Here is a 71,816-nt window from a genome sequence, read left to right on the forward strand (position 1 = left end):
CATCAGGGGCAATGATATTGTAATTTCTACTTCAATGCACTTATTTGACAGCAAAATTCTGCAAAATCTTTACAGAACTCGCCGTAACTTTTGTTATTAATGTCAGCATCAATTCTTGCTAAGAGATGCTAGCATGAGCTGTGTATAACCTTAGCATGGTAGCTAATGCTTAAAATTTTGTTTTCACTGAGTACAAACAAGCCAAAAATGACTCGCAAGCTTCTTGTCATTTGAATTAATAATGATGATAATAATAATTAGTTAGATAAAATGATCTGTTTTAAAGACTCAAAATCTGAGTTTGAGCATCAGTTTGTCTCAGCTCCTTCATCTGCAGTCAGAGAGGCAACGTGCTGGAGAAGCTGAACCTGATTGGTCCCCCTGTTCTCATTCTGTGCACTGATTGGCTTCACAGTTAAAACCTCCAGCTGAAATCCCTCCATTCTTACATTAAAGTACACTACATTCACCCCGACCAGTTACACACATTAAGATGCATTAGCCATTTTAATGGCTAATGCACCACTAATTTCTGTTTATACCCCTCATCACGTGTTCCCATATACAGAACTGTACACTTATCCAGAACAATATGGCTTCTGTAGGTACCCTGAGGCCATGTGGACACCTGGATATAACTAAATGTCTGATTTAACTAGCATTTTCTTTTTAAAATGTGATGGGATTGGAAGCAAGCAGACGATGCATGACCAGAGGATCGCACAGTTTTCATCATGGGCAAAATAGAAAAAAAAAGTTTATAATTAGGTTGTTTCAGGTTATGATCCACAAATACAGATGAGTCCACATTCTGCAGAATTTACTGTCCTGCTTTGCACCACCTTTGTTTGTGTATCGAGACACTCGTCACTGTATCACTCCCACATAGTAGGAAAAACTGAGCGGCTACTGACCTAATTCGGGCTGGTTGGCCAACACTCCCTTTTCTGCTCGGGCCAGATAACGAGCAGATTGCTCCACAGTCTCGTCGACCTCAGGCTCATTTGTCTGAATCTACTGTAACGAGGTTGCTGGTATTTAAACAAGGCAACTTACCCTCCTTTTCTTTCACTTAACCTTAAAAACTGTTGAATTGCACATCTTTATCTACAAACTGTGAGACACGGACTCTGTCTGCAGACTGATTTATGTAAACTATTTTGTTATCCTCTGTATAAGATCAAATTTAAGAGTGACAAATGATATTCTGATAAAAAAACATGCATTTGAAATGTTTTGGTCTGCATGGCTTTCATAGCAAAGTAAAACAGACCCTGCTTTTTCTAACTCTGTCTTCATTAATGTGGAGAAAATTGACAGAACACTCATGTTTTCTTAAAATCTATATGCACAAAAAAATATACTCTGCAAGAAAATATGGTTTTAGAAAGCTTTCCTCTTCAACAGCAGCGTGAATCCCAAAAATTAGCAGGATCAGAAAATCGGATCGGCGTGCCCTTGAGCAAAGCATTTCCTTTTGATATAATGGAATAAACTAGTTGCCAAGTGCCTCACTTTGTGTACCGCCTGTTTGCTGGTTAACAATCTGTCATTTGTTTGTTTTTGTTTAACTGGGGAGCTATCTCATCGACAAAATATGAAGACAAGGTGCACAAAAGCTCACAGATGCAGTTGGACCAACTCCAACTGGTGCATCAGCAGACGTCAGAAGACAAAAGGCAGTGACATAAAACAGATACCACTCCCGCCAAAGTGTATCTGAATGTGAGCACCCTTGCCTTAAAGTGTGTGTGAGAGACTGTAAAAATATTACTACACTACATCCGCAAGCTAGGTGGTAATTAGGCCCAGGGAGTCGTCATCGCATGGCGTAATGTGATTACATCTCCCTGACAGAATGCAGCGATTAGACCTCACCGACCACAAGGAAGCAGGACTCACTGCTTGTACTTTTCCAACCTTTTTTAGACTTGTTATGAAAGCAGAAAAAAAACACCTCATTCCTAAAATAGAACTTAAAAGTTGTTGTTAAATGTTGTATTTCTGTTGCAGTTTTGGTAATGAATTTACACTGGAGCTTCCTCTGGAGCCACTCAACCGACCAAAAGGCTCATTCTCTGTGTTAACATGGTGAAAAAGAGCTGTTTCTGCACAGTATTTATGCGAGATTGTTTAATTTTAGAGTGGATTTTTCCGTTCCTTCCTCAGGATGGACGCATGGGGCTGGGTAAACAGACTGAATGGCGTCTCTAAATGTCTTATTTCCATAAAACGGGGACAATTACTAGCATAAACATAAACAGCAGCGGGTGACATGCTGCTGTGTGTTTGTAGATACCACCTGTGTGTTTTGCAGTAAAATGAACTGAGCCACAGTGTTATTAGAGCATTCTGACAGCTTATTTGTAACTTCTAACATAAAAAAAAGAGCAGAAACAACTGAATAGAGCCTGACAAATGATTATGGTGGCTGGGAATCTGCAGGCGTGATGTATGAGCTATTGCTCTATTTGTGAAAGGAAATAGCACCAAGTGCGGAGGGCTGGGGGTCAAGGAGGAAAAATGCAGCTAATGTAGAGTTAGCATGACATTTCTACGCTTGTTGTGAACCGTGCATAGCCTCTGCCAGAGCTGGAGACATTGAATGATGGCGAGACTCAAACTGAGACAGGCAACAGAGAAAATCCAAAGGACATGCACACCTGACATTGTGCAGGATATGTTTACACGCCAGCGGGGGCTAATCTCTCTGATTTACCTTCTTCTCACATGTGTTCTAGCAGACACCTTCTTGAGTTACAGCTTGGCAAAACATGGCGAAGGGAAGCCATTTTTCGCTCCCGTCCTGTCAGGCTGGAAGGAAGCGACAGCGAGAAACTTGCACATTACGTCCTCGTAGCTGGCAGCTGCAGCGTCTGAACAATTGGTCTGTGCCCGCGCTCCCGGGCCAAGTCGGTGTCGAGATAGTGAGTGAAATATGGAGGGAGGAAAGAGCCTGCCTGGATCCGCCAACTCAAATGTCTCATTGTGGTGAATGGGCTCTCGTGACGTGGCCGCAATGAATTGTGCAAACAGGGAAAGTCAATCAATGTGGTGACATTTCTGCGCTTTTCTTTTTAACAAAGACAGGATCACTGTGGTGCTGCTGTGGGCCATAAACCTGATGGATGTGTAAGACATTAACACCTGTATAGCATTTAAAATCAGTGTATAGATGGCTTTTAACGCATTATCTTGGAACACTTTTTAGCATTTATTGAGGTATTTGCCAACACTTCTTAGATGAAGCATCAATAACTGCTGTATAAACAGCTAATGAATGATTGATAATAGCTGTTACCATATTTATTAGGCAAGTTTTACAAAATTTGAGAGCTTTCAGTCAAAATGCCTGGCCTTCATTAGCTGGTCGAGTTTATTTGGTTATTCATTTAGAGGAAAGAATCTCTAATGAATAAATATTGCAATAGTATTGTAGAATATATATACAATTATGCTGCATACTTCATAAATATCATAAACAAATAATATTGGTATTATTAATAGTCATATACTTGGCAATTCATATAAGGTATGTTTACAACGGCTACACTGTTTATATGCCAGTTACAGTGTGGTTAGTTCTTGACAAACACATTATATAAACATTTAAAGATGTTCATATAATCTTACAACTTCATTATAGTCTGTTATAGGCATTAATACACTGCTTCTAAATGCTAAATGGGAAGCTAAAATGTGTCCAAACTTGGCCATAAATAGGTCATTGCTAACCTCTAAAGGGAAAATGAAGCACACAAAAACCTGGATACTACATGGCAACATAAATAGAGATGTTAAAATTATGTTTAAATACAGACCAAAACCTGGCAGATGAGTCTACTGAGGACGTTCATGTCAGCACAACTGATGACCTCATATCCTGTTTCAGCCACTGGGAGGAAGGGGTAGTTTAGCCAGGCCTTACAGGCAACACAACCCCACCTTTGGGACCGTATCTGGCACAGAAAAGGATCACTTTCGGTTATCTTTTTTTTCTCTCTCGCTGCATGTCAGTACGGAAATATTTGCCGACATGTCTTCCCTGTCATGTGGGGAAGTTCACATCCTGCCACATGCCACTCATCTTAATGGAGGACAGCTTGCTGTGTCAACAAAGCAGCAAATAACAGCAGCCTGTCAAGGGGTGGCCCCGTTAGCGATTTATGCCACTTTCACTTTACTGTGTTGTTGCTTTTCACCTCATCTTAAACTCTGTTAATAATTTTCATCTTCAATGCATGTAACCAGGGTACAGAGATATTATATTATTATCATATTTGCCCTTAATTTAGTGGGATTTTGATGAAAGATTGCATATTGCTCTTTTCTTCTTTGAACCCAAATCTTTCCATATAATAAATCCATATCATATAATAATTGCCCATCTTGGAAAATGTGCATATTCACTATCTTGTTGAGAGTTAGATGAGAGGATTGATACCACTCTCATCTCTTGGCTAAATTGGAAGCTACAGCCAGCAACCTGTTAGCTTAGCTTAGCTGAAGTCACCAAGCAACCAGGCGGAAAGTTGCTGCACTTAACTCCAGAAAACCACAGCTTGTATTCACACTTCAGTTTTTGTACAGATTAAACAAACAAGATATTAAGTGTGAAGTAGGAAGCTGTAAAGGTGCTGGCAGGCAAGATGTTTCCCCCCTGTTTCCAGTCTTTATGCTAAGCTAAGATAACCGGCTGCTGGCTGTAGCTTCATATTTCACGGACAAATACGACTGTGGTGTTGATCATCTCATCTAACTCTGGCAAATAAGCACAAATCCCAAAGAATGTTGAACTGTTCATTTATATTGTCAGCCTTTTACACAAGACATAATCAGGAAAACAACTTTTAACTTCAAGTCAGCTTTTTTTTGCAGCCTAGGAACGTCCCGACCACAGAAAAATAATGCAGAGGGCAGGGTGCCACTCACTTCTTAGTGATGAGCGAAGGGGATTACTTTTGTGAGTCCACACATTGTTTTTAAGAAAAATCCAGCACAGTCTGTCTTTAGGAAACTATAGGTAACTGCAAGATAAATATTTTGTCATCCATTAAATACATCCACTGTCTTGAGTCAGTGCCTGCAGCCGCTGTTGGGATTTCGTGGGATTTGTGTTAAATTGAAAATAGCTCTTGTAACTTTCTCAGGGTGTTAGGAAGCAACTGATTTGGAGGTGGTCGCTGTTCATTAGGGATGTTTATAGGGAACAGGGTTTAATTTACTTTTCCTTGACGATGCTCGTCTGACACAGGCCGAAAAAAAGCAAAGCGACTTGTATTTGTTTTTATTTGTTGCTAAAGGAGTTGTCTTGTATTCAAGGTATCGTACAAACTTTAACGGTTATCATATCAAAGGAATTGAAAGATGCCAGGTTTCCGACCTTGTAAATCCCTGTGTAACATATAAAAGCAAGAGAACGGTGAGAAGAGAAAGTAAGAAGTGAGACGGAGGTGGTCTGGTGTCAAGCTGTGATATGGAAACCGACATTTAAAACTCTTGGATTGACTCTTTGGTGAGGAACAATAGAGAGCTGTCGGAGGGACCACCCTGTCGCAGTGCATCCTGGGCTTTGACAAGACTCTCAGACCAACCAGGAAATAAGAGCCACGGCTGGGTTTCAAATTCCCTCCTCCCTGATCCAATGCAAGGTGCTGGAGATGATTGATGAGAGCATTTTCCTGTTAGGTTTTGAGACTGGAGAATGGCTGGCACTGGTCTGTTTCAGGGGTGATAGGAGGGTAAACATTATCTTTTCAGACACACCTTTTTCCTGAATAGTAATGACTGTTTTTATAAAAATTTCCAGGAAATTATTAAAGCTGAATCATTATGTATCTGTGAGTAATGTCCCGAGAAATACTTTCTATAAAAGAATGTGGGAGCAGTGTTTAACAGTTTAATCTTTTACAAGTCCACCATGCCTCTGCAAAAACACTGCAGAAATGTAATTCAACCTGCAATAATATGCACAACTTAACAGAAAACCAAACTCTGTCTTTTAAAGGCACAAGACCAGCAGCAGGCTAATTAATACAACAAGCCCGATGGCTCCTACGGCTAATAATCTACATTCTTGAACCACAAAATGTAGAGTGCACTTTTGGAGCTGCAGTGTCATAACAGCAAAACAAACATCCACCTTCCTCCACCCCAACGCTCTGAACCGCACTCTTCCTAGAAGTCATTTCCAGAGTAAAACGGTCTTTTTGATCCAAGCCCAAAACCTCAATTACACTGTATTTTTCCAAGATTAAATTATGCAGTCAACTTAGTTTTATTCAAAAATCTCCTGTCCTGATGTTGCATTGACCTGGTGAGGAGCTGCAGCCTCACTGAGCCATAAACAGCTGGCACTTACTTTGACACCCTTGCAACCCTGGAGGATAAAGACGTCGGAAAGATAATATTTTGATGGGGTTGCGGCGGGATTCAAGACTGGCCATGCACTTCGCCATAAAAGATTAGAGTGATGAAATCGGACTTTTGTCAAAGTCCGGGGGCTGATATCTCAGGACAAATGTTTTTGGGCTTTAAACCGAGCAAATCCTCCTGGCAGTGACAGAGGTGGGGAAGAGTGGGTGGGTGGGTGGGGAGTATGACTAAAGGGTGGAAAAACGGTTTAAGGGGTCTATCCAGTTTCAGGAGCCTCTCATGGCTTAGTGAAGTGGAAGAAAGGGGAAGTATCCATGTCAGCAAGGAGACAAGTGAGGTTGGATACTAAACCCTTACGAGGCTTCTGCAAAGAGTCGAGTGTGGCATTAAATGTTTTATGCTTTATTTGATCTGCTTTCTTTGGTCTAAATACCAGGTTTTCCTTATCTAATTCTTCCAGAGAGACACTTATGTTTTGTTTTATGATCAGTCATCATGTATTACAGTGTCCCAATGCCAAAGCAGAGGATATCAGTGAACCTTCTCTCCCTGTATCACCTATAATCTGTTTAAAAGCATCCAACAATTTAAGAAAGGTTCTCGCAATGTTTAAGCAAGCCAAGGAGGAGGAACGGTATCTGCGGTTTGGACAAAGAGCAAACACAAGAGAGAATAAGTGCTATGCCTGGATCTCTCTAATTTAATGTAAGTATAGCATGAGCTCATTCCAGAGGCGTACTCATTTTTTTTCTTCAAACAAAGAAAATTATGAGCTCACATTTCAAGAAGCCGTACATTACAGCCAGTTTAATGCTCAACCCAAAATAACATAAAAATCTGATTTAGCAGCTATTCTTTTGCTCTGCTTGGCCTTGGCGTCCTCTCAGACGGACTGTACTGCATCCAAATTTTTGATATTACATTTTAAATGGAAGCCTCTCTCTCTTGCTGGGAAGGCTCAAATTAAATGCATTTTTAGGATCAAATGAAACACTGATTTGGCATTTGTTTGGAGTCCAAACACATATATAGTCCCAAAAACAGAGCGAGGTTGTTGGCTCCCTAAATTCAAGGGCTTGGGGTGCCTTTGGGACACCAAATGTTGAAAGGAAGGCATGCAATGGGAAGGTTACTGGCTAAAAAAGTGCTGTTAAGGTTCCTTTGGGCAACTTTTGGGAGCTTAAGCCCCAGTTAAGCCCCAACTTCTCAAGTGGAGCTGCTGAGTGGCCAACAGTACAAGACTGCTGTTGCATTAGCAGTCTCCCTGGTGTATATGTACAGTATAATGCTGCAGCAGAGTGCTGCAGGAAAAGAATGTGTCATGCAAAATGTAACTATAATCCTTCCTTGTACAAAAAACGGCTGAAAAACACATTAACAAATGGAGGACTTGCCAGTTTTGCATGTAAACTTGTTCTTCACTAAGATCTCAGCTGGAACAGCTAAAAAATAAACTGATGCAGCATTTGCAAAACAAAAAGAAAAAGGTATGCTTTCGTAGGTTTCAAATCTTAGATGAGACTCTAGTAAAGACTACAAGAGCGATAGAAAAACTGTTTAGGTTTGCTTTTATAAAAATGTGAACATTATGAGGAAAAAAATATGCTTTGGCAATAATGAAAGTTCCTGTAGCAAAAAAAGGAGGACAGAAGTGTATGTAAAGATCAGTACAACTATGCCAGCAGATGTTTTCACATTATTTAAAAATCGAGTAAAACATCTCAAGACTTGGCGCCCTGCCAGAGCTAATTGCACTGAAAGAAAAATAAATGACCATTAATCCTCATCAACAGTGGAGGGCAGTGGACAAAGCTAAACCTCATAACCCTCGGTGCTAAAATGCCTCTGGAATCCCTCCAGATGTGAGCCATCTGTTGTGTTCAGTCACTGAGGTGAGACTAGTCGTGTCTATCCAGACGGTGACATCACCCAGAGCAGAGACGGGCCTTTCATTAATAATGCTGCCGATCCAAGCCTTTCAGGCAGCCCCTCAACGTGCACTAAGGTATCCCACCGGTGCACTTCATCAACATTGTAAGTGCTTTATGCCACGGTGATCCTAATGCTGCCAAGAGACCCGAAACACCAGAGCTACACTGTACCACAGAATCGCTAACGTGCTCCTTCCGCCTCTGCTTCCCTGAGAGGTTTCAGATTTTATGGACCGGCATGGCATAAAGTCACAGCTACAAACTCTGACCCCTTTAAACCAGGCTGCAGGATAAAAGCTGACCCGAAGAACACAGAGGAAAAATACTGCCCTCACTACATACATACTGAGATCTTGACAATGTTTTTCATTTGATCACTCCAGCAGTGTTGTCGAAATGAAATAGGAATTCTTGAACTTTTGTGTCAGGAAAAATTACTTTTTCACAGGAGGATGAAGCCAAACAATGTACGAGTCTAGGGTGGGTGTTGGCAGTGTCAATGGTGGGCTTAAGTCTGAGAGCTGACGTTGCTAGCGTATGTAGTATTAACCCTTTATCACTGCTACTGCCCAGCGCATGTAATAGCTCTATATAGCCTGCGATGTTTGCAGCAACATTCATCACTGGGGAGACCTCATCATGCTGTTCAGTTTGCATTCAACTCAGAAAGTGGAAGCTAGCAAGCTAAGCCAAGAAGCTAGTTAGGCTAACTTGCTCATGTTAGCACTGATTCTGTCACTTTTCTTTCATGTCACAGAGAGGTACGTCCCTCCCCTTCCAGTGTCCTGCCATGAGGCTTTATTTGGCAGGACTTGTTGTAATTTTTGCCTCTTTTAACCCTTTTTATGTCGTTGTGGAAGAACGAGGTGAAATACAAAACAACAGATGTAGTTCACTGAGCAGTTTCACACAAAGCTAAAGGGTACTTTACTAGTTTTATGCTTCTTTTTTGGTGCGATATAAATTGAAAAACATCATGTCTGTAATTCATCGCACAATTCAAACAGAATCTGCCTCTCGCTTTTGACAACTGGCCATATTTTTTGCTTCCAAAATGGAGTCCCATGGGAGACCCCGGAAGGGGAGGGACTTCCCCTCTGTGTTTCAACACCTGCTGAGTCATTGGCACCTGCACACTCAGTGCTGAGTTCATACCACACTGAAAATGAGCGGGGCTGTCGAGTGTTGGCTGTCGCTCTTTTGTCATGGTGAATGACCAGACATAAGTCGTCCTGTGATGTCGGGACTCTGTATGATAACGTGATTCACTTTGAGGAAGGAATGTATGGAGTCACGGAGTGCTCAAATTACCGGTAGTGCCAAGAAACTAATGAAGCTAGTAATCTTACCATAATGTAAATATCTTCTTTTTGCTATTTACAATTTTGATCAATTAAGAGTACAAAACACCATTATAGATAGAGAATTCTTTGAAAAAACAAATGAATTTCAGCTCACTTCTTACGCTCTGAAGCTCCCCAGCAAAACCATGTCACTGAATAATAACAACAATAATTTTTCCTGTTTAAACTTCCCACACTTCCTACAAACAATGCTTACAGTCACAACTTGCACTAGCATGGGCCCACTGCTGGTACGAAGCCACATAATCCCTTTAAGTGCAGGGGGCTTGATTTGATGACTATAATGAACACTGATGTCCTGGAGTGGAACAGCATACCATTTCCACACACTGGAAAAAGTGCAAAATCTAAAATACATGATAGACAGAAAGCAATGATGGAGATAATAAGGAGTAATAAGGAGCGCAATCAAGCATCCAAAGGATTAACTCAAGCTATTTCATCAGTCAACACCGAAATGAAATCAAATAATTTTGTGCTCTGATGGATAAAACACAGGAGACATTGCCAGGAAAAACTGTTGAGACAACAGATACAGATGTGGGGATGACCGACAATAATCCATGAGAAATGGAAGCGATGACGTGGAGGCTAATTGGTATGAGCCTCAGTCTGCTTCTCCTCACTTTGATTTCGAGTCAGAGACAATTTGAAGCCAGTTGCCGAGTGACTGCTATAATATGAGCTGTACGCCTGGACAGGAAGTGAGCAGACAATAGAAAGAGCTTGTGTCCAGGATCCCAAACCTCCGCCCAGCTGGGGTCTCATTCCTTCAGAGTACTCTGGGAGGGGAGTGATGTCACCCGAACACACCCGCGAAGACAGACGATCGCACACTCACAGCCCATCACAGCTCTGTCTCACTTAAGTAAATTCCAGCGTCACACCCCACATCACATCCACAATCACTATCATTTACATTCCTCCTGAACACAAAGAGGTGAGCGGCGAGTGGGAGGATCCAGGGTGAGCCAGCAGCTGGAAAGGCTGAGAGAACGGCAGGAAGATAAGACGAGAGGGAGGAAGGAGAAGAGAGAGAGGAAGACGAGAAAGGGACAAAGAGTGGAAGACAGAGGGTGAAAGGCAGGAACAACACTTCTAATAAACCATGGAAAGGAAGTTGTTAGTAGGCAGTGGTTTCTTAAGGGTCACAGTACGTCACTCAACTCCTCTCCGGTACACCATGCTTTATGGACTGGACTGTGTGTAAAATGTAAATAACAGAATTTAATCATTTGAAAACTAACTGTGCTGACTGACAACAGTTTTCCAAAGTGTTCCTGAGTCCATGTAGTAACATCCTTTGTCCAATCATGTGTTCACAAAGTGGTGAACCTCACTCCATCCTCGCTTGTGAACCACTGAGCCTTTCCAGGATGCTCCTTTCATACCCGATCATGATGCTATCACCTGTTACCAATCAACCTGTTTACCTGTGGAATGATCCAAACAGGTATTTTTGGAGCGTTCCACAACTTCCGGATAAAAGTCCGGATCAAATTCCGAATAAGCAGATATTTACACAAATCAATGAAGCTGATGAGGTCAAACATTAAATATATTGTCTTTGTGCTCTATTCAGTTGAGTATATGTCAAAAAGGATGAGCAAATTATCAAATTCTGTTTTATTTATGTGTTACACTGCATCCAAATGTTTTTGGAATCGGGGTGAAATTTCTTAGGCTTGCTGCAGACCATTGGCACTGTGTGACTGTTGATCTGAATGGGGAATTTGGTATCAAGCAATTGTCATCACATAACACAAAATGATTGCCGCTAAGAACTTTTTTAAACCAGTAAAATCCTTCCTCATAATATCATAAACAGCTGTGCAGCGGTTTGGCATCTAATAAGCTTTCCGATTCATGGACCTACTGCTAATACTGGACTTACAGGATCGTATTTCATCATTGGCTGATAAGTAAGGCTCTGCCATCGACGCAGCATTTTGTTGTGTTTGGTCTGAATGTCTTCTTAATTCACCTCTCAGTACTTTTTGACTTCCCAACACCATCTGAGGCACCAAAGCAAAACCCCCTTCATTGCTACTGAAGACATGAATGCTTAAAAATGGTTCATAAATATACTGCTTAATTTTTGAAAAAAAGGTTAGTGAGTATTTACAGCAACGGTTATCTGCTCAAAGTACAGTGTCCACGTTTATGTATTGGCTCACTGCTTTAATAGACTTTGGGCAACAGAGGAGCTCTATGGAACAGGAGAATAACATATCAGGCTTCATATACAAAAATATACAAAATACTTGTTCATGGGAATTGTTTGTTGGTTTGGTCTTCTTACAACAAATATATTCTACAGACTGCAGGTTACACTCATACGGTCGATTGGTAGGTGCTGGAAATAAAGAACCTGTTTTTTTCATTTAGGTTTGACAACAGTTTAACACAACAGCCACCCATCTTTTTATCAGCTGTAATGTGATAGCACTTGTGCAGTAAATGTAACAGATCACCTGTCATTTCTTCCTTGTCACTAATCCCCTCACATGTGAGCCATTACATCTGAAAAACGATGTGTGTCATCTGAGGTCTTGCTCTTCTGTAGAAGTGAACAGAGCCAAGGCGTTATGAGAGGGTTCAGATACATGACGAATGAGGACATGTGGTGAGTTCTGTCAGGGGTGTGTCGTCTAAAGAGAGAGAGAGACTGTGGTGACACAGACGGTCAGACAAAGATGGTGGTAGGAAGATGGACGCAGAAAGAGGGATCAGGAAGTAGAAGTTATGATCCAAAAAGATATTAACAGAGAAAGAACACTACAACCTCTCATTTTAGATACACACAGGTGACTGACAAAACAGCATACTGGCAACTACAATCTGTCTTATTCTTACTTTATAGATAATTCACAGCACAGCTATGTGCAAGTTATGCTGTGAGTTATGCTACAGCTTAGTGAAAACAGGTTATTTTTAACGTACAGTTACATCTGTGCCGGGGGCACATTGCACATTCCTGCCTTTCTGATTGCACTGGCATGAACGCTCAGTATTGTGCTGTGCAGTTATCTGGATCAGACAAAGTCTGATTTTATGCTGCATTGACTCAAGATGGAAATTTCCACTGGGACCACTTATAACAGAAATTAGTTGCAACACCTGTTTCGGTCTTGACTTTGGCAGAATCTTTTATGCCAAGGTGAAAGTTTTCCAGAGACTTTTCTTCAGTCTCTACTGTTCTTGACCATATTCATACGCCTACAGCCACTCGCACCTTAGTAAAAACATCAAATGAACGAAGGTGAGAAATTAGGGTTGTTTTGACATCTGACATCTAAGAAAATTAGACCTTGGATGCAAAACAGTTGCTCATTGCTGGTATAAAATCAGTCCATTCGAGGTGTTGGTACATTTGGATCAGCTGAAGAAGCGTCACATGGTTCATAGGGTAGAGTTTCTACCAGCCGGGGGTGAATTCAGCGCTCACATGCAGCAGGTCTGCACTGAGATTCGGGAAGAATCTTATCTTTCTGTTAGAAAACTGGCCCGCTTGATTTTACAAATCAGTTCCAGTTGCAGTGGTGCATGGTGCAATCATAGCTCTCCACAGGGCTTTTTGTGGTGGCAACCTCAGGCTTGTGGGGGAAATTGTCCTCTTCAAAAACCTTGACCAAAACAGATTCCATAAAAGAAGCTGGATTGTTTTTTTTTTTTTTAGTTTTCTTGGGACCCCACCCAACCACACTTTTGTGCTTGCAGCAAAGCAAAGACTCCTCCGAGCTCTGACACTCATGTCAGGTGCTCCGATGCTCCGTCAAATCCTCTTGTCTCATGGATGAAACTTCAGGCCTGATAGCATCGGTCTGCTCCTTCATGTAGCCTGGAGTTAGCATGTCGGTGCTAACGTTGTCCTGATGGCTGACATTGCTGTTGCCTTGGTGAGCGGCCTCTTTTAGCCTGGTATTGCCTCAAGAGGAACACTTGCCAGACATTATTTAAGATGGCTAATTTAGTACCACGGCAGTAAACGTTTAGGAACGGAACGCAATGAGCTGTGCTTACAATGGATTATAAAGGCTGGAGCAAGAACTCCTCTGGGCCAGCTAAACACCCTACATAGGCATGAATTTGTACACAGTGTTTTTCACAAGTAAAAGTCTCTCAAATAGCATGATGAGGTTTACTACCTAAATGCCAAAAGTGTGTTCTCATGCCTGTTACGTAAAAAATCTTTTTCTTGTCCAGCTTGTTGCTTTGCAGCTCATCCACACTCTCCGCTGGCTCGACAACAGCAATGTGATGACACCCCGAGCAGTGGACTGGGCTTTTTTCCATTAATTCAGTTGTGAAAGGATGACCAGATTAGGAAACCCATTTCCTGTGTTTAAAGATGCTGGCCAGTGTTTGTAGATAAGTCAGAGAATGAGTAAATGGGACAGATATCTCAGGAGGAGTCGGATACACATGCTGCAGGCCTAATATTAAACAGAAATTTGTTTGTCCTGAACTGTTATGACGATGTGTGTCAGGTTGAGTAGGTGGTTAAACTGAAAACTATATTAGCCCGGAGAGATGAGCTGTTTACTTCAAGTATACTGAATTCAAATGGAACAAATTTCAAATAAAATAATACGTGCATTTCCACGAAACTCCACTCCATTGGCTGGTGGTCACGCTGTAATTCTTTCAGGCTGAACAGGCTCTATGATGTATATATCCCCCCTTAAACACAGCCTCAGCACCGAAGGCTTTTAAGTGCAGATATCCTCAACTGTGTAAATACAACCTTCGTTTTGGTGCAGGCTGAGGGGCTGATTAGAACAGACATGAGGTTGTGATGTGGATGTTCATGAGGTCGATGTGAAAAAACAGCTTTTATAGCTGAAAAGAACAGATTAACAGGTAAATCTGCGAGCTCACAGGTGTGAAAAAGGGAACATTTCAGGTTTTCTGACTTGACAACTTGAGAAAGCTCAGCCCCTTGAAATCTGATTAAAGAGCCACTCTTGCACGGACTGTTTGAGATCAATGCTAATCCATCAGGAAACCATCAAAGAGTCTCTGGAGGCAGATCCACCCTGCTCACCTGACAGCTGGGCTGATTAGTTGTGCGTGTATGTGTGTGTATATCACTTCCCTTCTTCCTGTGAATTTGCTGCCAAGTTACAAGATCTGTGTTCTTTTGTTAATCTATTGTCATTGTTACAGCAGGGTGTGAAGCCTAATGGAATCACCACCGTGTTCTTGTGGGTGTTAAATAGCAGGAGTCTGGCTCTAAAGCTCAAATTGCTTTAATAGATGCTGTAAGGCAGCGAGTCCCACCGAGGGGTACTTGAACTCCAGGGGGAATTTCTGCAGTCTCCAGGGGAGTACAGGGAAAGACTAGAGCTCAGCTAATTTGAAAAACAAATTGTGATTCAATAAAATGAAAATTAAAACACACCTCTGAGTCAGTGTATCCCGACTCAATTAAAGAAACCAATCTTTAACACTGACAATTCCAGGATCACTATGTCTTGTCTTGTAAACAATTCAATTATATAAATTAATACTGTTAAATAATATCCAAATTGACCAGTTTGAAAATGGACACATCTGGAACATAAATGTGGGTGTCGATGAAGGACCCCTTGGGAATCTATGGGAAGCTCACTGTGTGTTAGCAGTTAAACGTGCCAAAAAATACCACAGCTAAGTCTAAATCACACCAAGTGTCTCAGTAATACAGGGCAGAGTGTGAAATAATGTTGTTGAAAATATTGGTCTCTTTCTTTGCTATACTCTGTACATTAAATTAGGCTTGAAGCAGATAGAAAGAAAGTGAGAAAAAAATTAATCTTAACGAAGTTGCCTAAACATGAGCAGCAGAAAATGTAGTCATGCTGCAGTCATCATTAGTTGTGTAAAAAAGGATATTGTGCTGCAAGTTTGGATATTTTTTGCGGAAAACACATGAAATATGAATATTTTACTGCTACGTTCCCAGGATGATTTCTGTGTTTGCTGTCTATGATCCTTTATGAACCAGACTGCCACACTGTACATGTAATAGCTGGTGGTTGATGGGTGGCCCTGCGGCTTTGAAATCCACTATGTCTGTGCTAACAGCGATCGGAACATCCTCCTTAAGTGTTTGCGATTTACATCAAAGTCCAAAGTGCTGCAGGGGTAATGATTATCAGCTGTACCAACTGAGGGCAGCAGACACACGCCCGCCCTGCCCTACGCACACACAAACACATGTACACACCTCGACTTTCGCACTACAAGTGTGATCCTTTGTTCGGCAATAGCTGTTGTTAGTCTGTAAATTACAGCCTGTCGACCTGGTCCTGCCCTTCAATCTGAGGCTGCAAGATTGATTCCTGCCTATAATCTTCTATCAGTCCACGGTGGGATGACGTGTTTCATTCGTTATGCAGTTCAGCAAAGGGAACTATTTGTTCCTATTGCTGGAAGTGGGAAAAAACGACAAGGTTATTCTACTACGAACTAGAAAAATGGGCTGTGCTGCACCTCCACCACGTTGAAATAGTTCAGCTCAGTTAATTCAACCCACTGAAATGGCTTTAAGAAGAGTAGAAGAGCTTTTACAGACTTTTTGAAGGTGTTTTTTTGTGCATTTGTATGTCTTGTGAATGGTTAAATCAGTTTTTAATCATACAATAAGCATTTAATGATCCAGAACACAAACAAAGAAGCTGGAGATATTTGTGAAACATAGTTAAATACTCTATGGGTGTTTCGACGTTGCATGAGACTGAAATCCTAGTTTTGTGAAAGTCAAAGTGAGCTATGGAGACATTCAGAATCAACGGAAAAGAACACGTATGGTTGAATTTTCGTTCAGTCAAACAATTTGTTAGGTATTAACAAACTTCAGCGAAAGGAAATGTAGAAACTTTTCTGAGTGACAAGAATCTGGAGAAGAAAAACAACCAAATAAAATCCCATTTTTTGTCTTTAAGAGGGTAGCAGACATGCCTTCAGCACTACAAACCTCCCTGAGGGTTACAGCTGGCAGAAAGAGGTGGTGAAAGGTCAAGGTCATCCCCCACTCTCACTTTTAATTAGAAAGACAGACTCAAAAAGACATGCTTGTACACACAGCTTGTGCCAGGCACAGAGATGGGGTGCACAGACTTAAACCACTAAAGGTCGAATAAAGGAAAAAAGCACATTAACGGCATGAAAAAGAGATAAATTCATGAAGACAAAGAAAACGAGAGAATGCAGGTTTAAGAGGGAGAACACAAACACAGATGAATCAAGCCCACCTCTAATAGGCAATTACAACTGCTTAGACTGTACGACATGTCATCACAACTACGAACAAAAGGTCTTCAGCTCGAGAATGGCCATAAAAGACGGATTTTGGCCATAAAAGGCCAGCAAATGACCTCATGAGGGTTTTTAGCCTGGCAATCAAATTCACGTTCCACTTTAACAGCGAAGCCATGCTGAGGCCCAGGCTGAGATCAGAAACAAGAGAAAAAAATGGAGAAGGCGAAAGACTGCGAAGGAGAAGGACAAAGACAAGAGAGGGGGACAAGGGATAAACAAAAAGAAAGAGGAATGTGCAGACAAAGACAAGGGTGGATAAAAAGAGTGAAAGAATTCCAGTGAGAGATAGAGATATATCGAGAGAGGGGGAAGAGGGAGGTAGGCATATGGATTTGATTACAATGCGATGATGTCATGTACGTATGTCAGGTAATCAGCCCCTGGGCTGAGCATACGGGGCAAGACCGGGCCTCGTCTGCGGCGGATGCAGGGAGGCGGTTTGTCTGATGTGCAGCAGGAATCACACCGAGCGCAAACTCACACTCAGTGGAGAGGCTGAGTGTGTGCTTTTGTCTCCGACTTTGTCTGGTTCTGCTGCATGCAGACGGCTGATCAGATCCTTAACTCAGACATACTGCCAAAGGGCCAAAAGGTTCAAATGTGTGTCAGACAGACCATGACTCTCACTCTTGCAGAGGTGGGAAAACCTGTTGCGCTCTGCAATATTTCTTGTTTCCATCTGGTTTGGATATTTCTGGTTTATCAGATTCATGCTAGATATCAGGTACCAGCCAGTGCACACATACAAACCCGAACACACGTGTCTTTCCCTGCATGCATTCGCAACACTTGAATGCACTTTTATGACAGCTGGACTTTTCATCATGTTTGGTCGCAGTCTGTGTCAGTAACAGAAATCAAGGATATCCCATATCATGTGATCACTCACATAACCTTAAAAGTAGAAGCCAAGTCTTTGAGGTCTATGTGAGCATTCAGAACTAAAATAGTCTGTTGTGTTGCTGTTGCTCATCCAATCTGAGTTGCACGTCAAGCTCGAACCAAGATGTAGTGGTGATTTTAATGTAATTTCGAGAAAACTGGCAAATGAAAAGTTGCATTAATGTTTCTATCCACTGCTGTCATGTGAACCTTTGGAGTGCATTGAGACAAAAAGCATTAATTCTTGCAGAACGCACTGCAGACAAGGATGCAAGAAGATGACATAATTGAAAGAGCACCAGTCAGGCGTCAAGTGTTGGAAAACTACGTGGAAAATGTGATGGAAATATGTTTGTTTCATGGACTAAATTTGAGACGTCAGTGGAACGGAAGCTTCGTGTACGTTATTTATTCGCCAAGTCTCTTCCCATTGTATAGGCTACATTATAAAAAGAGTAGAAGAAGTAGAGGTTGCAACCCGGAAACAAAACCAGTTTTTTACCAACTGCAAATAAGCCTCGAAGAAGAAGAAAAAGGAAAAGAAGGAAAAACAAACCAGTCACCGTATACGAGAGAAAAGTCTTCAGGAATCTCTGAACAGCTAAAACAACTTCTTCCTCTCTCAGAACTGAAACAGCTGATCAGTCACATGAGTTGAATGTTTGCTACGTCAGAATTTAGTCAAAAAAGTTTGACATGACAAAACTTTTTCTGATACTTCAAAATGTGCATGAATAGAGTAAACCGAGTAGTTTCTCCAAGCACAAATCACCTGCTGTTTCATAAAGCAAATCAATCATTTCTTTCAGCCATGTAGCTCATGTTTTGTCATTTGTACTCTTTAAACTTCCTGGAAGCTCCAGCTCAGAAGAACATGGCGGCATGTTGAAATGCCGGAAGGCCGTGCCTCAGAGATTTAACGACTGCTTCGCCGAACCGCACACGTTGCTCATGCAAACCAAATCCCAAACCTCTACATTCTTTTGTGTATTGTCAGCGCTATAGTCATCCCATAGAGGTTACATAATACGTCTTCATCTAACAACTATTTGTCATTTGGCAGAGGCTTGTCACAGCAAACATGTTTGTGTGGCCTAATCTTGTGTTTGATCCGTGACATCTGTTTCATGTGTACAGTACATGAACATGTCCAGATCCAGAAATAGAATCTCATTTTGGATGACCGAATTGTTTGTTCCAAGAACAAACAGTTTGTTGCAAGGAAATGGGAGAGAACACAGAACTGAAATACATCATAGTTTCAGGCTGGAGATCGGTGGGCAGTTGTTGAACTCTGAATCTGCACATTGTGAATTTTTCACATCGCCTGAAATCAATCCTGCTTCACCCAAGTGTGCACTACAGTTCACCAGTTCCAGTGACACTACAATGCTACTTGAAAGACCCCAGAGCGCTTCAGGAAATAGTCTCCCCTCAGCAATTGAGTCGTAATGCCTTCAAGTGGACACAGGAATTGGCCTCTTTGAGAGGAAAGAGTCGAGAGTTCAGTCTCAGCAGGGAGCTCAGCCACGTCACTCTGGTTGTGCTCCCAGTTCCTCCAGCCTCTGGTCCCCTGGCCTTTCGCTGTCACAGATGTGACAGTTACCACATGGTGCTTAAAGGAAAGTCTACCCCATCACTGTGTTGCATAACAAGTTTAAGACTTGCAGTATTCTCCAAACAAAAACAAATTTGTGTTTGCATAGGCAACATGGTGAGTTCCTGACCAAAAATAAATGCTATCTTTGGCTTCTATTGGCGCTGTTTGCACAAGCTGGCCATCCAAACCTTTTCACACAGCCTCCCTCATTATCCTCCAACAGCAGTCTCCTCCAATTGGTCAAAAACACTGTGATTAATTGCATTTTTTTTTTTACATAAGTCTTAAGGCCACATGTTTTCGGTTTACCTCTTTTTAGGAATTTGCAAGTCATGTTTGGCTCCCGCGGCAACTCAAGAAAGCTGCTCCATCTGCCACTAAACAAACAGACTTAAAGTCTGAGTGTGTATGCTGGCATTTGTTGTGTTTGTCAGCATTTTTAAAACACCTAATTAAAATTGCTTGGGGTGCACTGTTGGCCAGGGATAGAAGGTTTCTGTTTTACATTTCTGGACTTAAAGTTGTCCAGAAGTTGGTTGGTAGATGCTTGTGGATGACCGAATCTGAACATACCAGCCTGGCTTCCTATCATTATCATAAGCTTGATGTGTAATTACATCCTTTAAAGCTGGAAATTAATGATCACACAACGGGGATGACCAGGGACTTGTAATTGTGCCGCTTAGAGTTTGGCAAATATTGTTGGATGATTGACCCTTGCGTGTTTAACCTGCGTCACAGTGTTGGCCAAAGATGTATGCTGTGTTTGATCCAGCAAATCTCTGTGTCCCTCAGCTTGTTTGGCAAAGCTCATAACATTTAGTAACTGTGACATATCTTATTCAGTGGGTAGGAGAGAGGAAGAGTCTTGCCCTTGTCACATAGCTGGAATCAATTAGAACTGCCTGAAAGCTTTCCAAACTGATATGTATTTATGACTAATTTGTTGTCTTCTTGTATGTCATGCATTGCTGTCCCAAACATGAGGTCCAGCTGTTATTGCATCCTTTTCTCCATATCATTCTGCACCATGCGTGCCACCAGTCCCATTGTTTGAATTAACAGGGCACATTTTTCTCAGAACAATGGAGACACTGACAGCAGAGCATTAGCCTCCCAGAAAAGTCTTGAAAAATTTGCTCCCATCATTTGACAATAGATGACGCACAATGTTCAGACTTCTGAAAGATGGATTTAGTCGCCAGCTGAGAAATGTATGACTTATCTGATAATGAGAGTTAAGACTGAGGCATTGTGAAGTGAACAATGCACCACTGATAAAGAGCACTGTGTGCTATCTTACGCTGCGATTCCACTGCTGTGTGGAAGATCCATCATGTTGTTTGTGGAGCTATTAGCTAAAAGCCACTTTTACACCTGCAGGTAAGATGTTTAACAACCCAACCCTCACTTTAGAGATTCTCACCACGTTCGCTGCAAGAAGTACTGTAAATCAGCAGCGGAAAGTTCATGCATGCAAGTGCTGAGCTTAAGTACAATTTTGAGGGTACAATTTTTCCACGACACTTCAGAAGGAAGATTGTACTTTTACACTATATGTTTGACCACTCTAGTAACTCTTTACTAAGCAGATTAGACCAATTACAACAACTCATTTTCTTGGTGAAAGTCAGAGAAGATTGATCCCTCTCTTGTACATGTCTGTTACATATGAAGGTGGAGCTCTGAGAAAGCTAGCTTATCTTAGCATAAAGTAAAATACGATATAAAGTGTGAGCATTATAGGTGCTCTCTATTTCTACATTTACCGCTGGACAGAGTAAGGCTAGCAGTTTCCATTAATTTCCAGTCTCTATGCTAAGCTAACTGTCGCCTGACTTTAGTTTCTTACCATAGAGACCTGAAAGTGGTGTCAATCTCCTCATCTAGCTCTTGGCAAGAAAGGAAATATGCACATTTCCCAAAATGAAAATGTTTTTTTTTTTTAATGAAAAAACGCTGTTATAGCTCTGGCAAATGAAAGGGGCCATTCTGGATTATCGGTACTTTTACTTTTAATACTTAGGAATTGTTAAAAATAATACTTTCGTCCTTCAACCTTATATTTTAAATGCAGGGCTATTACTTGTAATGTAGTTTTTTTATTTTTTACGTTGTGGTATTTCAACTTTTGCTCAATAACTGATGGATACTGACATAATGTATCAAATCTCACTGTAAAGACATGCCACTATGGTATAAATGAAGCCTGTGTAAGTCGACCATGTTGAGAGAAAAGATGAACAACAAGAGGGTGCTGCTACCTGCCAGCTAGCTGCTACTAGCACTCCATGATCTCAACCAGGAATGGTATTGCTAGCAAACCATTTCAGCAAAACTGTCAAAATGTCAGGGGATCTCTTACGTGTGGGCTGTGAATGTGCATTTCACATGTCAAAGATATGTGTTACACGTCTTGTCTTGTTCTTTAGGATTGGTCTCAATTACAAATCCTCATCCAAGAATTTCTTAATAACTTTGCAAGCTGATTCTTTTTTCCTCCTCCTTGGCCGTATGAATGACTTATGTTGACAAGAGCCAGGAGGAAATACTGTAACTCAAACTCTGTGTCTCTCCTCACCTACTGCCCTGCCTCCGGAGCAGTGACAGACCAGGCAGATATTTCACACATTACATACGTCAAGAAAAACCTTCCCCTCTTCGCTGCCACATCCTTTAGTTAAACAGTTACTGGCGGAGACCCGCTCACACACTCAGACATGCGCACACACATGCACACACCGCTCTGTTACACATACGAGCAAGCACACCCCCTTCTTGCGAGCCTCTGCAATGCAAAGCTCCATATAAGGACATGTTGATGATGTAATGGTCCATAGGCAGGGAGCACATCCCTTATTGTTTGGTCTGACTGTAGGAATGCCCACATTACAGCTACTAAGAGAGTGAGACACACGCAGAGAGACGAGTTGAGCGTCTGGTGTTGTACGGCGAGATAATGAGCTCATGGCAGTGAAGCTGGGAAAGCCTTTGGCACAGGTAGGCACACTGAATATTACTACAAAACTCTGAATCTGGGGGCAAAACCTTGAAAACTTCTGAGAGTTGTCGATCTCGTGATTGGCTTGGAGATATACAGATGTTCACGGTCGCATCATTTCATGCTGGTGTTCTTGTGTACTTTGTAATACTAACTTTGTGTATTTGTGTTTGTTTCAATAGTACTTCTTGGCTTTAAAGTTAGTATGCTTTGTGTCGTTACTGTGAGGATTGCGCCTTTAAAATTAGTCTAAGAAGTTAATAAAACTCAGTGGAATAAGTTTTTAATTATTTTTAAAAAGTATTAAATTTATGTATAAACTTTAGTGGGAACTTTATTAAGGCTTTGTATCATGTAAGTTTCATTTCACTTTCAATTTGAACATATCTATGAAGAAATGCTGACAGACATTTTAATTCATTTCAGCTACTCTCGGAGTCAGACTCCGTGGTCTGCCTTTGCAAACTGTTTGGACAGTCATGAGGCTCAGTCTTTGTCAGAAAGTGGTGTGAAGCATGTCACGTGTATGGCCCCTTATATTTACTATGCAGGGATTTGTCCAGATAACGCAGAAATACTGATAACTTAGTTTTGGATGAACAAGTTACCAAAAATTCATAGTTACACTAGACTGCACATATTCTGTGAATATTCCATTTTTTTAGGACGGTACCAAAGAGGAGTTTAGTATTTAATGGTATCAAGTACTTTTGGCTTGTTATTGTCAGATGAACTAATTTCTTTGCTTCCCTGTTTGACTGTGGTTGTGGACATCTGCTCTAATTACTGCTTACATGGAACTTTTATTGCATAAATGACATTGATATTAATGAAATTAGTAGTCATCTTAGGAGCTTCTTTGCCTTAAACAGCAGCTATGTTTGAGAGAAAGATGAATGTTTGTAATTCTGGACATTTTGGAGCTACTGTATAATGTAATTTTTCATGCACAAAAAAGAAAACTCTTCAGGACGGTCATATCTCGGTCTCTTTTGGTAACACACCAATACATCAAGCATATAACCACCACCAGGAAGTTAATAAATATCAGAGCTACATATTTTACTCATGTTGATTGCACTCTGGGGGCATATCAGTTGGCCCGTGTGGACTTTAAACACAGTCTATGCACTGCATCCATCAGTGTCCGCCCTTCACATCAGCCCACCATTCACAAGTCAAAGCAGAGGTGGCTGCGTGTGTATGCACAGGATATATATCGGTCTGTGCATACATGACCTAATCACTTGTGGTTAGGAAATGGCACAGCAGCCCTGACATATGGAACGTGTAACACAGCTTTAAGCAGCGGGTGAGCCACAGTTTCCAGCTTCGGGAGCCACGTAAAGAGAGGGAAGCCCTCTTTAAAGCTGTAATGGTGTGCTGGTGTGACTCCCTCGTAGGCTTGGCTGACTGCTCCCAACTGGATGCTTCCTTTTCTTTTTTTTAATGGCATTCATGTTAGCTTGCTAAATTATATTTGCAACTAAGCCAGAAACAATCCTGTAAAGTTAGGATATGCCATTTTAACACCTTAACCCACCAAATGACTCCCATTTTTCCATGACACATTAACGACCCGCGGTGGTGGTCACGAATCCATTTTTAGAGGAAACCAGTCTGCAAATTGGTGCCTGGTGCAGAGGTTGTACAGGCTGCAGAGTGGGTGGTAAGGTGTCTTGTAATGTTGATAGCCATGAAACTGCTATGTCACCAGCTTTATGTGCAACACTTTACAATTTATTCCCCCAAAATAATGTTTTTTCAAGATGTCTGCAGAAAAGGGCTGCTCTCGACGCTGAGATAGAAAGTGATGGGGGTGGAAATGTGGACAAATGTTATGTAGATCAGTAATATTTATGTGTTCCCTGAACAGATATGGCAACTGCTTCTCCTGACTTATATTGGATGGCGAAAGCTGGTCAGTTGAGCTACTCCTACTTGTTAAAGTGTGGATTTGTTCAGGGTCAGCGGCAGGATAATATTTTTTACCAAAGGTCACACTGTCTATAGTCCTCTCCAATGATATAACATGCAGACTTGCAAGTCTGCACTAAATTACATCTAACAACTAAAATGGTCTCAGATGTGGCTCTGTTGGCCAAATACACTCATCTACGTGTGTGTCCGTGACGAGAAAAAGTACAGGAACAACTGATCAGGACCAACATTTCATAATGTACCACATAATACTTTGGGAATAGTGCAATAAAGTCCCATAAAGGGCTAGAATTAGATTTCTCTGATGTGAGGCAAGCTGTGTATTTTGAGCATGCAGCTTCCTCTGAAAGGATTTTCCTATAGCGCAAAGTGCCCTTGTATGCAGTACACACGATTAATATCCAGTTTAGGACTATGAAGTATTTTAAAACAGAATGATAGGCAGAGTTTCCAGTCCAACTATGGCACAAAGTACATTTCTCTCTCTATTTTGGCTGATGACATCACTAGAAAAACAGCGGGGACTGAGATAAGAGATTAAATAAACAGTGATTACAGGCAACAGGCTAGTTTGCAAGAGAGACGTCTGCTGGTTTCGCTTAGCAACCTTGTGTTTCTACATACACAATCCATTAGAAGAAAATGCAATTTCTCAACTCATGTATGTTTCTCGATAAGGTGGGCATACTTTCTTTGCACACCACTCTTATCCAGAGACCTTAAAAAAGTACGACGGCTGATTAACATATTTCATCAACACTTCTAGCTGCCAGTATATAACAAGGGCAAACTTTAAGTCAACGAGCTGGACAGCAGAACAATCTGAGTACCTGGAAGACTCACAGGACTTAAAAAAAAAAATGGGTCCACAAACACTTCAGGGGGACTTGGGTTTGGTTTACTGTATGTGTTGAAAACCACAATCCCTTATCTTTTATAGCCTTAACAGCAATCTACGAGCAATAAAGCTGTTAACAAGTCCTCAAAATACTAAATGTACCCAATGTACAAATAACATGGTTGTCATTTGTCCGACTCTGAGTGATCCTGCTTGAAAAACACATCTTTATCAGACATTTACTTTCAGTTTACATAAAAAAAGTTTATAGCGTAATTCATAACATCTCTGAATCCACCAAAAACCACACTAATAATGAATTATTATGCATATCCTCATGACATTTTATTGAGTGTTGGTCTGGATCTAATTGCAACACTGGGATCCAGTCACATGTGCCCCCCCTATCCGCTCCCACCAGTTAGCTGCTACTGAAGAAAGAAATGACATAGACTCTACTGCTGAGAAGTGACCCACCCTACCACACTTACATCATGGCCCACAACCCAACTGTACATGTGGAATTAGTGATCCCGGAGAGTGTGTGTTTGTGTGTGTGGGGGGATTTCTGTATAAACTCTGTGGGACTGTAATTGCCTTAAGCTGGGGGAATTCCTTGAAATGTATAAGAAAAAAACGGGGAGGGTAGGTGGTGGTTTTGGTGAGGGGGAGGAGGGTTAGTAGTCGAGGAACCCCTTAATTAAAGGATTGTTCCATGCCAGTGGGCCATCTGTGTGGAGATGCCTGGCAGCTGCACACACAGCAGCCATAACATACCTTCCCCGGGGGCTGTAGGCACTCTGGCCTGGTGATGTATGCATGTGCCTGATGCGCTGACCCCGGCTACACACTGCAGCTGCATCCAGTGGCACACATGCAGTGCACCTTAACATCCTCTGAGTACTTTGTCCCCCATCTGGGTTTTGTATGTAGAAATATGAGACAGTAATTGTGGAGTTATAAATATTACCGTTTTCTAATTGATTTTTACTTTACTGACTTTGATGTTTCTTGTCTGTCATGGTGAATTTGAAGAGGAATTGATGAAAAGATCTTTAAGAACTGCATACTATGCACACATGTTCCCCAACTGAAGAAAAATATTGTTTATAGCCAGTCTAAATGCACTTACTTTTGATTTACTGATTTGATTTTGTCTTTACCTCCATGAGCAGGGATGTGTCCTTAGAGTTTATTCAGCATCCAATGAGTATACTCTACACTTGTACACAGTTTGATGAATGATACACCATTAAACAACAGCAACTTACATCAAACACATCATGTGAGAAATATCCTTACAGCTTTTTACAGTACTGCTCATCTTATCTGGTAAGATCATTATGAGAGGTCAATAACAACATTTGGCTGTCTGTCACTCGTTTCCCATTATTTCTCACAGGACTTAATAGGCCATATGGTATACAGTACACCCTCAAATACCATGGAAACTGGTAATTCTCTGATTGTTAAACTCAAGGCCTAATATTTACAGCAGTAACTCACATTTCCAAACCATAAGAGAATTAGTTGGCAACAAGGGAACACAAAAAAGTAACCACAGGTATTTCAGACTACCAACCTGAGAGAGTTAAAGTAATGTTTTTTATGATGTGTTAAATTTTCCATGACATTAAAACTTAAGTCCTCCTCAGAAATGCAGAGAAAATAACAGTGTTTATGATGTGTCAGTGCATGGAGAAGTGCGCCAAATGGGTAATGACAGTGGGGGTGTAGAGTTTCTTTAGCACTTTTCATACATATGTAACATAAGTAAAGAAAACATTTTAGGTCTATGTGCTGCTCCAAAATTCACATGAAAGTTGATAAAAAAAATTATAATTTGGAGTGGGAAAATGATTTTGCAATAATTAACATTCATGTTTGGTGCCTAATTGTCTCTATTTTTATGTGATTTCTGTATGCATGTTCTGAAATGGATTGCTTGAAGATCATGTTTGCTTTATTTCTGTTTTTTACAGGTTGAAGGTGTTAATTGATCAGGAAAAGGCCTTCCAAGAAAGAAAGGACGAAGAGAACAATAAAAAAGTCACAAGTTTGAAGGAGGAGCTGACAAAACTCAAGTCATTTGCGTTGATGGTTGTGGATGAACAGCAGCGTCTCGCTGAGCAGCTGAAACAACAAATAGCGAAGGTCCAAGAACTGAGTGCCAGTGCTTCACAAGCCCAGGAGGAGCTGAGCTCAGCTAATGCCCGTCTGCAGGAAGAGGAGCAAAAGGTCTTTCGCTTGGAGGCTGAGCTGCGTGACCAAACCGGTCGATACCATCAGGAACAAGAGGCCATGACTGCCAAATTGACCAGCGAGGATGCCCAAAACAGGCAGCTGCGCCAGAGGCTGTCGACTCTCAGCAGGCAGCTTGATGAGCTGGAGGAGACCAACAAGACCCTGCGCAGGGCTGAGGAGGAACTGCAGGAGCTGAGGGACAAAATTAGCCGTGGTGAGTGTGGAAACTCTAGCCTCATGTCAGAGCTTGAAGAGTTACGGAAAAGGGTACTTGAAATGGAGGGAAAGGATGAAGAGCTGATCAGAATGGAGGACCACTGCAGGGACCTCAACAAGAAACTCCAGAAAGAGGCAAACGAAAGCCGAAGTCTGAAGGCCGAAGTCGATAAACTGAACCACAGAATTATGGACTTAGAGAAATTAGAGGATGCATTCAGCAAGAGCAAACAAGAATGCAGTTCACTAAAAAGTAACCTGGAGAAGGAGAGGACAGTGTCAAAGGTTCTGACCAGTGAGCTGGAAGTCTTGAAAGTCAGGGTCAAGGAACTGGAGGCTGCTGAAAGCCAACTGGGAAAGACAGAGCTGACACTGAAGGAAGATCTAACCAAGTTAAAGACTCTGACAGTCATGCTGGTGGATGAGAGGAAGGCAATGGCAGAGAAGCTAAAGCAAATGGAGAACAAGGTCCAGAACAGCACTGGCAAACTTCAGGCTGAACAGGATAAAGTTACATCAGTCACAGAGAAGCTAATTGAGGAGAGCAAGAAAGCGCTGAGGTCAAAGGCTGAGCTGGAAGAGACAATGTGCAGCGCTACAAAGGAAAGGGATGACTTGAGGGCCAAGTTGAAAGATGAGGAGGAAAAGAGCAATGATTTGGAGTCTAAGATAAATATGATGAAGAAAAGGCTGCAATCACTAGAGACCATAGAACGAGAACACCTGAGAAACAAAGCTAAAGAGGAGCACATCAAGACACCCATTGCTAACCGCTTCCAGCAAGAAGACAACAAAGTAAAGGATTTGACGCAGGAGGTTGAACGCCTCAGACGCAAATTAAAGGACATGAAGGTAGTCGAAGGTGACCTCTTAAAAACAGAGGAGTTTGAATCACTGGAGAAAAGATTCACCAATGAACAAGAGAAAGCTAAAGCCTTGACAGAGGAGCTGGAAATATCCAGAAAGGAACTTTCAAAGTACCAACTGGCTGAAAAGAAAGAGTGCAACCAAGAGCATGTTCTTTATAAACGCTTGAAGGAGGAGGAGGCAAAGTCGAGTCATTTGACCAGAGAGGTCGCAGCTCTGAAAGAGAAGATCCATGAATACATGGGAACAGAGGAGTCCATTTGCCGCATGAAAACCGACCACTCTACACTGCAAAGAAAACTGACCCAGCAAGAGGTCAGAAACAAAGAACTGGCCAGAGAAATGGAGACACTCACGAGAGAGCTTGAGAGATACAGACGTTTCAGCAAAAGTCTTCGCCCTGGCATGAATGGAAGGCGCTTTTCAGACCTCCATGTTTCCACCAAGGAAGTTCAGACAGAGCCACTTGACCTCATGTCTCCCAACTGTAAGACAATGGCACCACTGGAACGCGCTGTGGTGAACGGGAAGCTGTACGACGAGAGTGAACCTGAAGACAATGCAAACTACAGCAACGAGCTTCAGCTCACCAAATGTAGCCCCTCACTTATCAATAATGTAAATAATCTAAACAACAACATGAGAAGAGCGCGAGTCCCGTTCCTCAAAAACAAAGACTCCCCCCCTCAGGTGAACGGTAAAGTGCAACCACGGCAGAATGGCAACCATGTTCAGCCTGGAGATGTTGTGCTGACCCACAGCCCTGGGCAGCCTTTGCACATTAAAGTGACTCCCGACCATGGACATAACACAGCAACACTCGAGATCACCAGCCCGACCACAGAAAACACCCAGTCATTCACCAGTACTGCCGTCATACCCACAAGTGGAGGTCCACCCAAACAGAGGATTACCATCATCCAGAATGCCTCCATATCCCCAACTGCAAAATCAATTTCCCCAACAATAAAATCCAAAGGTTCGCCCATATCTGACGAACCGTGTTCACCAGATCGGGCACTATCACCTTTCACTATGGCGGCGTACTCTAGAGCAATGACTCCAGACTCTTGTGGTTCTGTAACACCAGACAGAGCCATGTCACCTATACAAATTGTGTCAGTCACTACAGGCACCCCTGACCGCTCCTTCTCCACGGAGCCAGTAGAGGTCGTTGGAGGGCACGCCGTCTTCCGTGTGACCCCCGAAAGGCAAACCAACTGGCAGGTCCAGAGGTCTAACAGCTCTGGGCCAAACGTCATCACCACAGAGGACAACAAAATCCACATTCACTTAGGGAGCCCCTTCATTCAGAGCATCAGCACTCCATCGCAAACACTGAGTCCATGCAACACACCTGGACTCCAGGAGCAAAGGACTCAGGTGCTTGCGAATTGCAGTACTCCTACTGCCAAAGGCAACAGCAAAATCACAAGTAGCATCATGATTAAGCCCACCTCCACCCCAATCCAAAGGCCATCACAAATTACAGTAAGTAATGCCTATGACTGACCTGATAACCCCCCAAACCCTCCATCCCATCCTTCGTTACTGAGTCCTGCCCATGAGATCCAATAAAACCATAGACCCTAACTCTATACCCTGATACATTTACATGTCTGTTTTTACTTGATTTATGAGCTTAAACCGGGGTTTGAATGTTTTCCTTTTCATTTTGGTTTGCTTGGTTCTGTGTGATTAAGTTGAAACAATTGTTTGCCTGCATGAGAAAACATATACCATTTGAAAGCACTAGAAAATATGATTTAATTTGACATAACACCAGGTTTTAACTTATGTGCACTTACTGTATTGTACTCAGTGGCCAACTTGCCATGTAGTCATACGTTTCACACTGATGTATCATGCCAGTTTTTATACTTCATATTACACATACTGCATTTTGATTAAGTTGTTTGGTTTTCTGAGAATTAAAGTGTGCAAAAAGAAGTGTTATGTTTTATAGTTTGTCATCCATGCTTGCCAATTTCATTTATTCACTAAATCCAGCATGTTTTGAATGTGTAAAATTAAGAATAATCTGAGGGAAATGCAATTAGATTGAAATCAGTTGTTGATTTGATTTTTGGTGCATGCAAAGTAACTTTTTAACACATGTGTTTATGTTACACAGTGTGTCGTCAGAAGATTATGATTCACTCTCAGATTTCAACATGAAGATTGTGAACACCTTGTTAGACCTAATTAAATAATACCCAAGTGGAAGAGTTGTCTGAAAAACCTTTGTGCTCATACTTGACCAGATTACAAAACAAAGAAAAACCCCTGGGATTCTCACAATTGCTTACTTTAGTTAAAGTCATAGGCTGATGTCACAGTTTCTGCTTACATCCACAGCACAGCAGTGACCAAGAATGAAAACCAGCGTGATGTGAACTTGGAGTTCTCTCGAATGGTCCAGCAGAAACTCTGTTAGAAACCTTTAGACCTCAGGTCCATAGAGCTGCTGTCGGAGGTGAATCGATGTTGAAAACAAACAAACAAACTGTAGAATTACACCTGCTCTTCTTCAGTGGACTGAGATTACTGAAGCATGGTTATAATTCAGTGGAGCATGAAAACACTCACACTAAACAGACATTCAAAATGTTCAATTATCCTCTTGCGTGAATGCACCAGACAGCGTAAAGCTGGTTCACTGGATTAGATCATGAGATCTCAAACTCATGCGTGATCAGAAAACACAAATTCAAACTAAATTAAGACTATACTTTGAATTTACCTTGGCCATCATCAACATAAAACAAACCCCTTCAGAAAAGCTGATACAATGTCTGGTCTCAGAAACACTAATGTATTAGTGATCTTTTAGCACAAAGTCTTATGTAGCTTGCTATTCATTGGGCAGTAACCCAAAGCGTCTGTTTTATTTTGCTTTCTCCCATGAATCATGTCCTTTGAAAATGAGTCATCAGTGCAACTTGTTCCTCCATGTATATGCATTCTTCTACATGTGGTTTTATGAGCCCACGGTGGAAACGCTACCACATACGTGCGAGCCGTTAAAATTAAATCTGCACCGAAGGTCAGAACAAAGTGATGAGCGGATGGAGACTGAAAGACAGGAATGGAAGGGATGTGGGAGAGGAAGAGAGAGGATATAGTGAGAAGGATGTGGTACATTCATTAATGTCATGTCGCAATACAAAGAGTAAGTCATAAAAATTAAAGTATATGACGATATAATGTACACACTGAGAGGTCTGATTGTGTACTGTAGTGGCCCTTCACATGACACAACATGTATACACAAACAACCATGCATTTCAAACAAGACTTCATTGCACTCCAGAGCGGATGCAGAGCAAATTGATCTGCACAGTACAGTTTATATGTGGAGATTCTGTGTGTTTGTGTTCACTGACAGGCTTCAGTGTTTTTTGGTATAGTATGTCAACAAAATAGTGATCAAGAATACTTAAATGGCTCAAGATCAAGCCAATATAGTGAAGAATTTAACACTGCGGCTCAAAACTTGTCATATTTGAGGACAACTGTCATTGTACTCCAGGTTAAAAGCACATTTCAGATGCTCCATTTCTCTTCTTAACAGCTTGTTGCATTCTTCTTCCTCTAAAATTGTCCAAAGATGACAGGCAAAACAACCAGAGGAGCTTGATTTAGATGCAACAATACTCTGAAGGACAATGAGCAGATAAATTCTCTAAAATACTGTGAAGCATGTACCAAGTCCTCAGCGTCATTTAGAAGGGCCGAGACAACTGTTGCAGGAAAGTGGCGAACCCAACCCAAACACACACACACACACACACACACACACACACCAGTGTGACAACGAGGAGAAGATTAAATCAAGCATTAAATTGAATGAGTGTGAAGGAGCGCAGCTGGAGAGACCGGATCCAAAGCAGTCTAGGCGCGATGAAATGATGCAGGGGCTAAACAAGATGCTATTCATTAGAGCACTGCTTGAGAAAGCATCCAGCAGCTGGGTTTGCTGTCTGCAACCTCAATTACCCCCTGACTCACTTTAGACTTGCTCGACTCATAAACTGTGCATGTCTGGTTCAGGCAAAGAAGGCAGATCTACACATGGTATATCCCTGCCAAACTGATAAAATGAGTATCAAGTGACATGTTGGGAGCCAAAAGGGTGTTTCATTGAAGCCTACAGTGATGCTCGCTCATGCTGGCTGAGGCTGTAATCACACTAAACTCACAACGAAGCCACTGATTAACACAGCATTGTTTAGGGGTGAAGCAAAACATGAAAAACACCAAACATTGTGGTGAAACTTTAAAAAGTCAGCGACTGATGTGAATCAAGCACAGCCAAGAAAGTCTAATTACCAAACGGCGTGTCAGAAAGACAAGTTGTGTGTCACACTGCAGACAAGAGCGGATTTCCTCATTTTCGTCCAGAATGATAATAATCGCAGAGAAATTCGCCCACCTTGACCGACAGGCACAATAAAAACCAGGGCAGGACAATAAAGGAGTGGTCTCTGAACAAAAGACTTCATACTGCGTGTGAGAGCGAGAGGGTTGACGCTGTGAAAGTAGCCTCTCTCACACACCAAAACAAACCTCATGTTTGGTTGCCGTGGAAACAGCCGTGCCGGTATTGCGGAGCGCCGGGCAGAGGAAGTACTTAGTTGAACTTCTGCTGCACTGCTGATATACGAGAGAACAAAGCCGCACATTAAGGCCTCTTTCCATGTAAAATCAACAGCACTCCCATGACGTGGAGTCCATACAGATTTTCTGGCCCATTAGCTCCACTGAAGCATAAGCTCTACTTATTCTGAAATTTATACCCTGTATGAATATTCAAGGATGTAGTTCACTGCAGATTTTTGTTAATTCTCAAAAACCACAAGCCACACACGAACACATCCAAGTGCTTTTCTCAAGTAGTTCAGCTTGGGAATGAAGTTTGTGGGTGTGATGAAACTCATGGAAATACTGAAAAGTCTCACTCAGCTGCAGAAACGTTTGTCCAAGAGGTAGCCTCAATTTCTTGCTCTAATCAACACTCCTGTCCAAAATGTATAAGAAGTCTCTGTTGCATAATGCCTTTTTGTTTCAAATGGTCATTAAGGACACAGAAATCTGAAATTCTGCAGTAGGCAAATTCTTGCAATTCTGCAAAAGGATCATTTTAGGTGGTGTACATCTAGCAAAATGCAATTACTTTTTTCAGAAGAGTAGGTGGTGAGGAAGTGGACCTGTGTGCCAATTCCGTTGCCATGGAGTAATTTAGTCTCTGGAGGAGACAAACTATGAGCTTGAGTAGAGACTCAGACATCAACTGTTTATCTTTGTGGCTTAAGGATCTTGAATGTGTGATTTAAAGAGCTAATTGAGAACTGCAGAGACTCATATACAACATAAAAACATATGAAAGTGAACATGAAAGAACATATTCTGAAAGGGCCAAAATCCAAGAGGCATGAACCGCTGGCTGCATATGAATGAGGAGCATATGTCTCAGTATGCTGGGTTACTTGTAATTGTGGAAACATTTTATCAGAGTTATTGTAAACAGGAAACGCTTTCTACTGTACAAAGACTGATCCAAAGTGATGCCCCTCAGTACCCTGGCATGCTGCAGTGCATATAAACACACTGATTGAAAAGTGATTGCACAGTAAGCGGAGCAGTAAATTGTTTGAAAATCTGAGAAATGCGATGTTTCCCATATTTCCTTTTGTTGTGTGCAGACTGGTTTCCAAGCAACAAACTCACACTGTTTTAATAATGGTGGGTCAGCACTGAAAAAAGTAAGAAAAAAGAAAGCATTCTGGGGATGCTTAAGTGAGAAATGCCCCCTATAATTTAACAGATTGTCAAGATTAGATTAATTTTTATTTGATTGCCTCACTGATTAACCGATTACTTGTTGCTGCTTTACCGTCATATAAGCTTGATTATGATGATGATTATGATATTATTTGAATTTTTCTTTAGAAAAAGCACACTGACAAGACAAAAAATAGTGTCCAAAAGACAATTCTAAAAATCATTCAACATGTAAGAATATGCAACATTGTTCAAAGGATGTACTTTCATGATGGTGCCACTGCTGGGTATATTAAAACAGAGGAATTACAAAGCTGCAAGACTAAACTGTCTCTAGCTACAATGAGATAATATTTAAACCAAAAAAAGAGCTTTTCACGTCCTCCAAGAGTTCTTTTAGGGACAAAATGCAGCCGTCCTGCAGTCACATTTGGCACTGTGATCATTCATCGTCCATAGAATATGTGTTGACATCATCTAGTGGTCATCTTCAGTATTGCATCAGCTACTGGAAACAACTCAGTCAAACTTATGGTCGTTATCCGGTCAGAACTGCAGACCTACCTGTTGTACATATATGTAAATCCTCTCGATAAACTGTAGTATACTCCAGTTCTCTGCAGTAAGTACACATAGTACACTCTTTAAAACTACAGTATTACAACTCTTTGTCAGACTTCATTGTTGTTCTGCTTTTTTCCACAGATACCTCTGGAAGCATTCCGACGACCTGGACCGACAAGAATCCCCAAACCGAAGGGCTTCAGCTCCCAGAAAGGGACAAACAGCACGGTGGCCAACGTGGGACTGCAGAACAAGAGCCATGCCGCCACTGGGAAAGAGCAGGCCACACACACGGCGGCGGCGCACAACAATAACAACAACAACAACCCACATCTAGTCAACCGCAGGCTGTGATGTCGAAAATAAAAAACTATGTGCAAAAGAAAAACAACAGTAAAATTAAAACTGTAGTGGTGTAGTAGCATTTCATTCTTCTTTCATCTTTTTAGGAAATAACTGTTCCACTATGACAGAATCCTCATCTGTGGTGCTCTGAAGACTGCAACCGATCATTAGCACTCTGTGTACACACTGTATTAGGTGTAAATAAACAAGAAAGTAGCTTATTTCATATTCACCGTCAGAGATCTGTGTGAAGATGTCACTGTGATCATCATAGAGTAAACTGGAGAGTAATGCTAGAACATTAAGTATGTTATACGGTTATGTTGTTGAAAGAAAGTGAGTGTTTCTCTTTATTGACATTTGTATTGATCTTTAATGACAGATAATCACACAACCATTTATCCATTTTTTAATAAGTGGCAATAATGTACATAAGTGTATAAGTGATGTGTTGTATTACACCTCATTGATAGTGATACTCTTGAAAATGTGACATGTGTGTTATTTTTGGTTATCAATAAAGACTTTTTATACCTGGAACAAGAGAAATGTCTCTGATCTGATCACAACAAAACTATTAACTACAGAAAAAGTCACTGAGAAACCTTGATGCTGTATATATTGATAAAAATAAGCTCCTTATCACATTGTAGTAAGTTTAAAATTGCTTTGTAACATTAAGCGTTTATAAATACTGGAAAACTGGAATATTTGTTGGATAGTGAGAAACATAAGTGGTTCAAGGAGAAACAATAACACAAGATCTGAGAATATGAAGTGATATTTGTGAGATTTTTCTACAAAGAGCTGGCAGTTAAAGGGCTGTTTGTGCAAGAGGAAAGCCACTTGAGATGCTGGGATTGTTGGGCTAATGTGACTGGTTTTATGTCAAAAGAATGAATGCAGGCATCAACTTCCACTACTTCACACAAAAGATAGACAGACAAACACAACACAAGCCACTTTCTAACATCCACCGCCACTGACACGTCAACATACACTCAATAAAAAAGTTCATAAAATCTGCGACAAAACCACTGCAGCAGTTTTTAACTCTGAGCTGCGACAGATTTACAGTGCAAGAAATAACAGCTAGATTCTAAATAGCAACATCATCGATCATGCCCTACTGTCAAAGTATTGTTATATCTTTTGCTGTTTTAACAATATTTGTTCAGGTATTAGTCAGGGTCACATTCAGTTGGAGGTTGTGAAGATGTATGTGTCAATACTGGCTGGCATGTACTGTAATACGTTGAGCATTCCAGGAAATCAGCAGGGACTGGTCCAAACAACAAAGTGACAAAATACTTGATAACTTCCAAACATATCAAATACCGAAAAATGCCTGTGTCGGAGTAGTGAATGAGTTCAGACAGAAATGAACTTTTAATATTAATAAGGTTGATATTTTTGGGATGGTTATCCGTTAGTATTTGTGTTATGGTCATTTATTATTGTGTGATTAGAAAAGAGCTGGGTCTCGTGTTTTTGGGTGGTGACACTCATAGCTGATATCAGCACTTGTGCAGCTGATTATGAGCTTGATCTTCTTCTTTAATTAAAGTTATTTCATGTATTTTGCTTGGACCTCAGCAAGTGTTTTTTGGAAGTCAGACAAGAGCAAAGCTGACCCAACGTCACCGTCTCAGCGGCTGTTTAGTTTCTTTCCTGGAGTCGCTACAGACTGTATTCCACTATGCTGACTTGGAGTGGCAGGAGTGCTACGTCTTTACATCATATCGTGGGGTGGAAACTAACTGCCTTTTGAGATTTCCTGAACTTTTTTGAAAACTTTTGCACATAAAGAGGGCCAACAGTGGCGTCCAAACCTCCTCTTGTCTCGCCGGTGTGTGGTGAGGGTGCCGTCACTGATGTCCTGTCAGAGCAGAGGTGATGGCTGAACGCAGCACACACAGGAAGTGCGTTCCCTCTTCTCCTCTTTCTGTGGCACAAACCCAAGAACGACAAGGCCCCTCCAGGACAAAGGCATGACTCACATCTACAGAGGAAGACATTAACTTTCAGGATTAGTCAAAGACTTTTTTACTGAAGATTACAGGCAATATTCTGAGTCTACTGTGCTCTTTTTAATGGTAAAAACTCACAGCGTGTATGCGTGATCTCTCTGACAGCCAGGCTGCTGAGAGCCACAGAGGCCAGGAAAGTGTGTGTGCAGCGATGAGCCAGCGTGAAAGGTGTGTGATGCACATTTCGCCGTGTCAGCACCAAAGCATCATTAAACAGGAAGAGGCCCACATCAGCCACCTGCTCATAGGTCCTAATGAATGAAATGAAGTACTTGATTACATACATCAAGTCTGCGGTGATGTAATTTAAAACACACCGCGCTTAATTTGTGCATGAATAGAAGTCGTACAATACTGAAATGCAAAACTGAGCATAAACAAAAAGCAGTTTTTAAAGTAAACGTTGCCCTCTGACGAATCTATTTCTATGTAAATAAGAAAAACTCATCAGTTTGGCCTGTAAGATTGGTATTTGCTCAAAAATATTGTACTTCTACGAACTTTCTGCATATAAAGTGATTGAAATCACCACTGTGAACACATTACAACAACAGGAATATGAGTGCAGCTACCTGAGTGAGTCTGGAATCTGTTCATTGGGGCTCCTTAGCAAAGCAGCATCCTGAGTTATTACCAGCTGCCTGTTTCCTTCACACAGGTCCTATGCACACACATACAGAACACACACCACAATCATATCAAAATACTTCAACATGTATGTTTTTCATGCTGCTTCGAGATGTGAGGGCTGTGTTTTTACTGGACAGCCTTGGATCATCTGCTGCGTCTCCTCCATCAGCCTGTCTCTCTCTGAGTTACGCTTTAACTGAAACAGAAGAAAACATCTGTGTGTTGGTCGCACTAACACACACATGCCACAGACTCCACACTTCAAATCAGCTTGAGGCACTGAGTCAACGCTCTGCCTGGCCGTCGTACCTTCTGTGTGAACTCTCTGAATCGTAGCAGGGTGTCGAGGGCAGAGGAGAGGTGTGAGCGGTCTGGGTGACCGGGGTGTGTGTGCACAGACAGAGCCTGAAGCAGAGTCACATACTCCTGGATTCTCCACAGCGGACACAGCAGCAGCTCCTGCAGGCTTCACAAACACACGCACACAAACACGTTTGCAATTTAATCAATGAAAAGTGCCCTGGAAGCACAGAAAGACAGAAGTGTGTGTGTGTGTTCATGCCTTTACCTCAGCATGTGCGTTGCAAGCGTTCTGTCTGCTCTCTTCAGGAAAGCCCGAAATGAAGGCTTTGTCTCCCTGCACTGACGCACATACACACAACATCCTTTGCTTAGATATCGTACAGCTAAACTGTTGGTCTAAATTATACCTTGAACTGAAATAGCAAAGGGTACTGTGTGTTGTTATTACAGTTGAAAGAAAAAGAAAAGTCTCTCAAATTGACTTTACAAACTTGAACTCATGATATACTGAATCTGACTAAATTCAACACAAAAGCAGCCCAGAACTAGTTTAGCTGATTAGCTTGAGGTGTTGTTTGAGTTTACCTTGTCGATGGTGCAGAGGGCAGTGGTGTAGTTGTTGAGGTAGTTGGTATAGACTCTGAGTTTTGAGCACAGTTTGACAAACACATCTCCAACACACTGCTCTGCACCCCACTGCTGAAGCCTGGCTTCTAAATCTGTGTGAAACACCCTGCAACAAAACACACACACACACACACACACACACACACACACACACACACACACACACACACACACACACACACACACACACACACACACACACACACACACACACATACATATCTCACTGAAACCCAAAAATCAGCTCTCAAAAACAAGAAAAAAAAGCTGTAAATTGGAGCAATATTATTTAAAAGTAGCAAAATTATCTGCCAGCAGAACAGGAAAACTTCACTTACTAAGATTTTTAAAACAAGTAAACATATCTAGTCTCAAAGAACCCACAGTTAAGTCGTCTCTCTGGATACAAAGAAATTCTGACCTTGACAAAGCAGTTTCGTACTTGTCAGCGTCAATCAAATAGCTTAATAATTCTGGAAATTCTAGTTTAAAGCATGAAGTTACTTGGAATTGGAAATAAAATCTCAGTAAGAAGCTGTAAAATCTAATTAATTAATGAAAACAAGTGAAATGCTCGAACATAAAAACTGCCTGGTAAGAAGACAAATCCTGTCAGACAGAAAACAAGCAAATACCGCCTTTATTTAAGATAGTTCATCTTCCTTAGATTCGCTTTTTGCAGTGTTGTCATGTCATGTTCACACAGAGGCACCCAAACAAGAGAGCATCATAGAAATACTGTGTGTGTGTGTGTGTGTGTACCTGTTGAGCTCCAGTATTTGTGCGACAGGGCTGAGGACAATGTGAATGTCAGCATAGCTGAGAATGGCTCTGTTGGAGTTCAGGGCTGCTGTAAGAGGCTCCTGGTACACCTTCAGCACAAAGAAAGAACGGGTATCGATTAAATACCTTGGTCTCAGACATGAACATGGACCTTTTCCGCACCTAAATGGACAAACACAACTATTGCTGGGTTGGTAGATGCTCTGAAAAAACATCTAAGTTATCCTCCCCAAAACAGATTCTAACAAAAAAGTGAGAAAGAAATCAGGCACGCAGCTGCAGAGCTATGATTCATTTAATATCTACAACACCTAGATGACAAAAGTATTATCTGAACTCCCCATAGTTTCCTGAAAGGGCCCGGTTCCTATCAATTATCAGTGGATGTTTTCTGGAGAGCACGCAGAGGAAATATTTTCAAGTCTGATTTGACTTCATGTCGAGTGGGACCGCACCTGAAACAATGGCCTCTCAGCAGCTGAACATATTATAGTCACTAAATGTCCTGAAGGAAACAAAGTTCAGTTTTGTTTTTGTTGGTAATGTTACAGTGTCCAGTTATTCAAACATGAAGCCATACCTTCAGCACAGCAGCCAGTCTGCCCAGATATACACACTCGCTGTGGTGCAGCTCGCGGGCAACTGCCCCTCTCCAGTCTAACACTGTCTGAAGACAGAAAGAGATGAGCTGTACAGATGAAGTGTGCTCCTTCAACCATCTCTAAATGGACAAAGCACACACCTGTGGCAGCTCAGGTGTCCTGCTCAGGCATTTCTGCGAGCTGAGTGGTGCTACAGACTCAGCCTCCACACTCTCTTCTCCGTCCTTCTCCTCACGCCATCTTGTCAGGAAATGGGCAAGAAACTCCAGAGGTCTGCTCTGAAGATGAGAGAGAACGTGATTAACTTTGGATCGTCTCATCTGTTTTGCTCTTGTTCTATCATGCTCCCTGACAGTAATTCCCACCTCCTCCTGTCTTGTGAGAGCAGTGAGCCCCTCTGTCAGAGCCTCATTCAGATCTCTGGACACACAAATCTCCTCAAGGCAGGTTTTCTCCCAAAGAAAATGACCTGTAAACATATGAACGGATTCTTCAGGAAGTTTACGGGACACAGAGTATGCAGGCATTTGTTTAAACCTGCCACTGGTCCCACTGTGATTAAAGTTACATGTATGAAAAACCCACCCAGGGCTCTGCCCCTGGTCTGAAGGCTGACCCGCTGTAGCTGTGGCCCCAGGCAGCCCCTCAGCTCCTCCAGAGCCTCCTCCATCCACTGAGCCTGTCTGCACCAGCCCTGCAGCACGCTCTCACACACAAACTGCAGCGCCGGCGCTGCTGGCTGCAGGTTTGAGACTCCGCTGCACACACTGCCGTCGGACCACTCACTCAGGACTGGGAGAGGGTAAACAAAGAGGGCAACAAAAGCATGGCGCGTTTTCACTGCTGGGGTCTGCAGTTTATAGACTCATGAAGCTGAAGCTGAAAACACTGAAGATGCAATCAAAAGATGTTAGTGCTGGTTGATTTGGCAACGCTGCTGTAGTAACAGGAAGTGCGGTTTAATAGGACAGCAAACACTTCTTGAGCAGCTGCTTTATCCAAGAAATGCAGAAAATCGCCGTTTTGCCGTTTTTTACTTGTTTTGACACATTTTTGAAAACCAGTGAACATGAACTGCAGTGATACACATTCACAGTGCATTTGCTGTGGCTTCTTCGCAAATAAAAATCATCCCGTTTTGCGATTTAAACACCGTAAATATGAATATTATGAAAACATGATGCTCTTCTCATATCCAATCATGATACTATCACCTGTAACCAATCAACCTGTTTACCTGTGGAATGATCCAAACAGGTGTTTTTGGATCATTTCATTTCATTTGGATCTTTCCCAGTCTTTAGTTGCTCCTGTCACAACTTCTTTGAAACGTGTTTCAGCATCAAATTCAGAATAAGCAGATATTTACAAAAATCAATGAAGATGATGAGGTCAAACAAATACATTGTTATTGTGTTGTTTTCAGTTGAATATCTGTCACAAAGGGATAGCTAACGATGACATTCTGTTTCTGTTTTACACAATGTTCCAACTCTTTGGAATCTGAGTTGTTTTAGCAGTAACTTAATACAGCTCTGAGTCAGTGTGAGAAGAGCAAAGAGGACACAGTCAGGATGATGTTACCGAGATTAAATTACAGTGGATTTCACGCATGCATGAGAAGGCATTTTGAATCGACACAGGGATGGCGGACTCCACCACTAACAATGGAAACTGCTATATATAAGTAATTACTTAATGCGAATCATGAAAAATGGGGTCTGATTTCATGCAAATGGTAAAGATTACAACTTTAAATATTTCATGAAAGTCAAGACATCCCTCTCGGCCAAGAATCACATCAGGAGCCTGCTGCTTTCTATATTTCGTGGAGGTGTTAGAGCTTATTCCTACGCTGGGGGCTCTTAACAAACATTTTTGGCTGAAGTTTCTACGCTGAGTCAGTCTTATGCATGGCTGACTCACTGTTCTGGAAACTTCCGGTGGCAAGACCCATTGGCGCCCGAACCTCGAGACCAGTCAGAGTAGACAGAGTCTGGATGAGAGCCACTCCTGATGCTGGGAGAAAGCGAGAGACAGGAAGTTAGTGAGACAGACGCAGGAAAGTGGCCGAAACACAGATTCTTAAGAAGTGTGTGTGTCCAAACATCTGCGTCTACTGACCAGATGCAGCCAGCGGGGAGAAGATGTCGATCCCTCCTCCCTCCTCAGCTGGTGCCACCCAGCCACACAGTTTTTCCCAGAACTCTCTGTGGTCGGGGGTCAGTAGAGTCCTCTCTGACAGGGTACTACCTGAAGGGTCAAAGGTAAAACAAAGTGGATTCACACACTGAAAAAAGAAGAGAAAATGTGGTTCGTCAATATGTCAACTTTTCAGAAACTACAATTTTAAACTGTTTGTCCGACATGCATTCTCATCTTAATCAGGTTAATCTCTTTTAACAAATATCTTCATAAGAGTGCAGGCAATGAACAAGATTTGGTAAATATACTTCAAAATATTGAGAATTTTCCAGTCAAAAAATGATAAATGAATCAATGTGCCACAGAGTTATGTTGTAGAATTTATGAGGTACTCTGTGTGTAAAAAATAGGAAGTGCTTTCAACTCCTTATACAAAACTGTGCATTTCAAGAACAAATTACTTAAAAACATGACTTTTCAGTCTTGACTCATCACATTAAAGGCAGGGCTCATTGACCTGGAGGGTGGTGAGCCCATGCATAATGTAAAATTAATTTAAGATTTATGAACTGTTAGGCCAGGGATGAGGATAGCAATGGACTTAAAAAAGGTGCTATAATAATACAATAAGCCATGAGATAGTTTCAGCAGATGTGCGTTAGAGTATCCTGAGAGATGAACTGGAGGCTCCAGTTGGACTGGAACAGTGTTTCCACACATTAAGATACACAGGATTATTAATTCTCACTGTGAAGCAGATGCATTTCCTCCGTTCCTCCTGGTGCTAGCAGGCCCAGCCTCTGAACTCCTTGCCCAGAAATAGCCCTCTCCGCCTGGGTTAACAGAGCTGAGAGAGTCCCTCTGTGGTCATACAGAACCACAATCACTCCTGCCTTCACACCACTCAGCAGCAGCTAGATTGAGCAAAAGGAAAAGAGCAGATAGGGAGAAATTTTACGTTCATCTTCCCACTGTGCCTTTTTCTTTTTACACTCAACAGTGCTGACCGACTTATTTTTCTTTTACCTCGTAGGCAGGAATCTTATCTGAGACCAGCAGTAAGAGGGCTGGAGGGGGCAGATGGATAGGAGGGACTGTGTGTGGCAGTGCAGGTCTATAGGTGAAGGAGGACAGTGCTCCACAGGCTTTGTTCAGTCTTTCACTGACAAAGAAGACGGAGGTTTGGTTAGCATTCACATCACAGCTTTAATACATAAAAATACCCTATTCAATGTAAATCCATTTGCTGTTACCACCAGTAACTACAGGCGTCACCAAATCAAGATTGACACTTTCACATAAACTAAATATTATAAAGAATATCATCAACATTTGTTTTTCAAAACACAGGTAACTGATACCACTGAAGGTAAGTTAATATGAAGACAATCACCTGCTTGGACTAGAGCCCCGGAGTCTCTCCCTGCTCAGGGCTTCAGTCCCAGGCTCTCCCCTGTCCAGGCTGAGGCAGAGGCTGGAGGACCCAACAGCCCCTGGAGGCCAGGAGAGAGAGGGCCAAGAGCTGAATGTTAATCCAGAGCTGGGCCGCATGGTGTGGGCACTTTTGGCTCCATCTGGCTTTGTGTTGCTGCCCCAGGCTCTCCTGGTTCTCAGAGACAGTCCTGCAAATATCACAGATGTAAGCAGTGAGGTGTGCGGTTACTTGTAGTTTCCTTTGATTTCTTTATTTTCCACTCACTCTTCTCCTCCTGCACTTTGTCTCTGATCATCTGCCTGATCCTCCTCTCCTTCCTCCGCTCTTCCTCCTCCTCCGTCGGCCCCGTGCTTTGTTGGTTGAGGGTCCCGTACTGCTCGGCCGCCTCCCGTGGAGTGAGCCAGTCCAGCGTGGATACACAGGAGACAAAGTGGTTCTTCCATGCTCCAAATTCCTTCTCTCCTGGGGTGTACGGAAGGAACCAGCCTCTTCTGATGCACCGTCCTGCCCAGAGACAGTCCTGGGCAGAAAGAGGCAGAGGGGAAAAATGTATCAGTGGCTCACAAGGAAATTCAAATACCTCTCTTCTGGGCCTCTCACCTGCTCAGCGAGGACCCTCCAGTGCCAACTGACTTGGGCGGCAGAGCAGAGGTCACGAGGGGGCAGAAATGACATCACATACAGGGACAGGAAACGTGGCAGCACCGCCGTGAAGTCCACTTGAGACACAGGGACTGTCTCGATCAGCAAATCTCTACAGTACCTGCTCAGATCGTCAGAGGTTTTCATTTTAACGCCTAACTCTCAGCATCAACACATGGGAGTATCAAAAACAACAGATTCCCAAATACACAAAAGAAGGGGGTAAAAAAAGGGGCCATACTTGAGCTGTGATCTGGTGCAGCCTATGAGCAAGGTCTGCAACAAGTGTTTCCTCTGTCTGTCAGTCCACAGGTCAAACCAGTGGAGCACAAGGTTCATCCTATCCTCAAATAACTGCGAATAAATGGGAGAAAGGACACCAGCAAACATTAAACACTCAGCAATGGACGTATGGAAGGTGCCTCTGATTGCAAAAGAGTCTGGCTGCTCTCCGAAAAGCTACAAAACTGGCTTCCAGCTCACTGATGAAGACTGTAGGCATGGCAAACTCCAGATAATTAATAAATAATAAACCACAGAGCAAGACTGATGGTGTGATGACGGCTGAATGAATCAAGTCGGGCCTCTGTGTATTTTTTGCAGAAGACTGCAAGCGTCATCTCATTTTCTACAAACTTATCCTTTATCCAGGACACCATCATAAACTTTTACTACACAAAGTGGAATTTAATGAGGATTTAGAGATGACAGAAAGACTCATGGGTGAAAACACTTAAGTACAGATGTACTGTATTTGACCGGAAAGCACAGACCCGTTTGACTTACGTCCATTATGTGCCTTAGTTTGTGCTGCCAATCATTATTTATTTTCTGTTGATGCTCAAATTGTAAATCATGGGATTAAAGTGCCTTCCCTTGTGAGATTTTTTTTTTCAAGAGGGAATATAAAGGCCACATATGAATAAATGAAACCTGTTTTCAGTCTATAATAATAAAAGCTGCAGTGTCCTGTGTTCATGTCAGGCTAGACGACTTCAGACCCCAAACCACCTCTGCAAGCAATTCACAACATGCAAAGTTGGTTAAATCACAAAAAAATTGGGAATTGATAAGATACTTACCTTAAAATCATTTTTATCTTTTGCTGTGTGGAAACAGGACAGGAAGCGCATTGAGACGACTTCCCACCAATTTGCACACCTGTTCCAAAATCACGTTCACTGACCAATCAACTCCACCCTGAGCCTTTGTGTGGCTTTCGCATAACTAATGATGCTAATGCTAATAAAGGTTATTTCCCGGTTTATATACGCAGTGCTTCGACACCACCACCTACACCACAATATGGCTTTAAAATTGTATTAAGGGGTTTATGATGCAGTCCAGGTACATTTCAAATATGAAAGGCTCATCAATGACGCTCTGTAATAACGTGGACATTGCTGCCATCTGGTGGTTATTAATAAAATGAATTAATAAAACTTAATTCTCCAGGACTCCAGGCTCTGCTTTGTTTGCTGGTCTGACCTGCAGGTTGCTCGCCTTGTTGTTCAGGGGGGTCCAGGTGCTGAAGCGGGTTTCGGAGCGCAGGCTGCGGACGCGCTGCGGGTCGTAGTCCGTCCCGCTGAGCTGCCACCGCTTCACCGAGTGCGGGGCTGATTTCAGCTTCGTCTCCATGTTTCTCACACGGTAAAACCCACTGAGAGAAAACGCTCCGAACTCCCACTTCCTGTCAGATTTAGCTTTCAAATGAGCGGACACGCAGGGCACAAGCGCGCAGCCCCGCGCGCGCAGTAACCTTAGCGACGCGTCAACAAGAGGATGCGCGCATTCCTTCACACGCAGCACATCCGTGAGTGACAGGAGGGGGTTGAGTGTGTGATCATGCAGCAAATAGCAAACAAGTCAGTCATGTTGCCAACGTGTGTGAAAATAAGTGACTGTCCCAGAGTTAGTGTAGTTTCAAGAACATTTATATGCAAATTAAATCTCCAAAATTACGCCTGACTGGGTTAAATTAGTCTGTCTGGGTTAACTCCCGATGCATGTACAAAGATATTACAAAACAGAGGAAGGAAAGGAGGTGGATAAATGAGTTCACTTTGTCCTTCCCCAATACCCCCTCACTCTTTCCCCTCTAAATCAAGTGTCCAATAGTTTAAAAACTGTAGCCAACAGATTCAGACAACACATTTATTAAGACAATAAAAGGAAAATCACAAAACAGTGAAAACTCTTCAAAACAGTCCCACCTCCCCCCAACAACACTGGTAAAAATAAGCAAAAATAAGCAGCATCAAATGATTATCTTAAAACACAGGATCCAAACCTAAAATCAACATGTTCTATGTAAGTCAATTAAAAGGTTATCACCAATAAGGCAAAATGATTAAATAAAAAATTAAGGCATGGCTGTGACATCAACATTTGGATTATTCTTTCCAGCGTCAAACCAACACACCGGTGATAATGTGCAGCGTGTTCCGCATGTTGCATGGATATGTGCAAATATGTTCAACACTGAGCAAGGTGTTGCAGGTGATACCAGGCCACTCACATGAAGCAGGAAATTCTACGCAAAAAGCACAAACTTTTTTTTACACATGTGTACATCTGTGCGTTCAAATGTGTTTTTTTCGGACGATTTAGTGAATTTAAGTACAATTTTAACCTGATTAGGAGAGGTTTTTAGGTTGTTATCGTCTCACAGATCAGGTCTAAGCTTGTGTTTAAAGTTCTATTAACCAGTCAGAATTTCTGCATCTGTACTTTGACAAGTCTGGCTCTGGGTGTTTAGTTTGTGACGACACTGACTGACCTGTGACAATAGAAAAGACAAAGTGCAACAGAGTAGATTCATTTATATCTGAAAATTGCAACAGTTCACTTTTAACAAAGCCCATAAACAAACACTGAAGATTTCAACAACGAATGTGAGAGCTTCATATCAATATCACTTTGGTTAGCAATGTATTGCAAATCTAGACTGTTTGGAAACTAGTGGACTGACGACTGCTTGACTTTAAACAGGCCATGACAGGGATGCACCAATGCCACTATATTAAGTATAACACTGAAGGTCAGATAATAGATCTTAAACCATCCTTTATATAACTTTGGTTCTAAGAGAAAAGGGAATATACTGGATCTGATGGTGAAAGTCAATTTTATCTCACCAAGTTCATTATTGTACTCTTGCTGTTCAGTGCGATAAGATTATAAGTGTATTTTTAATCGATCTGAGTGATTAATAAGGCTGTCCGTGCATCCCTGTTGGGACATGTTACATTACATCCATTCCCCTGTACACACAGGGAACGCTGGTGAACAGCTTTGTTGCCGTATTACTTAAGAGAAAGTGCCTCAAGCGTGCTTCAACTCCACCTCATCTGTTGCAGTCCCTCTCGACGGCATGAAACAAACAGCTGGGTCAGATGGGGATGAGAGGGGGAGAGAAAATCACATGCTGGCAGTCCTTGGGATCTCTTGGGAGTCGGCTAGATTCAGTTTCTGACTGGAGAAGAAGAGTCAAGGAGAAACGCAGGCAAAAATCGGATGTTGTTAACGAGACTGGTGCTGGACAGAGAGTAACCTGAAAGCAACGAAGTTTTACTTAAAAGGCTTGAAAAAAATAAGCCAAGATGATTTTGATGCCTGAAGACTGGTGAATGTTAAACATCCAAAGGATACATAGAAGAACTCAGCTCCTCAAGCTGTGGAGAGAAAGAACATTTTTATCGGATTATACATTTTAGATCACTGTGACGGACCTTCCAGGCTTCATCTCGTTCGACGTGCAACAAGCAGCTCACGCTTGCAGGGGAATAAGCAGCTAAATCCTTGCTGGGATGTTGAGTAGTTAACACCACGTCAATGCACAGCTTTCTCCAAGTACATGCAACAGCACAGTGAGCTCAACGGGCTGGATCAGCAGCATTTCAGGAGCAGATTTACCAATGATTTGCAAACCATGGAGCAATGTGCAGCATAACTGTTTCTGTCTGATTCAGGTGTCTTAAAAGAACGCTGCCACACAAACATTCATGAAAATATAGTAAAGATACAGTTATAAATGCTATTCCTGCCTTACATTGAGAAGTAATTTGTCCATGTTGGTGTCACAGGCCATTTTCCTCTGGTCCTCCGGCATTTCGTCTACCTCACCATAGAGGTCAAAGTGCAAACGGGCCAGCTTCTCCTGCATCTCTCTCACATGCTCCATCTGGTCAATGGAGCATTCGTTGCCTGACAAGAGAGGAGGAAGTGAAAACATGCACAGGTGGCTTCAGCTGATGTATGTTCAACATAATCATGTTTGAAACACTTTTTTCTTCTACTTTCTGTGTGGGACAGTGTGAGTTCTGGTGAGGAGTCCAAATTACCAAATGCTTGCAGTTTCCCTGAGTGGAAGTCATTGAGGAGACTGAGCAGGCCGTTCTCCATCTCCTGTACATCTGAAACATCAGTCAGGAAGGAGTGCTGGATGATAGGTGCTGCCTGGCCCTGGTTCTGATTAGCTTTTGCACCCAAACCCAGATGATGCCTGGGTTTGTCTCTAATTGCCCTGGAACAACACAAAACAGCCAAATGTGAGTGATTACAGTTCCTGACATTCAGATAAGACTGAACCTCAATCTTCTTTCATCCCTTTTTTCTGTTGAAGATAAAAATCTGATCTCTATCTATTCTGAGTAATATAATGGTACTTGACCGGTTGCTACCTCCTGCTCTTGCTCTTTTGGCTGGAGTGCGTTCCCGTGTTATGGCTGTAGCCGACATGTCGTCCCACGGAGGAAGCGCTGGTTTTCCGGCCAGACCCACCAGTCGGAGCCGCTGTGTTGGTGGAGTTCCTGGGACTCTTTCTCTTTAGCTTTCGCTCCTCCATAACTTCATGTTACGGTGCTGTCTGGTTGGCTAGACAGACGGTAAAACACGGAAATTTGACACCCACCACTCCAACAGCGCTGTACTTGAATGCCAAACCGTGCAGCTAACCGTGCAGAAGAGTCACCCTTCCAGATACTGTTTCGTGACCAAGCTAGCGTTAGCCAGCTAGCTAATCTGCTAATCTTCAGACTCGAAGGGACAGAGTGCCAGTTTAAGTTAAATGCCGCAAACAGAAACCGATGAACTCATTCACTCACAGCCGCGGCTAAGCTAATCGTTTGTGCTTTGTGGCACTGACAGATAATCCAAACGACTCAAACATTTGTGGAAACATAAAAAAAAATGCGTATGCAACCCGTAGGCTAGTTCGCTAGCTTGTATGTAAACTCTGAAAGCTTCCTGTTTTGGTGGGACGCTCTTGACCCAATCATGGCCAAATTCCAAATCTTTACAAGAAGACTACTACACTGAGAACTAAAATACAATATGCCATCTATCTTAACACAATGATTACAATACAATATGTTTTTTGGAATAGCACCCGAATACCTCTTTTGGACTGAAAGTCTACCGTAACTTGATAAAACTTTCTCACCTACCTGCGTAGTGTCCTTCATAGGTCCCTTAATGGCGAATTGGAACTCGGTCCAACATCGGCCGTATTCCACTTTTATCGTGTCTTTTCTCCGCAATGAAGTGACATTTTGAGACTGTTTACGTTGCAAAAAGGCTGGATATTTTGTAAATAACACGACTTTGATAATAAAATACTAGTTACACAATTGAAGCATTTATTCGTCATCTTCCTAAAATCCTGAAAACATAGCAGTAAAAATCTACAAAAACTACTTGATTACTGAGATATACATTCTACATAATCCCTTCTCCCACTTTTACAACTCATTTTCTGTTCACTGAGGACTTCGTGGAGTCTTTTTCCCCCCTGTAATGAAGACAACTGTGCCTTTTTGTAGATATTTGTTTAAATCTCTGAAATAGCACATTTCAAAGAGGATTCTCCCTTAAAAAGCGACAGACTCGAATCAACTGTGACTGAGCTGTAGTCGCAGAGAGTAACCACAAGGGGGAGATAGGTGAACATCCAATAATGATCGCCTCGTTTTTCCTCTTCTTAATTAATGAAGTATTAAAGGCTGATAAACATGCTGAAAAGAGGCACTTTGTACACTTTAATTGACTGAGCATGCTTTCATAAACATAAACTATATTCATAATGCTAATTAAATGAAATTCCTCAACACCATTCAAACCTTAATTACTGCACATCAAATATTTTGCACTGAATGAGGATTAAGGTCTGTGTGTTTTGGGGTCTCTAGGTGATGCTATCCTCGTCACAGTCTTGAATAGCTGCACAAATAGCTGATTGGATTCATTTTTACAGACACCAAAGGGAAAAATTTGCCATTGCATTGCTCTCCCTTGTTGGAATTTACATGATGGCCTTTATAAGTCACTCTGGAGGAAAATAAAGCATCAGATAAAAGCTGAATCTGTCACAGAAAACGAATTTCAGTTTGCAGCTGGAAGTTCTGACTTCCTGTTGAGGGATCAAGAGAGAAGAGTTCCCCATTGAGGATCTCTAAAATATTACATTATTATAAAAAGTCATGTTCCACATGTGCGGTCCTTGTCACTGGCTAAATTCTGGACCTGCATACCAGTGGTCTCCTCATGTTGAGACTGATTCGTAGTACAGCGTTATTATTTCCAGTGTTTCATTAACACAGATTCCTGCTTCCTTTAGTTACAATTTGTGGCTCTGTATCTCTATATATCTCTGTATCTGTCTCTGGATCAGTGCTATCCCAGTTGCTTTATTTTGAGAAGGACATGGGTTTAAACCTGATGGGAGGCCTTCCTCTGTGAATCTTGTTTTCAGCGTGTTCATGTGGGATTCGGTCGGCGCTCCGTTTCTCTCCCACAATCCAAGGGACGCAGGTGAGGTGAACTTTCCTGTATCTCCCCACAATGCATGCTCGGATTGGGTTTGGTCTGCATTTGTTTGTTTGTTTGTCAGTTTTGGTTATTTTCCTGCATTTCTCCTTTTCTCTGTGTGCTTCTCACTTACTTCTAGTGGGCAGGGAATCTTTGGAAAAAGGTGTCACATCAATCAGGGTTTGGGAAAATTTTAATCGAAATCTGATGGCAGTCTGAGATCTGATCTACACCCACACGGGGTTTTTACTCAAATTGATTGATTATTTAAGTCATAAATATTTCAAGTTAAAGATAAATTTGAGAAACCTTTAGGGGCTCTAAAAGTCAAAAGACTATAAAAGTACCTTGAGTATACTTCAGAAACTGTGACTGTTAACATACTGTAAAACTTAAATTAAATACAAAAATACAATTATTGCTGTTACTGAGGGGATTTTTTTAACCATTCCTATTCTGGTTTCTTGAGTTATGCCTGACACAACCTAATTGAGTTTTTTTAACAGACCTTTTCAGTCTGATTCGCTGTTTCAAACCTCCAAATTTTCATATCTTCATCTGAAAAGTTGTGAAGCTGAAATATATGTCGGCCATTACCTTTTTCATTTTTAGGACAGTACCGTGGCCAACAAACAATCTAAAAGGTGGGGGAAAATCCCTGGGTTGTTCAAAAAGTTTTGAGTTTTTGAACAACCAACTACCTGCTGTGGAAAATGGAGGTGGTCATGCCGGCAGATCATTTTCTCCCTCGATGTGCCGCTTCCCGCTCCCTCCCTCCCAGCCTCTCCTGCTTTGCGATGTGTGTGTTTGCTGCGTGACAGCGGCTGAGTGAGGTGAACCAGGATAAAATGTTACAGATGAACACATTTAGACTGTCGCATCCACACAGCCATTAACTTAGCGGATGTGCACACAGAGAAAGACACACACCTATCTCTCACAGGTAATTGCTGTGTAGGTACTGTTTGGAGAGCGAGCTACTAGTTACAGCCAGTTCATTCTTTTCTCATGTGCACGGCTGCTTGAATTATGCATTGGATCGTAAATGAGTGACAGCTCGTTTAATTACACACTGCTAATTCTCAGTTAGCTGCCTTTCTCATGCAGCATCATTCCAGTATTTTAACCAACTTGCTTTATCGACTGAAGACACAGGACTGAAAGTGATTATAAATATAAATATGTGATACAAAAAGATAAATAAAAGCAACTGTTTTTGACTGCAATGAATAATCCTGTTATTTAACACTGTAATTAAATCTGTCTGTCATTCTTGAGTGTTTCTCTGCAGACTTGACCCATAATCAGCCCAGAAATGTTCACGTGGCATCAATCGGAGAATGAAAGCGTGAAGGCCACTCCATTGTTTCTATTCATGTCGTGTTCAATGCACATCCCTGTTCAATACTGTATATCCCCCAGTGTGACAGGACACGCAGGGGACTATAATAGTAGACACTGGGTGTGTGCGTGGCTCTACTGGGAATTAGGGTTAAGCAGAGGGTTAGAAGGTTGTGTGTTTTCATCTGAGCAGCTGTGACCCAGAATAAGACATGTTTTTATCCTTTCATATTCCTCATATTGCCCTCACACACAGGCACACTTGAAGTGAGCATTTCCCATTAGAAACGACAACAGATTTATATCTTTCTCACTTTACTGTGTGAATTAATCTTCTATGTGTGCGGGAGCCAGACGTCTAGTCCTTGTCTTCCATTTGTCCCCCTTGCAAGGACAAGGAGCAGGGGACTGGCAGAGATAAATGGGGGAGGTGGGCAAGAGAAGGAAAAGACACAGGACACATTTACATGAACGAGCCTTTTTGGTTCAATACGCTCGGCTGACTTCCATACGGACAGTAATTCAGATGTGTGATTTTACATGTGGTGATGTGAAGTGTTTCACCACATGGAATATTGCACTGCATTTAACGTTTAATTATCTTACACACTGAACCAATTAGAACAAATAACAACACTGTTTAGTGACAAATGAGTTGATGGAGCTGCAGCTACACCGTGCACTGCAGTTTTGTCAATTTACTCTGCTGCTGTTTTCAAATGTAAAAGTTTTGGTCTGCAGAACTCCTCACTCCTTCACTCAGCCAAATCTGATATTTCTCGTCTTTTTTAATCTGAGTATTGATTATTGATACTGATAATGATAAATATCACATCTTACTGCAGATGTTGTAGCTCTCTTGAGAAAAGCAAAGAAATTAAACATTTCCATTTGGTGGAACAAAGCCACTGGCTGCCTGGGAGGAAGGAAATTAGAGGAAGAACTAATGGAGTCTAAAAGATACATTTGTGGACAATGTGCACCAAACTGACCACCAGTATGATTCTTGAGGGGGTCTACAAACACTTTTATCACTCTATTGGTGATAAAAGTGCACTCATAACTGGAACGGGAAGGTGTTGGAAAGCTGCAAGAGTTGGGAATGACAGAAACAGTATATGCTGTAAAAGCTGCCCCTAGATTTAGGTCAAAAAGTGAGTATTGAAGGAACTTGCCACGTAATCATTGAATCTCTATTATCCAATCCAACTCTTTCGCCACTCTACATATCTTAATTTCTCCTCTTTAACTTTCACCTTCATGCATTCAATTCCTCCCACCCCACCCCCCCCTCCCACTCGCCTCTTCCTGTCCTCCTCTCACCACTCTGTAGAGGGTCCAACTGACATTTGGCTGTCCCCTGCCTCGAGGGGGTCCAGGAGATGCAGACGTTTTTGGCAGGCAGGCACAGGGACGCCTAGGGGTCCTGACGGGGACTCCTGGACCGGGAAGAGAAAAAAAGTACACATCATAAAATGCACCCGCAGTCAGAAACACACATACGCTCTCGGGGTGCACATGCATAAGCAAACAATGGCACAAACGGAGGAGAGCTAACACAGACACACACAGACACGTGTAAATGTGTGCGCACACAAGCACTCGTGCACCTACCAATCAAACACACGTAATGAAGACACAGTGGACGGTAAATGTGAGAAGGCGAGGGAAGCTGCCCCCATGGAAAAGTTTGGAAAACAGTAAATAAACTGGGATTTGAATGTGAATTGCGAAACTATTGAGCTTCAATATGACCGGCTGGCTTCATTCCCTGTCCTCCTTACTATCACAACTTTATTTATTATTTCTTTTTATGCTGAGAGTGAACTCAGATGCGGGACGGATACGAGAATAAATTCAGGTGATACAATCAAATAACAGGCAGTTATTTGCATCTGACTTGTCAAAAATGAATGAGGTCCCAATCTTTCATTTTCACAAAGAAGCTGGCACTGATACAAGTGGAACAGTTTAACTTTCCTTACAAATAAAGTTGTGCAATATTCATACTGTACAAATGTCAGGGTAAACTTTAAACTAATGTTCAGTTCCCATTACCTACATGCTAGAAGGAAGACAAATCACCAAAGAATACAACAAGCTTTGAGGTCAGCACGCAAAATAATGGACCACTTGATATGCAGCAGCGGAGACTGAAACACTGGTTGTTTGATACACTGTAATCAACTATGAAAAATAACATATTAATGTACACAGTCCATCTGAAGTTTCCTCAATGCTTGTTTCTCATCAAACTTTGGAGCTGATTTGGTTATACTGCACAATAAGGGCATTTTAAAAGGTCTTTCGTGTATATTGTGCTGTGAGTTCTTTCTGTGATTGGATCTTTCCTTGGCGACGTTGACTTTGGGGACTCAGGTAACTAAAAATGACTGTTGGAGTCAGGATGGACTGTTTAAAATAAAGAATTAGAAGCGATGCAGCAGAACTGGAGCCATCGTCTGTTTGATTCCACGCGTTCTTCTTCCTTCAGAAAACCTGGAGCCTACATTACCCAAAATGCAACTCAACAGCTGTGGTGTGGTGTGTTTTGCAAGTGTCCTCAAGCCACTAGCAGTCAACAGAGGTCTGGTGGGCTCACTTCGTTCTAACTCCACACCCCCAGATTTAGGAAAGTTTTTCTGGGGAACATTATGATGTCACAGTGAAGTTGACTTTTGACCTTTTGGATATAAAACATAATCATTTCATCATTTTATCCTATGAGTTATGGGTAAAAATGTGTTTTGTTAGGACATTGTGAGCTTTGACCACTGAAACCTGATCAGTTCAAGCCCAAGTGAACATTTGTGCCAAATTTGAAGATATTCCCTCAAGGTTCTCCTGAGATATGTGTTCACAAGAATGGGACGTACGTACAGCGGCAGGGACAGACAACCCGAAAATGTAACGCGGCTGTTGTCGGAGCGGAGGCATTAAAAAATCAACGTTTCCTGAGAGATCGGTCCCACAGCCGCTCTCGAACTGGAGTCATAGTTCAATCAGGCTGAACTCTGCATGACGGGGGTAATGCATCCCACCTTGTTTTAGACATGATCGTTATTTTTTGCAGCTGCCACAAATCTAAAAATTAATTTCCTGTTTGCTGGTGGATTTTCAGGTGTTAGCTGAAGAATTAAAGCACAGAAAAATAAGACTCCCTGAAATTAATAGCAAAAACTATGCAAAGAAAGCCAAAATGAGGACAGTTTTGGTGGTGTGAGTGTCCATATCTGCCACCACTCGTGTCTCTCTGAGATCAGTCATCTGTCTTTTTTCCCCTCTCCACCCTTCTCTGTCTCCGGGGTCTCTTCACAGAGATAATACGCTGGTCATCGGGGGAGTGACGGAGCGAGGGGAGATGGAGATGCAGGGCTAATTGCGGGGTGCTGGAGCTCGTCGGCGCAGCACTGCCCGCTGTTTTGGCCCAGCCATAATTACCCGCTAGCCGCAGATGTTTCACGCCATTGTTGTACACCCTAACAGAGAGGGAGGGATGGATAGATGGACGGAGAGGTGGGGAGACATAAAGAGGGAGAGACAGGGGCCGGCACTCCCAGCCAGCTGCAAACTTCTGCACACATGCAAAGAAAACAGCGACCAGGCGCTTTCTCTCTCCATTCATCCATCTGTCCATCTTTTTACCCATTCTTTTATTCATCTCTTTCAATCCATTATCAAACCAACCCTTTTATATATGCACCTTGAGTGTTGATAGGTGATAATAATTCTTTGTGTGTGTGTGTGTGCAGGGTGCAGCCTTCCCACTGAGGCAGAACAAAGTAGCGTAATAACTCAGACACTGAGCTGACCCTCTCTGCTGCTCTCAAGTACACTTAATGGAGGTGTGTGTGTGTGTGTGTGTGTGTGTGTTAGCATGCATGTGCATCTTTGTGTGTGTCAGTCTGTCGTATTTGAATATGACTGCTTGCACATACCCAACTATGTGTGCGCGCGTGTGTGTGTGTGTGTATTCAAATAGCTGATCCCCTCCAGGGGTGAATTGTTATGGATGCTGTTCTGTTAAAATTACTGTTATTTGTTTCCTTTAAAACAAGCTAATTGCAGCATAGCGGATTGCTCTGCATGTGTGTGTATTTGTGTGTGTGTCAATTTGTTTGCTTCCTTGTTTATTGTTTGTTTGTGTCGCATTGCAGACCCCTCCAATTTCTTTAGCATGGACACATTTTCACTCCGGCGTCAAAACTCATCCTGCTGCAGCTGTTGGGCGGTAATTTGACTTTTTAGCCAAATTTTTTTTCCCCCCAAAGCTGAACTCCGCTGCTCAATAAAAAAGGAAAGGAAATTATCTGCAAACAATTTGTATTACAAACAATAAATCTCATCCGGTGAAAAGGATTCATTATCTTTTATACTCAATTCTTATTGAACAGGGGAAAAAAGTAGTGTGCTTCTAAATGCTGCAGTCATTCGCTCCACAGTGATGTCTTTTCTGAGTATTTCTACTTGCAAATGAGCTCTTATTATAAATACTATAACAACAATGCAAACACTCACTGTCAAAAACATGCATCAGTTAATGTGACCAGCTGATCACTTAACAAATGGTAAATTCACCTGAAATTTAAAGAGAAGACCATATTATAGTGGAATCCAACCACGCAGATAGTTTTGGTTTAATTTATCGCTCAGATTTCTGCCTCCATCTCATTATCATGAAAAGCAAGAGTCTACAGTGAAATCTTGACTTGATGATGGCGCGACATGAAAAGCTGAAAAGTTACTGTAATTCTTGCCGGGGGGTAGATGAATCTGTGGATCAAATCATCATCGTTGCATCCATTGCTTTCCACCAAATTTTTCACTTTAGTGGTGGCACTACAGGAAAAGTCAGTAGGATTCATTCTGGATGACATTTTATGACGGTCTATCCAACACTTTCAGACACATCAGTCTGGAACAGAGCGCTGATCGCGAGGCTAAAAACTTATAGTAAAAAAAGTTTTTTCATGATTTGGGTGAACTGACCCTTCAAGCCATTTTCAAGGATCATAAAACCAAAAGTGAGAAGCTGTGATGTCAGCAGTAATCTTCCTAATCATTTCACAAGCACAGCAAGTCTAGTAGGTCAAAGCTGGTCTGTGTACTGAACTTTTACTTACTTCCTGTTCTTTTCATAATAAACTGCCTAACCTGAAGGTTTTATTCAAAACCTGTGTGATTATGTGGTTTCCTTAATTAGGATCCAACACATTGGTCTCAACACTAACCTGATTCAGCAGATCGGGATTGGCCACAACTCATGGTCGCCTACATGAGTTGAGTTCTCAGAATCAGTAGCTGGAGAGAAAAGTTGGATTGGTGCATCCATGTTTCTTATCTTGTTGTTCTTACTGATAGGAATGTTGGCCCCAGAAATGATCCTTCACTCAAAGGCAGTGTAAGTAAAAGTGGGCCTACATGCAGCAGAAACCAGGAGTACCACTCTGCACTACAGCCATAGTTACATGAAATACTGGAATATTAAATATCCAGACTCAAACAATGATGTCAAGCCGTTACAGTGTGTGTATGAACGTGAAAACAGACGGCAAAGAAGAAGAAAGTGAGCTGGTGTTAAGTGTGTTAAGTGGGACATCTCAGACAGACAGGCCATCCTCTCACAGGCACCCTTGTCTGCCAGGCAGGTGAGCCAGTGTCTCTTTATCCGTCTCACACACACACACACACACACACACACACACACACCTCTGCCAGCTCCTTCACGCCCCCCTGTGCCAGGTACGTCTACGTCCCGTCTTTGTGTGCAAATGAAAGCACGGCAGATCTGACGAGGAAGAAAATACACACACACACACACACACACACACACGCATGCCGCATTCTCACGGGGGGAAGAGGAGGGACGAGAGGAGGACAGGGAGAAGAAGAGGTGGCCTCGCCTTCCCTCTCATCCCGCAATCCAACACTTCTCCTCCTTTCGTTTGGTTCCATTCATTCGTCAGTTCTTTCCGTTTTGTGCCGTTCCATGTGCTGCTGCTCTGTCTCTGCCTCCGCTCTTCTCCCGTCCTCCCTTTCTTTGCGCTCCATCCTTTTTCTCCCCCATCGCATCGCTCTCTTTCTTTCCCATCCATCCTCTCGTTCTCCTCGCCTCGTTCCAGTTTCCAAGTGCTTGGACGGGGGCTTACTGCTCCGGTCACTGCTCAGGGAGTACGGTGAGCTAAAGTAGGCTCGGTGGAGAAGAACATCTCACACACACACACACACACACACACACACACACACACACACACACACTTTAACAAACAAACAGAAATGGGCCCTTTCTCTTGCTCCAATTTCAATTGTGTCTTGTTTGCTACCTGCATATGTCTCTACCTTCTCCAGATCCCAAAGCTTATCTGTACACGCAGCCTAGAAAGCATTATGAGAACTGGTCTGACATCATACGTATCCAAACACCAAGCGTTCAGAGATAAGCTTCCCTGCCACTATCGCAATCAGTTACTCAGCACTTGGGGCCAAGCAAAGTTCAGCACAACAGATTTACACTGAAGTTCAAACCAGTGGAGGAGAAATGGATCAATTATTCTTGCATCCGCCAATTATAAAAGTTATTGTGGCCTTGAGGATAAAATAAGCAATATGTAAGATGTTCTGTTCTTCCTCTGCTTCTATTCAACATCCATTTTTGTTTTTGTCATCGTCATCCTCACCACATCCTCATCATCATTGCATATTGATTTTGCCGCCGCTCTCCAGGCGTGCACTGACCTTTTGTGTGAGGTGCTCGTTCTTCAAGACTTCAAGAGGTGAGAATGATTGATGTCTAATCTTTCATATCCTCTGAAGATGTGTGTGTGCATGTGTGTAGAGTGTGTGTTTGGACGTGGGTGTGTGGGTTGGATGCTTAGGACCTCCTATCGTTAAGGAACCAAAGGTCCTCAGGGTATTAGAGCAGGAGATCAGGGAGTCAGCTCATGCACGCACACACGCAAACACACACTCACTTTTCCACACATTCACGCACATTGCGGTGTCTCGGCGACCTCTTGGTGAGTTCAGTGGCAAGGCGTGGTGAGAGTAGTCGTTTGAACCTGCAGATCTTAGAGATCACACACACACTAACAACCACACTCACGAATTAATGCTAAAAGAAGGAAACAGTTGAACCTTTTTCGCTCATGGGGGTTCAGGGGTTGGACTGGTGAAAGGAGAGCAGGGGAAACAGAGACCTGCAGGAAGTGACTTAGTTTGAGACTTTTGGAAAATCAGAGTGATGAGGATAAGAAAAGACACAGAAAGAGAAAAATTAGTGAGCAGTGGTGGGAAAGAGAAGCCTAAGTCTAAAAAAGCTGAAGCCAATCTACTTGCAAAGCTGAATTAATGACTTGTAATTACATGGAAATTAGTCTAATCATTAGGCTGGAGAAGTTCTGGACATCTAAATTCTTCCAGAACTCGACAAACTGACTCTGCTGATGAGGACCAAAAGCTCCAGAACAAGCTGTTTTCAAGGTCAACTGCTGTTTACAAGGTGAAGAACAAACTACCAACATCAAAACAAAGGAAAGTAAGAATAACTGACGATTTCTAACAACAGAAAACCAAGCTTGCTGCCATTTTTTAGCCCTTTTGCCCATGAAGTAACTCTCTTGTGCGGTCGTTTTGACAGCAGACACCATCAAACCTTGACTCATGTGGGCAAAAGCCCAGGCTGCACTTAATGTCACAGAATCACATCTTACCAAATAACGTCATACAACACACAGTAACAGGCAACACACCCTGTTACTGCAACACTGCACTTCTACAACAGCTGAATTTCTCCTCCTTTTATAAATATAACAACATATGATGTTAGTTAACGCTGTGTGAAGAAAGAAGAGGTGGAGGAGTAGACAAAGTACTTGCGATTGAGAAAAAACAACGAAGAGGGAAAGAATGACAGTTATGTAAAAGAGATGAAGACAGAGGAGGGGGAGTGAGGAAGAGGGGAGAGATGAAGGAAAAGAGAGGAGTCTTTAATGTGCGTGGGTCTTGTAAGGTCAGACGGGGGCTGGGGAGGGGGGGGAAAGGTTACAGGAAAGGTTACCATTATTTATTTAATCACTGATCCATCAGACGCAGCACGCACACACACACAAACTCAAATTCTCTCTCACATACACATATCTCCCCTTCACTCACGGATGAAGATTCAGAATGTCACAACATCAGGGTGATTTTCCTCTCTCAGCCTGTTCATTTACCTGCATGCTAGCGCTCCTGTCATTTCAGACCCTGCCACTCCCTCCTGATCAGCATTAACCCCTGCTCCTGCTCATCTGACTGCCCCACCCTCCTGCTCACCTATTCCCACTTCCCTCATAATGCCAGTATATACAGTGTACCAGCTGATTTCCATCTGTTCCCTGTCAGATCGTCTTATCTGGCGAAGCAGTCCAGCCACTTCATCTGCCTGCCCGTTTCCTGCCTGCACCTTGGACTTCTGCCTTTTGGCCTGTCCACTATTTCATCCCTGTCTACTTCGTTTTTTGTTGTGCTTTTGAGCCTGAACCTGTGATTCTATACATCACCTACACTAAGAAGTAGACAGACGAACAAGAGACAAAACTAAATGTATTCTCTGCTCAAGGAAATACGCAAGGAAGCACTGAAGCATCTTTCTTTCTTGCATCTTTTTCGCTTTCTGTGTGTTTAGACAGTTCACATAATATTGTTAAAACTATGGGTGCACTCAAATACAGTTGGCAGCTTCTAGCACTAAACTTATAAGGTATGAGGAGTTGAGAGAAAGTGTTTTGCTATGAGTATTATTATAATGGTTGTTATTCGCTGTGAATTATGCAGATTATGGGAGCTGTCAGCACATTTGGGTTTTGTCTTTGACCAATCTTGATTTTTGGCGAAGGTATAATGACAAAATTGTCATTGTTTTCTTTGCAGCCAACAGAGTGCTTTAGCGGCTTTTGTTGTCCACAACATATTGAGAACATTTGGGAAATTCAATTACAAACATTGTTTCTACTGCATTCATCCAAAAGTAGGTCAGTTTTTCATATTAATATTGATACCGAATTGAGTTTTTCTGCAGTGTAGTTTCATTTCCAATGTTTTTCTCCATCGCCTAACAAAGCCTCACTGAACTTGAACTTATTGGACAGCTGCAGAAACGGCCAGTTACTACTCCTGCGACCACAACTGCATTTTGTGAACTTTCCAGTGTATTTTTGGCCCAATTCCCTGTTGGATTTCTAACCCTACCTGATACTGACATGAGCGCTGGGTTTCCTGGAACGTGTAAAGAGGCTCACCAAGACTAAAGAGAATAGGAGAGTGGTGCACCGCCTGTGCATGCAAAGGAACACTCATGAAATATGGAAGACTCTGGAATAGTCAATGTAATTAATGTTAGCGTTGAAACAAAACGTCCACCCCTGCTGTCATATCGCTTGTTTCGCGCACACACATACACACACACCTTATCCAGGAGACAGAGGGTCGGGTAGATGGATGTAAAGGATGATGGGAGGATGAAAGTGCCACACTCCTTTTTTTTCCCCTGCCGTCTGTGGCGGGGAATGCCCCGAGGCAAGATTTAACAGAGGGAAGAGACAGAGAGAGGAAGTGAAGGGTAGAAAAAAGGGACGCTAAAAAGGGAGGTGTCTCAGTGACAACGCCAACCCCACCACGGTCTCCTCCCCCCTCTCAATCCCTCCATGTCTCCGTTCTCAGTTGCCTCGCTTGAGGCCTCACTAGCCCTTTGCAGGGTGTGACCTTGGTGGTCACTGAGCTGGTGTGAACATGCAAGAAACCAGCCATATGGGTGAGACAGAGCGAGAAATGGATGTAGAGATTCAAGGAGAGAGCCATCTAATCCTTGATTTGTCTCTGTGTCTTCTCTCCCCCTCCTCTCTCTCACACACACACGCCGTCTGGGCTACATATGTGCTCCTTCACCCCTATCTCTTGGCCTGGGCCGAGGCCAGTGGCCCTGCCACCTTACCCAGGGCAAGGGCTGCATATGTTGGGAAGGTGGGTACGGCAGAGGGGGGGAGATGGGCTGGGTGGGCAGCAGATGGCTGAGCCCTAAGGCCTCCGCTGGTGTGGCCGGTGGTGAGTGCGTATGCATGTTGTCGGGGTGGGAGGTAGGTGTGTGTGTGTGTGCGTGTTGGAGGTGTGTGTGGGTAGGTGGTAAGAGTGTCCGTCTGTGTGTGTGTGGCTGTGCAGGTTTTCTGCTTGGAAGGATGGATGGAGGGGCACCAGTGCAGAAGAGCTTCTTCTGGTCACGGTGAGAGAAAAGGGAGAGGGGAGAGAGACAGAAGGGAAGGAGGGATGGAGAAAGAGAATGTAGAGATGAATCGAACACAGCTGAACAGCGAGAAGCGCTACCTGTCTTAACCAAACCATTGCCCTCATTATTCGTCACACACACTGTGAGCAGCAGCAGCAGATCCAGGCAATTTAAAGGCGTCTACTTTGATTCACTCTTAAATGTTCATGCAAGTCATTCACAAATTCATTTTATGTCATGGGTTTCTCTTGTTTCTTTACTATAGGCTTCTCCAAAATGGTATTTGAGATGTTGGTGGTTCGCAGTGCAAGTTTGGCTTTGTCTCACTTTACAGTAAAGATAAATGTTCTACAGCTGTACCTATCATATAATTGGTATTTATATCTAGATTTATGTTATTCAAATGAAAAAAAAGAAAAAGAAGCAAAACCCTGGCCGAAAGAAATGCTAAATTTAAATCTAAAAATGATAAGAAACCCCTCTCCAGAAAAATGGTTGAATCTTAAATAACCACTGTTTATGTTTGGTACCAAAGCAGTAAGAAACATACTGTCTCATTAAGCGGGGAAAAGGAAGACTAGGAACAACTAACAGTTTAACTTCCTTTAACACAATTGTGATCTTTTCTGAACCGTTAACAAGCTTTTCAGTTAATGCCAGCAGACTTTAGCAATCATTTATTTGCCACGTACAACCAGGATTTTTCTCTTTACAAACTATGAGCAGAGAGAATTCAATCTCACATGTTGTTTCAGAAGGCAGACCAATGAGCATATGCTTTAACAGTGTCTTCAACATGACCCAGAATTCATTCATGCACTGGCTTTGTTTTTTTGGCCGCATTACCTCTAATATGTGCACGCTTTTAGTACGCAATTTCAGTCTGTAACTATGACAACTACTATCCAGAAAGGCCTGTACAAAATGCAAATACATTCAGTAGTTACTGCTAAAAAATAATGTGATATATGGTATCAAAAACAGGGTTTGATATTATGAAAATTGTAGGAATTGTATCTTTAACCAAGCAGCTTTAGTTGCATAAATGTAGTCTGCCTTAATCTATGGGTCATTTTGGACAAAAAAAAAAAAAAAGCTAAATATTTTGGCATTCTTGAAAACAGAAGTAATGACAGTTCTTCTTTTTGAAACAATCATCTCTGAAATTACAGGATTTCCTTATGAAAAGTTTCATTTTCTAAACCATCAATTATTGACAAGTGTTTTGTTTTTCTCGCTGTGTTGGATAAAGCTTTGTGAAGACTGTGTGTTAGGTCGGTGGCGTGGCGTGGGTGAGAAATGTCCTTGTTATTCTTTTGTGTGTTTGTTGAATATTTGCATTCATTCATGGAAGCATGCAGACGTATTGTCCGAGTGTATGCGTGTGTGTGCTCAATGTGTGTGTGTGTGTGTGTGAATGGCCTCTGGCGCCCTGTCTCCTCTCTGCCCTCCAAGGAGGTGAGAGAAAACGTCTACGCCGCCCTTCCCAACATGTGGGACGGAGACAGGGAGGCAGAAGATATCAGTTTTGTCCTTCATCTCTCCCATAATCCCCCTCTTCTGCTCCATTACAGACAACGAGAGTGTCCCGAAGACGCTTGCAGGTATGACACAGCTGCCACGCTCTGAATCACACACACACACACACACACACACACACCTTGCAGGTATGGGCCAGTTGCCATGCTCTAGATAATTGGCTGTTGAGGGTGCAACTTGTTAGCCAGCCACAGCTGACATGCCAGACACACACACACACAGACACACACACACACACACAAAAATTACAAGAGCCAAGAACTGAACAACCAAGGATGCAGTGATGACTCCATCTTCTTTCTTTCTGTATTTCTTCCTTCTTTTCTGGCATTTGAACCCTTTCTCTCAGTCAACTCATCCCTCTTTCGCATTTTTTCCTGTCTTTATCACTTCTCTGTCTCTCTCAGACAGATGGGTCGGCCTGCTGCTCCTGATGTTTCTATTAAAATGACATTACCAACCATAAAAACTTGGATCGTCCGGCGGCCCATTCATAACCATTTAGCCCACACCTGTTTGGCAGAAACGTGTGTGTGTACATCGTTTGTGTGTGACTAAGACTTGTCAAAAGGAGGCGACTGTAACGTGCTGGACTCACACCTTCATCACCCATAGACACACACACCCCACAGACTCCCAGAAGGTCATCCCCTCAGAGAATGTCTGTTTGAAGCAAGGACCTCTGTCGCGAGCTGCTGGAGGCCTGATTCACTGTCATGTGTTAGTGTGTGGATATTTGCATACCTATGCTTATGTGTGTGGGTGCATGTGTGTTTTTCTAGTGTCTGAGTGGCCTGCGTCTCACATAAAGCCACAAAAGTGTAAAATGGGGATTTATGTTTGTATTGTGCATGTATGCTTTTAAGTCTAATCACTTATGTACTTTATGTGGACTTCTGTCTTTTCTGCAAGTCTGCTCATGCAAGAGTGTGTGTGTGTGTGTACGTGCATGTGTGTGTGAGTGTGTGTGTGTGTGTGTGTGAAAATTAAGCACCACAGGCTGTGATGGTCCATGCCTCCTGGTAATGGATACTAATGGCCCTGGGCAGGCCTCCATGGAGCAGGGGGGTAGATTTGTCTGTTTGACCCCATCCTGCTGCCCTCACCGTTGGAGGGGAGGGCCTGAGGGGTGGGAGGCCCTGTGGGGGTCTGGGTCACCATCAGCATGCATAACACTCAACATAAACACACACTGTTAGCTGTGTAAGAGACAGTGGAGGCACGCAGGCTCACATCACACACACCGCAAGGTTAGAAAAGCTTCTGAGATGACTAGAGAGGAACAGCAGCATGATTTTTTTTAAGCAGTCTGAAAATATCTGTGACAGTACTTCATATAGATAAAGTGTTTTTTATACGCTCAGTATGAACTTCAGCATTCAACTGTGTATTCAAAGAAAAAAAAAGATAAAACCTCTTTTCCAAACCATCCTTTCTAAAGAGCACCTCTTAGAAAAAGACGCTCGGCTTGTTGGATCTTTAAAGTGTCATTCCATCAATAAAATGTGAGGGACACAGGTGCAGATGCATACTGTACACACAAGCCATTTTAGTAGGTATCTCTGCTGCATCCTTTTTAAAGTGGCTGTCATGTATGGTTAAAGTTCAAGTGCATAATATTGCCAACTGCGCATGTGTGACGCAGCCCTGAGTCTCATGATGCACTACGCGCGAGACACTCATGTCAGTCAGCCTAGCAGTCTGTACGAGTCAGCGATGTCATGCTAAGTGTGTTCAATAAACACCATCGTTAGTAATACAATGTCGTCCGCGTCGCGTTACTTGATGATGTAAACGCCACATGGTGTCAGAAGAAAACTGGATGGAAGCGACACGTCGGACGTGAGAAAAAAAAGAAACCGAATTGTGCATCGCCATGGCAAAGTTTACTCCACCGGAGCAGTTTGATTTCTCAAAGCCCGAAGCATGGCCTGACTGGAAGCTAAGATTCGGCAGGTATCGCATAGCTTCACGGCTTACGGAGGAAGAGGAAAATGTGCAGGTAAATGCATTGATTTATTCCATGGGAGCGGAGGCTGAGCACATATTCAAGGCTTTCACGTTTACTAATGCAGCAGATGCAGATGTGTACGCCGTGGTAATGGCTAAATTCGACGAACACTTCATTCCGAAACGAAATGTGATCTATGAGCGTGCTAAGTTTCACTCAAGAGTTCAACAGCCAGGCGAAAGTGTGGAAGCCTTCGTCAGGCAACTGTATGAGCTAGCTGAAAACTGTGATTTTGGAGCATTAAAGGAAGAGCAAATGCGAGATCGCATAGTGATTGGAATTCGTGATAAACAAGTGTCACAAAGACTGCAAATGAAAAGTGATTTAACACTGAAAACTGCCATTGAAACAGCAAGGCACTGTGAGTTGATCAAGTCTCAGAATACTGAGAGGGGGCACGGCGCTGAGCACGTGGACAATGTGAAGTCGGTGAGGAAAACTGAACAAAAGAAATATGGGCACATGACAAAGGTAAATAAAAAGTCGAAAAAAGGAGCGTGCACAAGATGTGGGCGTAATCACATGGAGGCCGAGCAGTGCCATGCAAAAGGAAAAAAATGCATGAAGTGCAATAAAATTGGGCACTTTGCAGCAGTATGCTATTCAAAGGCTGTGCAGGAAATAACAGAAGCTGATGATGAGGAATTATTGTTCTTGGGCTCAGTAGAGCTAAAACAAAAAGATGCATCAATTGCAGAGGATGAGCCACCATGGCGAACCACTCTAACTGTAGCAGATACGCCAGTCTCATTTAAAATAGATTCCGGTGCAGACACTTCAATTATGTCTGAAGCCACATACGAAACACTACGAAGCAAGCCTCTACTTAGTGAAGTAAAGAACACCCTGCAGAGCCCAGGTGGCACAGTGGCCACAAGGGGGCAGTTTATGGCTAAACTAAAAGCCAATGTCAGTGGGCAACTGAAAAATTGCTGCTTTCGTGTAGTAGTTGTCAAAACTAATGGGGAAAATCTCCTAAGCAGAACAGTGGCAACCAGGCTGGGCCTAATAAAGCGCATTGAAGAGATTAACATATTCAGCGGCCCAGGCATCCTGAAAGGTGAACCAGTGAAAATCACACTGAAAGAAGGCGCAGAGCCATACAGCGTCGCTGCGCCACGGCGAGTACCGATTCCACTACTCCCTAGGGTCGAAAAGGAGTTAAAGAGAATGGAGTCAATGGGCGTAATAGAAAAAGTAACCGACCCGACTGAATGGTGCGCTCCAATGGTACCGGTCATGAAAAAGAGTGGCAAAATAAGGATTTGTGCCGACCTGAAAAAGCTTAACGAAAATGTGAAACGTGAGAAGTTCATCTTACCTACCTTGGATGACATACTGCCCAAGTTAGCAAACAGTACTGTGTTCTCCAGCTTAGACGCTGAGAGCGGTTTTTGGCAAATTCCTCTAGAAGAGAACAGTGCACGTCTGACCACCTTCATATCGCCCTGGGGCAGATACTGTTATAAGCGGCTACCGTTTGGGATCACATCGGCGCCTGAAATATTTCAGCGAAAGATGTTTGACCTACTGCAAGGGCACGAGGGGACAGTCGTGTATATGGACGACATATTGGTGTTTGGAGAAACACAAGAAATACACGATCAGAGGCTAAAGCAAGTCATGGAGACCATCGCCGCCGCAGGTCTACGACTCAACAAGGAGAAATGCAAGCTTAGCCAACCAGCGCTGGACTTCCTGGGACAGGTTGTGACCAAGGACGGCATAGCCCCTAACCCAGAGAGGGTCAAAGCCATAACAGCAATGGAACCACCTCAGAACGTGAGTGAGCTGAGACGGCTTCTTGGCATGGTGAACTACTTGGGTCGTTACCTGCCAAATCTATCCACCGTGCTACAGCCGCTCAACGAGCTTCTCAAGAGCGACAGAGATTGGTGCTGGGGTCCACAGCAAGACAGAGCGTTCACAGAAGTGAAACAGCTAATCTCATCAGCACCAGTCTTGGAGTTCTTCGATCCGGCAAAGCCAACCGTCGTCAGTGCAGACGCAAGCAGTTACGGGCTCGGGGGAGTCCTCCTGCAGAGCCATGATGGGGCCCTGAAGCCTGTTGCGTTCTGTTCGCGTACGCTGAGTGATGCTGAGAAGAGATACGCTCAGATCGAAAAGGAGTGCCTTGCGGGAGTGTGGGCCTCTGAGCGTTTCTACCAGTATCTCTGCGGCCTAGAGAGGTACAAATTACTTACAGACCACAAACCACTGGTAACTCTAATCAACTCAAAAGACCTTGATACAGCACCACTTCGTTGCCAACGCCTGCTCATTAGGCTAATGAAGTTTAACCCAGTCGCAGAATATGTTCCAGGCAAACACCTAGTTGTCGCGGACACGTTGTCTAGGCAACCCATGGCAGATACCAATCCAGGTGACCTAGAAGCGGAGGTGAAAGCATACGTGGACTCGGTGGAGGAAGACCTGAGAGTGAGGAAGCCGGTTATCGAGCAAATAAAAGACCAAACAAGAACAGACGCCGAGCTCCAGAGTGTCCTCAAGTATGTCCATAAGGGGTGGCCTGAACACATGAAGGGTGTAGCTGTCAGAGCAACCACCTACTTCAAAGACCGTGGCTCACTCAGTGAGGCCAATGGATTGCTGCGACGTGGCAAGCAGATCTTGATTCCCAGCAGTATGAGAAACTACATGTTGCAGAAGATTCACGAGGGTCACCAAGGCCTTACCAAGTGCCGTGAACGGTACAATGGCGCTGTGTGGTGGCCAGGCATCGCCAGTGATGTAAAGAAGCTTGTGATGTCATGTAAGCATTGCAACATTCATAGACCGAGCCAGAACAGAGAACCGTTGATCTCCACACCATTGCCTGATCTACCATGGCAAAAGCTTGCAGCTGACCTGTGCGAGTTCAAAGGTCGTCACTACTTAATCGTGATAGACTATTTCTCCAGATGGCTCGAGATCCTAGATCTACCGAAGACAAACTCAGAAACAGTCATACAGAAACTGAAAAGCATCTTCACACGCTATGGTATTCCAGAGGAGCTCATGACAGATAACGGTCCTCAGTTCTCAGCCGAACAGTTCAGAAACTTTACTGCTGAGTATGACTTCCAGCATGTTACTTCAAGCCCTCATTTTCCACAATCCAACGGAATGGCTGAACGAGCTGTGAAGACGGCAAAGTGGATTCTCAAGCAAGACAACCCTCACCTTGCTCTCCTGAGTTACCGCTCAACACCAACAGAGCCAACTAGGCAGAGTCCCGCCAAGTTGCTAATGGGTCGAGAAATCCGTACAACACTTCCCGTACTCAAAGAGAGCTTGCGGCCAATGTGGCCAAATCTAGAGACTGTAAAGAAAAACGACGCAAAAGCAAAGCAGTCCTACGAGAAGTACTACAACCGCAGGTACTCCGCCAAGCCCCTACCACCACTCTCCATCGGTGACAAAGTCAGAGTGAAGATCGACGGAGAAAAGGCTTGGACAACACCAGCAACTGTGCAGCGCCAGGAGGCTGCACCGCGTTCCTTTACACTGGAGACGGAGCGAGGAGACACACCGCGACGGAACCGGCGCCACATCCGGCTGGTCAACCAGGAGCTGTCATCACCTCGAAAGATGGATGTTCCTCAGCCGACGGAGCAAGATGGACAGCATGAGCCAGCAGAGCTGGACGTACCCGCCGCCAGCGCTCCTGCTGACGTCCCTGATTCTCCTGAACACCCGACTCCGGTCGTCACCAGGTTTGGTCGGAGTGTTAAGCCAAACCCAAGGTATGCTACTTAGTTGAGATGATGAACAAAAGGGCAGAATAAATCCCTTCTCATCTCAAGGGTCCGTGGTAGTCTACCCACACCCTTAGAAAAAAAAAAAACAGGACATTGAAAAAAAAAAAATGATAAAGAATTGTAAAAAAAAAAAAAAACTTGTGAAAAAACTGTTGTAAGAAAAAAAAAAAACAAGAAACTTTTGGAAGAATTTTGTTTATTAAGTAATGACTGAGTTAAGTGAGTATACAAGAGAACGTATAGTTTAAAGTTTAATGCCAACAGCGAATGTTTGTATAGTGTATGTTTACTATACTTGAAAAGGGGGGGAGATGTCATGTATGGTTAAAGTTCAAGTGCATAATATTGCCAACTGCGCATGTGTGACGCAGCCCTGAGTCTCATGATGCACTACGCGCGAGACACTCATGTCAGTCAGCCTAGCAGTCTGTACGAGTCAGCGATGTCATGTTAAGTGTGTTCAATAAACACCATCGTTAGTAATACAATGTCGTCCGCGTCGCGTTACTTGATGATGTAAACGCCACAGTGGCCACTTGTTTTTTTCACGGCATGCCTTTTTAAAACGCAGAAGCCCTTTGGAAGTGAACAGCACAAAGGGCTTTCAGGGAGCTAAATGTGTGGAAATTGTCCCATAGAACTTCGTTCTTTATGTGTAAATGGAGGATCATTTAGCTTGATGTGAATGCATTTCAAGGACTGGAAGTTCTGCAAGTTATTAAGATGTTTTTGTTTCCTTTGTGCATTTCAGATTTGCAGTTGTTATCAGTTTTAGCCCAATGTAGTTGATTTCAGCTAAAGCATAAACATGTGGGGGGATGTAAAGTGAGTGTAACTACTGGACATTGGAGCAAAATGTCTAGAAGGACAAAAGATGTAGCAATGTTGGAAAGGTTTCTGAGATCCATTGTGCACTTGTCATGTGCCACTGATTAAGGCTTTCTGCAGAAAAGTGACATTCTGTTGTCTGTGCCTGTTAAGGTTTTGAAGAGCAACCAACCTCCATGCCAAGAGTAGCTAAATTTGGTCTTCCCTTTTCTCCTTCTATCTCCAAGTAGGTGAATGTCAAAAGGAGGGGAGCAGTTCAGGTAAACAGGGCTCTCAGGGGAGATGTGACCTTTGGGTTCGCAGTCAGGGGGACAAAAAGGAGAGGGAAGGGAGGGAGGCCGAGCGCAGAGAACAGGGCTGAGTGCAGGGAAAGTAGAGGAATGAAAAAGCATAAAACAAGAAGACAAGAAGAGCAAAAATAAAGGGATGAAGACATAAGAAAAAAGACAGCGAGAGGGGGGAGTGGAAATGGGAAGGGCAGAAATAAAAGGAGCCTGCAACCTTCACCTTCAGAAAGCACGTTTAAAATGTTTTAAACGATGGTCATGATGCTAACCAGATGGTATTAAAGGACCCCTTTCAAACCAAAGCATGTGTCAAAGACTTAAAGGTCCAGTGTGGAGGATATAGTGGCATCTAGTGGTGAGGCTGCAGATTGCAACCAACTGAATACCCCTCGCCTCACCCTCCCTTTCCAAGCATGTAGGAGAACCTACGATGGCTGCGAAACTCTACTGTCTGTTACATGCTACTGTAGCAGCATGGCGGTGCAACGTGGCGGACTCCGGTAACAGAGCGGAACAGTGGTCATTTAAAG

General features: G+C 42.7%; 4 protein-coding genes across 4 annotated transcripts; 2 read left to right on the top strand and 2 right to left on the bottom strand.

The window, feature by feature from the left end:
* The first annotated feature begins 22,334 nt into the window (after window positions 1-22,334).
* filip1l (filamin A interacting protein 1-like) lies at window positions 22,335-30,784 on the top strand. Its single transcript, XM_041966078.1, has 2 exons — window positions 22,335-22,457; window positions 27,220-30,784. Exon 2 carries the CDS (start codon window positions 27,335-27,337, stop codon window positions 30,074-30,076), a length of 2,742 nt encoding a protein of 913 aa, XP_041822012.1. The 5' UTR covers window positions 22,335-22,457; window positions 27,220-27,334; the 3' UTR covers window positions 30,077-30,784.
* A 6,341-nt stretch (window positions 30,785-37,125) lies between these two features.
* LOC121627517 (epithelial cell-transforming sequence 2 oncogene-like) lies at window positions 37,126-46,092 on the bottom strand. Its single transcript, XM_041966448.1, has 21 exons — window positions 45,943-46,092; window positions 44,696-44,808; window positions 44,413-44,575; window positions 44,077-44,332; window positions 43,771-43,999; window positions 43,404-43,539; window positions 43,126-43,291; window positions 42,357-42,485; window positions 42,159-42,251; window positions 40,818-41,024; window positions 40,598-40,701; window positions 40,373-40,510; window positions 40,211-40,297; window positions 39,610-39,719; window positions 38,806-38,953; window positions 38,486-38,559; window positions 38,227-38,383; window positions 38,048-38,113; window positions 37,860-37,948; window positions 37,366-37,538; window positions 37,126-37,259 (listed from the first exon to the last, which is right to left on the bottom strand). The coding sequence occupies exons 1-21, from the start codon at window positions 46,090-46,092 to the stop codon at window positions 37,126-37,128; spliced, it is 2,922 nt and encodes a 973-aa protein (XP_041822382.1).
* A 502-nt stretch (window positions 46,093-46,594) lies between these two features.
* On the bottom strand, window positions 46,595-49,697 carry ccdc28a (coiled-coil domain containing 28A). Its single transcript, XM_041966256.1, has 5 exons — window positions 49,137-49,697; window positions 48,798-48,979; window positions 48,506-48,660; window positions 48,106-48,128; window positions 46,595-47,929 (listed from the first exon to the last, which is right to left on the bottom strand). Exons 1-5 carry the CDS (start codon window positions 49,298-49,300, stop codon window positions 47,875-47,877), a joined length of 579 nt encoding a protein of 192 aa, XP_041822190.1. The 5' UTR covers window positions 49,301-49,697; the 3' UTR covers window positions 46,595-47,874.
* Window positions 49,698-67,193: 17,496 nt separating this feature from the next.
* On the top strand, window positions 67,194-70,169 carry LOC121627681 (uncharacterized protein K02A2.6-like). The gene has a single exon (XM_041966708.1). The coding sequence runs from the start codon at window positions 67,194-67,196 to the stop codon at window positions 70,167-70,169; it is 2,976 nt and encodes a 991-aa protein (XP_041822642.1).
* Window positions 70,170-71,816: the final 1,647 nt, after the last annotated feature.

The sequence above is a fragment of the Chelmon rostratus genome, chromosome 24 (genome assembly GCF_017976325.1).
Source record: "Chelmon rostratus isolate fCheRos1 chromosome 24, fCheRos1.pri, whole genome shotgun sequence".
NCBI classification, from domain to species: Eukaryota; Metazoa; Chordata; class Actinopteri; order Chaetodontiformes; family Chaetodontidae; genus Chelmon; species Chelmon rostratus.

Excerpts from the sequence above, each read along its gene's own strand:
- filip1l (XM_041966078.1), top strand. The coding sequence starts at position 27,335 with ATGGTTGTGGATGAACAGCAGCGTCTCGCTGAGCAGCTGAAACAACAA.
- LOC121627517 (XM_041966448.1), bottom strand. The coding sequence starts at position 46,092 with ATGGAGACGAAGCTGAAATCAGCCCCGCACTCGGTGAAGCGGTGGCAG. Across the intron at positions 41,025-42,158 it reads CACCGGAAGTTTCCAGAACA|TCCTGAGTGAGTGGTCCGAC; the intron begins GTGAGTCAGCCA and ends ACCCTCTCCCAG. Across the intron at positions 38,560-38,805 it reads CCCTCTGCACCATCGACAAG|TGCAGGGAGACAAAGCCTTC; the intron begins GTAAACTCAAAC and ends TATGTGCGTCAG.
- ccdc28a (XM_041966256.1), bottom strand. The coding sequence starts at position 49,300 with ATGGAGGAGCGAAAGCTAAAGAGAAAGAGTCCCAGGAACTCCACCAAC. Across the intron at positions 48,980-49,136 it reads CAAAAGAGCAAGAGCAGGAG|GGCAATTAGAGACAAACCCA; the intron begins GTAGCAACCGGT and ends GTGTTGTTCCAG. Across the intron at positions 48,129-48,505 it reads TGGACAAATTACTTCTCAAT|CTTGAGGAGCTGAGTTCTTC; the intron begins GTAAGGCAGGAA and ends TTCTCTCCACAG.
- LOC121627681 (XM_041966708.1), top strand. The coding sequence starts at position 67,194 with ATGTCTGAAGCCACATACGAAACACTACGAAGCAAGCCTCTACTTAGT.